General features: G+C 40.5%; 2 protein-coding genes across 3 annotated transcripts; one reads left to right on the top strand and one right to left on the bottom strand.

The window, feature by feature from the left end:
• Positions 1-24,452: 24,452 nt before the first annotated feature.
• On the bottom strand, positions 24,453-55,041 carry LOC143856403 (uncharacterized). Of its 2 annotated transcripts, XR_013238189.1 has the most exons (7): positions 54,904-55,041; positions 54,450-54,726; positions 35,232-35,321; positions 33,762-34,287; positions 33,484-33,669; positions 33,308-33,400; positions 24,453-25,756 (listed from the first exon to the last, which is right to left on the bottom strand). XR_013238189.1 is itself a non-coding variant. In XM_077366602.1 (6 exons), the coding sequence occupies exons 3-6, from the start codon at positions 33,801-33,803 to the stop codon at positions 25,652-25,654; spliced, it is 426 nt and encodes a 141-aa protein (XP_077222717.1). In that variant the 5' UTR covers positions 33,804-34,287; positions 54,450-54,726; positions 54,904-55,041; the 3' UTR covers positions 24,453-25,651. The 2 variants fall into 2 exon arrangements, 1 of the variants encoding a protein (XP_077222717.1); XM_077366602.1 differs by lacking the exon at positions 35,232-35,321.
• An 11,871-nt stretch (positions 55,042-66,912) lies between these two features.
• Positions 66,913-67,734, top strand: LOC143855852 (protein FAR1-RELATED SEQUENCE 9-like). The gene has a single exon (XM_077365905.1). The coding sequence runs from the start codon at positions 66,913-66,915 to the stop codon at positions 67,732-67,734; it is 822 nt and encodes a 273-aa protein (XP_077222020.1).
• The last annotated feature ends 4,355 nt before the right edge of the window (positions 67,735-72,089 follow it).

Genomic DNA, 72,089 nt, shown 5'->3' with positions numbered 1-72,089 from the left:
AACAATGATCATCTTGTAAAACATCATTAGGTGACCCAGATGGTCTTGATCCCATCAGGTAAAAAAACATTCAAGCATGAGAGAAAAAGACTAAAAAATCAATGCTTAACTTTCCTTTGTGGCACCCTAAACGAGGCTTAGTGGATCAAGAGCCTAAATCATCTAATTAATGTATTATGTGAAATTTGGTTGGACTTGTTGCTGTTGTTCTCATTAATGGATCTGGTTGTGCAAATGCCATAGAATTGGGCCCAGTAGATGCATTTAGGAAAGAGCCTAAAAATGACCTTCATTTTAGCATTTTCTTACACTTTAACCTTTGTCACCCGATTCATTGGTTTGCTTGGTTAAATTCACAATGGCTCCGTTCAGTTGTGTTTCTTGCGTGGAACGCACTCGGGAACTGACAGGGAAAAAAGAAAAGAAACAAAATTGAAAATGAAAAAAAAACATAAAAGTGCATTTTGTTGTCGAGAAAATTAAGGGAGAATGAGAGGACTTGTTGCTGTTGTTCTCATCGAGAGAGTCCACGACTCAAATAAATTAAGGGAGTTTTGAAACTATGATCAAAACAATGGCTTTGATACCAAGATAATACAATGCTAGGGAGAGAGACTCAAATAAATCCCACGTCCAGGGGGATGACCTCAAGAACAATAAAGAATAGAAAGAGATGATTTTTCCTTGATTTTTGAAATGGAAAACTACAACCTTCTATAATCCACCAGACCCCCTCTCGAACACCAGTCTCTCTCTTAAAACTGAATAACAATCCTAGCCAATCTCATTCCTAACTAATAAATGATAATTACTACTAATCATTCAAGAAAAGAAAAGAAAAGAAACTAAAGATACTACTAATTATCGAATTGTATGTTCGCATCAACAAACTTCAATGCTACAGCGAAAAGGTTTTCTATGTTTTTCTTGAGGTTCTTTGTTTTCTCCTTCAAAGACTTTGCTCTTCAACAGATTTCAGAATTAGGGCTCCTCTTCCATGACGGGGAGAGAGAGAGAGAGAGAGAGAGAGAGAGAGAGAGAGAGAGAGAGAGAGAGAGAGTGATTTCTGGAAGATTGAAATTTTAAGCAATTGGCATGGTGGGTTCATCCAAGAATGTGGAGAGAGTTGCAAGTGGAAATAGCTGAAATTTGATTTCTAAATGGTGATGATTTTAGTATTGAAGCAGTACTACTAAAACGAATGGATGAGATTAAATAGGCGGTTACAAGGTCCAAAATCCAGATTAGGGTTACCAATTAAAAGAAGAAAGAAAGAAAACAAACTGCCATTCTTAGTTACTGCCCATAGTTTCATAGGTACACTTCCTTCGTCATTTTGTGAATCCAAAATAACCATTATTGGTTTCGGTTGATTTTTGTGAAGTGACCCACCATTAATAGGACTCACCATATAAACAATCCTAATCATCCAACTCTATGTGATCTGATCTGTTCCCAACAGACACTTATGGGGCCCATTTGTGCCTCATGTATGTGATCTGATTCGTTGCTTCGAATGAAGAGCATACGTGAAGCCAAATCACCGTTGTTCGGATGCTTCCAGGCCCTTGATCCATCAAGCCTCAATTAGAATTCCACCAAGAAAAGCTAAACAGTTGATTTGTAGACCTTTATCTTACATAGGGTACGTCTACTTGGGGATGAGATGTTTGACAGTTGGGTCATCTAGGTTGTAGATTAGGCAACTGGACTATATAAGGTAGTTAGGGTTGATTATTATCATTCTTATCTTTATCTACGCCAAGGGTTATCTCTATTTTTTAGATTTATGCCTTTAAGATCTCTATATAAGCACAAATTAGGGATCATTGTATTTAAAATAACTCCTTGTTCGTTTGAGATTATGATAACTGATGGCGAGCCCCCAAACCAATTAATGGAATCAAAATTAATGTAATTTGATTCAAATAATTAGTTTTGGGCTCACCATTGGTTGTCGTATTCTCAAACAAACAGGGCTAGTGGAAATGCTGTAAAAAGGAGTGGAATCTGGAAACATCGTTTGCATAGAACACTCAAAGAGGCCAACACTGATATATTTTCTCTTCAAAAGGTGACAGACCATAAAGAAACAAGTCTATAAGCACGCAAACAACACCAACATTCTTACATTATTTTTACCTAAGCCACAACTTAGAGCAAAACCTTTAAAACCTAATTAGAAAATCACAAAATAAGAGATGTAATGCCATTATTCAAATGAAGCAGTGCAGATATCCACCTCAGGGCATTTCTTTCGCTCAATCCAAATTCTCCTTCATCTTCAGAGCTCGAACCTGCTCAATATCCGTTAACTTATCAATACTGCGTATAATATCTTTCAACTCATCATCTCCGAGACTGTCAAGATTTGGATCAGAGTTCATCTTGCGAAGGATATTATCCCTCACCAATTTTTCATTCTTAGATCTCAATTTGGCCGATTCAGATTTCAAATTGATTATCTTCTCCTGGAGAAAATCGGCCGCATTAATAGTACCTTTCTTCCTCTCTTCTTCAGGTAAACTTATGTACCTTTCAATAATTGAGCAAACTGTGTCCTGATTTTCAGGCCACGTTATAATCTGTGGAGGAGAAGAAGAATCATCGACATAAATGAGACATGCATCGACTCGAAAGTCTTCAGAGAGTTTTTGAACCCCTTTCTTTAAAGCCTCCAGTTTCTTCTTCACAAAGCTTGAGTTAAGGTTTTTGCTCTTCTTTTTCGGATTAGGTTTCTCCATAACAATGAGATTTGCAGAGAGTTAGGGCTAGGGTTTCTCCCGGGTTGGGGTTTTTGAAATTGGGGTTTTGTGCTTACAGCCTGAAGATAAGAGAGAGATGTGGCTTTATTTATAGTGGGAAGATAGAGTTAAAAATAGAAATTCTGAGAGGTAGGTAGATAAAGTTAAAAGTTTAGTCACTTTATTGACACATGTACGGTTAGACTATAAATGGAAACTTTTTATTTCCTTCTTTAGAAAGTTAATTAAAGTTGGTTTTAAATAAGGGAAATGACGTATTCCACCCGTTTTCTTTCTCAGCCACCCCCTGTACTAGGGTTGCAAGTTGGGTCAGGTTTTACCTGACCTGCATCAACCATGGGCCAGGTTTAGGAATGATGGCGTCTGGATCCGGGTCTACGATCGCGCGGTCGGTAAAGGGCCTCCGCAGGGTCTTCCATCACAAACAAAGGGGGTCAGGGGGTCAGGGGGTCCGGGGTGGGTCCCGGACGACCACTTCGACACCCAAGTCAGATCCTTCGACCAATCAATATAAAGGACAGCGAGAAGGGGAAGAAGTTTTGATCAGGGTTACCAGGGCCAACGCGCAGGCTCCTTTCTGGGTGTGTAAGTGAGTAGGCCGGAGGGGACTAATAGGGACAGTAGGACTGTGTTCCTAGTCTCCTCTGTTGTTGCCTCATCTCTTTTTCCGGTTGCTTTTCTCTGAAGCTGAGAATGGGGGAAGTCCTTTCTAAAAAATGTCGATCCTCCTTCTTTCTTCTCTTCCTTTTTAAAGAGAGGCGCGCGGCCCCTCTCATCATTATGGAGAGAAAGCCTTCCTTTGCAGGATTGGGCCGTCCCCTGCCTTGCCGGCGCGCGTGGCTTCGCCGGCCATTTCCTTCCATAGTTTGTGATGATGAGGCCTGGACGGTGACACGTGTCATGTTTGCATGGTCTTTATCATTTTCCAACGTCTTTCTTCATGATGGCTAGGTTCTCCTTGTGCATGGGCGACACGTGGTGATATCTGAGAACTGGGCCGTATTTGTGTCCCATCATAACTCCCCCTTACTCCTTTGGTACATTGAATGAGCCAGGGGAGTAACGTTTTGTTCGAGCGACCTCATGATGAGGGCATTTACGAGGACTTCGGGGTACGAGGAGGCGTGCCGTTTTATCCGGCGGCCGTCCCCGGGAAACGGTAGCGTCGTTAGGTGGGTCGCCTTTGTTTCGAGGCACCAGGATTCCCTCCTTGAGTTTAAAAGGGGGATTACCCTGGGGCTTGTCGTAGGTGTTCTTCCGTGCCTTCTTCAACAATATGTCCGGTTTTCCTTCGCGAGTTAGGGGCAAGGCCCGCCTCTTCTAGGAATCGTCAAGTGACCCTGACTTGTCTTCCGATCCGGAGGAGGATCTTGCGGCTCATCGGAAGAAGGCTAGGAGGAACCCGGGTTCTTCCTCCGGCTTCCCCCCCCTTCGCCTTTCCTCCTTGCCTAGGGAAGACAAATCGTCTCGATCTCGTGTCACCAGGGAGTGGTCTTTTTTCTTCCGAGCCTATCACCAGGGAACGGAATTGCGTGGCCGTATTTTGAAGATGGGCAAGGAGATCGAGAACCTGAAGCCGGAGAACGAGGCCTTACAGAAAAAGGTTCACTTTCTCAATGAGCAGCTGTTTGAATATGAGGTGGACCCCCTACTGGAGAGCTCCTGGGAAGAGGAGAGGAACCCTTCGGGAGAGGAGTCTTCCTCTGATTAGTCTCCGGCTTTTCCTGTTTTTTTGCGCGCCTTTCCCTTTTCCTGTCGGGGATTTTGGGGCCTGCGTGCCCTGCGCTTTGTTTCTTGTTTCCCTTTCTTTTTTGTAGGTCTGTGGGCCAGGATGATGTTAATGGGTAATCTTTATGAATTCGTGATGTGTCTCTTCGTGTTGCTTTTTCCACTTGTTTGATATAAATTATCTTGGTTGTGAGAACTTCTGCCGTTCTGTCCGAACCTGCGAGGGATTCTGAGCCATTTCCCGGTGCTTTTAATTTCCTTCGCCCGTTGTGTTCGAGCGCCGTAGCCTCGCGCCGGGTCCTGGGCCTAGGCGCGCATTTCTCTTTGGTGGGACTGGGGTCGGGCCCCTCTGCTTGGTTTTCTGCCTCCGGGCCCCTCCCTCTCCTTTGGTGGGGAGGAGTCGGAAGTGCTTTGTGGTGGTGAGGTTTGAGCGGCGAGGGAGTGACACGTGTCGAATTCATACGGCCTTGCCGCTTTCCATCGGTTCCCTTTGCGAAGGTTTGGCTGTATGGGTGTGTGGGCGACACGTGGCGAAGGCTGAGAGCGGCGCCGTTTTTAATGTCTTATCATAATACTACCTTTGGTCCCTTAACTGGTCCAAGGGAGCAGGCCTGTTTACCTGGCTTAAGGAATACTGTGACGAAAGCATTTATGGGAGCCTTGGGGTACGAGGGGACATGCCGTCTCGTCCGGCGGCTCCTTCCCGAGGAACTGCGGTGCCATTATGAGGTGCCGGTTGGCCTATTCAATGGGCGACGGGCACACGTGGGCAAGTCGCTTTGATTTCCTACCCAAGGGTCTCCCCCAGGGTTTATAAGGAGCAAGTTCCTCTGCTTTGTATGCAGATTACCTTTTTGTTCCTTTTCCCTACTTTTGCTTTCTTTCGGCCTATCTTCGGGCTCGTCGTAGATGTCGTCGTCTTTCCAGGGTCCTCCTATAAGTGGTGGGGGGACAGTTGCTACCGAAGGGAGTTCTCCCAGCAGTCTCGAGACTAACCCCGACGGGTTGGGGCCCCGGTAAACGATTCCTGAGAGGAACCCGCCTCCAGGGTTTTCCCCGCGCTCTCCCCTTCCTCCCCTTTACGAGAGGGAGTCCCATGAAGCTTTTGTTCATTGCCACCGGTCGTTCTTCTTCCATGTCCATCGTAGGGAAATGGCGGTTTGCAGCCGGATGATTGACATGGATCGGGAGATTGCGGCCTTGCGGGCGGAGAATGATTTATTGAGGAATCGGGTGCGCTGGCTAAATGACCAGACCCGATTTGCTGAGAATCGGCGTTGGGGGAGCTCTTCGGAGGAGCAGAGTGATAAGGAGCTTTCCGATGCGGAAAACTCTTTTAGCGGCCAGTCGCTCTGAGCTGGAGGTGACGGGATGAACAGGATTTTGGAGGAGGCCTCTTTTTGTTGGGGGCCTTGGGGGCCCGGATCTGTGTGCCTTTTTGTTTTTACTTCCCCCTTTTGTAGGCCCGTGGGCCAGAAGGAAGTAGTTTATGAATGGCTCTTTTTTGGGCCTTTTCTGCTTGTTTTTATGACTTGTATCTTGTGTTTGCTTTCCTTTCGCATGTTTGCCTTTCCGCGCGACCTGAGCCTTTTCAGCTGTGCTTGATATATTTTTTTTGTTTGGTGGTATTGCCGTATGCTGTATTTTCCATCTTGTGGATTCGTATGCCGGGCCCTTGTCGAGGGTCCCGAGCCCCTTGCCATCGTACGTGGCATTTTCCATCTTGTGGATTTATATGCCGGGCCCTTGGGAAGGGTTCCAAGCCTTTTGCCATCGTACGTGGCCTTTTCCATCTTGTGGATTTGCATGCCGGGCCCTTGGGAAGGGTTCCGAGCCTTTTGCCATCACATGTGAGGAGGATTTAGGGATGGCTTGCTGGGGAAGTCACTTAGCGGTAGGGGTAGCGATGTCTTTTCAGTATGGCGCTTCGACTTTTGGCGGTTCCCTTGAGTTTCCCAATCGGCGCCACGTGTGCGCGTCCCATCGGATTAGAAAGGGAGGGAGATCAATCGACGCGTGTCGAAACCCTAGCCCTTTTTAAAGCCTTTTTGGGGATTTCATTCTTTATCTTATTTCTTCGTCTTCCTCGGGTGAAACGGGTTTTCTTCCACGGCAGTTTTTCTACGTATTGCTTTTCACCAACCTTCTTCCGGTGAGTCTTGTGCCTTTTATTTCATCCGGCATTTGATAGTTTACGATGTCTGTCGCGACTGTTCCTCAGAGTCCCTCTTCTGAGTCGGTGGAAGTAGTAGAGAGAGTTCTGCCAAGAAAAAGGAGGCGGTTGTTTGTGGAGGGAGGGGGTGGCGACTCTCGAGACGTACAGCAGCCTACGGAGTTGAGAGATAGCTCCGGGGCTTCTGGGTCATCGATGGAGGCCGCTCCTCTGGAGTCTCCTGCTCGAGTTTCTTCTGCTCGTGAGGCGGAGATTAGGGACATCCGGTTCGGTGCCGTTATTCGTCCCGGCCGGGTGACGTGTTTCAGGAACACTTTGGGAGAAGGGGCGGCGGAGAAGGTTAGGAGGGAGTTTCACATTCCCGATGAATACGGGATTAGGGTTCCTCTTCTAGGGGGGGTGTGCGAGGGTGCCACGGAGGAAGAGGTGGCCTTTTTTGTCGAAGCTTTTCGGGCGGGGGTCAGGTTCCCACGTTTAGGTATCATAGTGGAGGCCCTTGAGTTTTACCGAGTGGCCCCTTCCCAACTAGCGCCTAATAGTTGACGTACTCTTCTGGCCTTTGTGGCCAAGGCGGGTCTTCACAAGGTTCAGCCTACCCTTCCGCTGCTCCGGGCCTGCGTTGCCCTTAGCCCGTTGGTAAAGGGGGAGGACAGCTGGTTATATCTGACCCAGCGTCCTCAGGTGAAAATTGCGGCAAACTTGCCTTCTTCCATCAAAAAGTGGAAGGAGGAGTATGTGTTCATCACTCCTCCACCAGACGTTGGCTGGGACTTTCCTCGCTCTTGGAGACGCTCCGTTGAGTGGCGGAGGAAGTCCCTCCTCGACGAGTCTGATTACAGCAAGTTTGACTTGGGGAAGCTCGCCTCTGGGGAGGCTATTGACGTTTCTGAGTTCAGATGGGAGAGGGGCCTGAAGAGGCTCGGTTTGCTGAGAGCTGTGGAGGGGAGGGCCCGCTGCATGGGCGAGAGAACGGGGGAGAGTTCTGCCAGCTATCGTGGTGAGCCCCCCTCCCTCCCTTTTTTTTGTCATCATGTGCCTTCGGCAGTTTTTTTTTTTTTTGCTGTTTCCCTTTGTTCTGAGCGGTTGTTGTTCTCCTGTTTTTGGCAGGAGGTATGTCTTCTTCTGGCGACGCTGGTAAGGGGAAAGGGGTTACGGTGACGACGAAGGGTCCGGCTCCTCCCTTCTGATTTTATGGCCGCGGCTAGGCTGGGTCGGTCGCAAGCGAGGCTTCCAGCATCAGTGCCTTCCAGCCCCTCTGGTCGTGTGGTTGGAGAAAAGGGGGCGGCTAGGTCTTCTCCTCCGGAGTCGGAGCCTTCCGCCAAGAGGGCTGTCCCCTGTGGCGCTCGACAGGGGAAAGCTGGTTGTGTGGAGCGTCCTTCTGCCTTTTCGGAGGACGCGCCAAGCCGGATGGAGGGGGCGGTGATGACCAAGCTTCTTCTGGAGCAGGTGGACCTTCCGTTGCAGTGCTTCCAGGTGCGAGGAGAGCTGTTTAGACCTGACTGGAAGATTGGCGTTGAGGATAGCGTTCTCGCGAATCCCCGGGTTGGGGTGGAGCTAGGAGTGACCACTGCTCTTCCTGGCGACGAGGCTGAGTTGGAGGGCTTTGATTGTAGGGCCCTGGGGGCTCAGTATTTCCAATCAACATCTTGCGTAAGTACCGGGTGGCCGGTTTTTCTGGTTGTACTTTTCTCTCTTTGTTATTTTTGAGACTGTGCGTTGAAAATTTTCTGATGGCTTGCTTTTGTAGTCCCAAAGCTATGCCAGGAGGATGGTGCAGTGCCTACTCGAGGATGAGGCTGAGATAGGTGCTTTTGAGGAGCGAGTCCGGCAGCTGAGCGAGGACTTGGACAAAGCCCGGGCAGAGAAGGTGACCTTTGATGACACTGTCGCTCGACTTCGGGAAGACCTCCGGAGAACCATGGAAGGGAGGAGCCGTGCGGCGGACAAATTGGCGGTGGCTCGACGAACGAATGTCCGGGAGCTGGCGAGGGTGCGGGAGGAATGGCGCGACTCTGAGGAGTTTTTGAAGGCCGCGGCTGCGTTCAGCATGGACGTTGAGATTGATGTGTTTGCTGAATGCCGGCGGCGTGTCCGCGAGGTCGATCCTTCCTTCCCCCTTGACAAGCTGATGCATGAGGCTGAGGGAGGCGCTCCGGGGGGTCTTTCGGCGGTACCGGTGGTAGTGCCGGGGTCGGCTGAGGAGGAGGTGGCTGCCTTGGCAGATCCTGTAGTCGCCGAGACTTCTGAGGGGGCTCAGTAATGTTCAGATGCCTCGGGAAGTTTGCTCTTTCTTTTTTTTGGCGTTATTGACGTATTTGGTCTGTAATAACATTTGAACTATCTTTCTTTCCTTTATGTATGACGTGCGGCGAGCTCTTTGCTCTTCGGGCTATTTGAGTTGTGATTTTTGTTGGCGAGGGTACTCCTAGTGCACCCCGCAGGGCGTCTTTTTTATGGAAGGACTATCTTCCCCTCGAGTGATCAGTTCGGGGTTAATGGGTCCCGCGTCCCCTTAAAGGGGGGGTCTTTTTTCACGGGGAGCGTTTTAGGGTATTCTTGGGGGGATCAGTCCCGATGCTACCTCTGTCTCACTCCCTGTCTTTCATGGGGAGCATTTTAGGGTATCTTTGGGGGGCGGGCGGCCCCGGTGATACCTCTGTCTCACTCCCTGTCTTCTTTCGGGTGCCTTATTTATCATGGGCCGGAAAGTGGAGATGCATATGGCTTAGGTAGAAACGCTATTCCATTGATTTGTTAAGGAAGAAAATACATCTTTGCTTCTAGAAACACAAAAAGGAAACAAGCAAAACACTCGTTATATTTTTAAAGGAAAACATGGGACTTACCCTATCTTTTACTGGTAAAACTCTCGGAGGTTGTCCATGCTCCAACTGCGAGGGACTGGGGTCCCATCGAGGCGTTCTAGCTGGTAAGACCCAGGGCGGAGTGCTCGAACGACCCTGTATGGTCCTTCCCATTTAGGTGCGAGCTTCCCGGCGTTGTGGGGGTCGGATACCTCCGTCCATCGTAGTACCAGGTCTCCGGGTTTTACCGAGCATTTTTTTACTCGGGCGTTGTAGTACCGTGCCACCCTCTGCTGGTAGGAGGCGGTTCGGAGGAGGGCCTGCTCTCTTTTTTCGAGTACGAGGTCGAGGGTGTTCCGTAGGAGTTCAGAGTTTCCATTTTCGTCATAATTCTCCGTGCGGAAGCTGGAGAGGCAGATTTCTAGCGGAATGACCGCTTCGGCCCCGAAGGTTAAGCTAAAAGGGGATTCTCCAGTCGCGGTCCGCGGCGTCGTTCGATAGGCCCAGAGGACGCTAGGGAGCGCCTCCACCCAGTTTTTTCCGGCTTCTCCCAATCGCTTCTTGAAGCTCTAAAGCAAGATCCTGTTAGTTACCTCTACCTGCCCGTTGGCCTGCGGGTGTGCTACGGAGGCGAAACGGTGCTCGATGTTTAGGCTATCACAGAATCTGCCGAATTCCGCACTTTCGAACTGGGGACCGTTGTCTGTTACAAGTGTCTTTGGGATGCCGAAACGGCAGACTACATCATGATAAAAGAAGTTCTCCGTCGGTTTTGAATTGGGCTTTGCTACGGCTTTAACCTCGACCCATTTGGTGAAGCAGTCGATGGCGACGTACAGCATTGTACGCCCCCCGGAGGCTTTCGGGAAAGGCCCGAGTAGATCCATGCCCCACATGGCAAAAGGCAGGGGCCCTGCCATCGCGGTGTATGGTGTGGCCGGTTGACGGGGGGTGGTCGCGTACCTTTAGCAAGGCCTGCATTTTTTGACGAACTCCTTGGCGTCCCTGAGGATCGTAAGCCAGAAGTAACCGTGCCTCACGATTTTCTGAGCCAGAGTCCTGCTGTCTCCGTGATCTCTGCAGATCCCTTCATGTACTTCTCATAGCGCGTACTCTGATTCGGAGGGTACCAGGCATCGGAGATACGGCCATGTGTATGACCGTTTGTAGAGCCTGGGCCCGTGGACCACGTAGTGGGCGGCTCTTGCGGTTAGGCGCCAGGCTTCTAGCTTATCCACGGGCAGTATCCCGTCTTTCAGGTATCGCATGATGGGGTCCATCCAGTTTGGTTCAGGTGGAATCTCCAAAACTTGCACCTCGTCGATGCTGGGGTGGGGCAGTATTTCTGTGAGCACGGTGCCGAAGTTATGGGTCTCTTCAGCGACCATTTTTGACAATGCATCCGCTCGATTGTTCATGTCTCGCGGTACCTGGAGGATTTCTACCTCTCCCATTCCTTGCAGTTTTTCTTTTACCTTCTGGAGGTATCTCTTCATTCTGAAGCCCTTGGCTTCGTATGTTCTGTTCACCTGGTTGACGACGAGCTGGGAGTCGCTGTGGACTTTTAACTTTTCCGCACCCAGCTCTGCGGCTAGGCTTAGTCCTGCTAGCAAGGCTTCATATTCGGCCTCGTTGTTGGAGGCTTTGAAATCTAGCCTGAGGGCGTATTCCAGTGTAAATCCTTCTGGGCCGTGGAGGACCACTCCCGCCCCGTGCCCTTTTTTGCTTGCTGAGCCGTCAACGTGCAGGGTCCAATGAATCTCGTTGCTTTGTTCCGTTGAGTCTAATGCACGTCTTCGCGAGCCGTTTGTTCGGTGGAGCCCTCACCATTCTCCAGTGTTGCTGGTTCCGCGGCCGAGGCCGTGGATTCCACTAACTCCTAACTCTAGGCTCCACCTTTGTAAGCAACACATATTCGTCCCTATATGAATACAATATATATATATATATATATATATATATATATATATATATATATATATATATATATATACATAAACACATGCAGTTCCTAATTGAGTTTCACTAAGTCAAGCAAGTATATTTATATACATAATATATGAAATAAAGTAGGGCTCCGGACTCAATCTATCGAGCACTATTCATATGATCCATACTTTAAATGTATAACAGAAGTGCACCGAGTGTTATACATAGTATGCTTCATTGCTCATCGGCTGCTGTAAACACAAGTGCACCGACGCATAGCTTGGAATAGATTCAACAGCACCATCAGGGTAATGACATCCCATCTGGCACGCATTGTATCTATTCAGTGGAGCCAATAAATAAATAAAAAATAATGAAAGAGACAAAGAATATGATAATGCATGCTGTGCAGTGTGTGATTCCCTCGTTTTATTTAGGCACCTATCTGGTGCCCCTGGATTCTAAGCGAAAAAGTTCCAATTTATCTTGATTTTGGTCCAAATTTCTTCAAAATTAATAAAAAAAATGGCATTTTAACAGAGTTGGGCAATGTTTCAAGAATTCCCCAGCAGAGTCGCCAGCCTGTGGACCCCGATCTAAGAGAATAAGTGCTGAGGGATGCGAGATCCCCCTGCAATCCTATGAGATCTCCACAATGTGAAGGAGAACTCTACCAACGAACTCTCGAAATGATGCCACCCTCACAGCATAGCATGAGTGGCGATACAAAATGAATGCGATACTTCTCGATCCGGAGCCAGGGCTCGAAACCAAGACGTACCTGAAATAACTCAGAGTCGCCACCCATGGATATGCCATGGAACCAAGAAAACAAATGCTCTGCTTGCAATGGATAACCAGAGATACAAAAGGTCCATGCCTGGTGACGAATGAGGAAGATCCGAAGAGCACCCCCAATTCGCCCAAGTGCAAGCACCTGGTCTCTTATGCCATTTATTTATTAACTTTGAAGAGTTTTGGGTGAAAATCATGCGAAATGGGAACAAATATCCCCGAGGAAAATGTCTATCTAAACATGCATGACTCGGGGATAATAAGCCCATACAAAATAATAAAAGAAGTGTGTCACCTAAGCATTGCTAGGTTATGAGTGTCATGCCTAATAGGTGTCTAAATTCTGATAGGCAAACACATGCATGCTACAGCTAAAGGTATAAGGTCTGCACAGGATGAGAAATCTAAAACTAGCAGTTAATCATGAAATGAATTAAGATATAGTAAACGAAATAAAGAATAAACAGAAATATAGGCAGATAAAATAATAAGCATGTGAGAAAGCCAAGAAATGAACACACACTATCATGATCCTATGCAAAAATTATCTTCAATATACAAACACAAGCCCTAAAGTGCTAACAATAGACCCTAAGACTCTAATACTTAAGCTCGAGTCTTTAGATGATCTGATGTTCATCCAAAGAAGCCTACGTATCTCCGCCTCCATGAGAATCAAGGCAACGTAGTTCTTCACACCTATTCTAAGCTATGACGCCTAAGACATCTAGACCTCTATCCTAGACTCGACCTAAAAGACCGGACTAGTTATTAAAGCTTCTTATGCAATTATTTAAATTCCAGTGGATTGTGAATTTTATGACACCCTATATGACCTAACTAAATGCAGGTTAGCCATAACCTAATGCGAGTGGTTCCTACAACCTATGTGTAACTAGGCTGTATGTCCTAAGGAAAATAATGAGATCACTAACGCATCCTAGACCTAGTCATCAATTGGCGATGTGAATCGCCAATTGACCGGACGGAGGCATAACGAACACCTAACTCTAACACAAACGCAAACAAAACACACAACATATCAAAGACAAACTCTTAACTCTAAAACTCTCCATTTAGGACAAACTCCTAACTCTAGAAGAAGATCCTTTTGAAAAGAAGGTTTTAAAGATTTTTGTGCTTTTTAAAGAATTCAAATGATTTATTTATAAAGTTTGGCTGGACTTGGGATAAAGATCTCAAGCTGCACTAGAAAGAGGATCAAGCCAACGTAGTTCGAAAAAGACTCTCCTAAATTACTACTAAAGCATCTCAACACATTAGATGATTAAAGGTTTTTGATGTTTTTCAAATATTTTTTACCTTTTAAATTTCCAATGTTTTTGAGTTTTTCAATTTCTGATGTTTTTGGTGTTTTGAAATTTTTGAGTGTTTTTACACTTTAGGCGTTTGAAGTGTGTTAACACCCTTTCAGCTAAAGGGGATCTGATAGAAGAGCCTCTATACCCATCATATCACGGTAGGGTATTAAAGAGAGAAACAGGATCCCTAAAGCCTAGGGGGGAAGAAAGAAACGAGGGAACTAAAATTCAGAGGAAAAGAACCATCACGAAGAGACGAAAACAAAACTAACAAGCCTTAATCAATCTCCAAAGAAGACGATATCTAACCTGCGAGGGAAAATCCTAAACAAACGAGAGATGAAAAACTTCTAACCCCCAAGGGTAAACTTCTAAACAAAAGGGACAGACAAAAACCCTTTAAGAAGAATTACTAAATAATCAGTCACTAAGGAAGGGTCCTAACTAGTTAAACACTCTAAGATGAGGGAATCCCTTAACTCGCGAAAACTCTAAGGCAGGAAGGGAAGAGATTGGCTCAAGAAATGCTCCATCGTCGCCACCTAAACCAAAGAGAAGTGTTCCCAAAATCGATGGAATCCCGAAACTCGGAAAGGATCCTGAGAAACGTGCAAAGAATAGTCCTAAAAAGAAAGGAAACCCCTCAAACCCTGCAACGACCCTAAGGTGGAGAAAAAAATAAGAAGGGCAAGGGGGTGGCTCAAGAAACATTTCGTCGTCGCCCAAACCTGATGAAATGCTTCCAAAATTGGTGGATCACCCCTTAATTGATTAAAGTCCTGGAGACCAAAGAAAGTATCGAAACTGGAGAAGGTCTCGAAAGCTGAAGAACTCAAAGAGGGAGAGAATGAGACAATGGAAAGGAGATATTGAAGCTTAGATCTAATTGAAACTGAGGGGAAACATGTTCAAGTTACTGATGCAGACTAAATGGAAAGTTATGATAAGCAGCTAAATCGAAAAGATAGTAAAGATGTATACAAGACGAGGCCAATGGAATGAGAGGTAGCTAGGGTTTCAGACCTCAGCTACGCGATGAAATCAGAGCGGATATTAAGGATGAGGGTATGGGAGCAAAGATACAATCGTTCTAAGATTAGGATTCCCAAAGACCAAAGCTAAAGCTAAGAAATGCCAACACTTGAGGATTGGGAAACTGAAATTAGAACATGACATGCTGATTAGAACGAGGCAATGCTAATACCAATATTCGATACCCATATCCGCATTGCAATATTTAGATAAGTTCACTGTTAGTATTGCCATACACTCATCTATTTGAAGGTTGACTATATTAATGACATGGCATGCATAGATTAATCATTAAACCTGATGAAAGCAAAACAATATGACAATGCCATTATCACAACAGAGTAGTGCAAATATGAACCCTCTAACACCACCTTGGGGCAGCTACATCACCACAGTTGTACTCTAGAAAGCTACAATAACCTATCTTGTCTTCTCCATCCGACACTGCAATCAAAGATCATCACAGACTTGCTCTGCTTGGGGTTTGAGCTCCGATATGAAGAAGATAAAAACATATCCTTTATCCATACCATTATAATGAATACCAAAGATGAAAAGAAATGGTAATTCAAACTGAAAGTGAAACAAGGCCTCCATCATATACAATGGTAATCCAAACCAAAAGGAAACAACAAATCTATTAACCCTAACCCCTGAAATCATATTACAGAGGAGAAGCCAATGATCATAAGAGTTGGATTTTAAACCATGGGAAGAAAATGCCCTAAAGGAAACTTGTAACAGAACAACCAAAGTTCGCTTTCTTAGACATCAAGACATAAGGCTTAGTGTAGAATGTAAATTTAAGAGGATCTGAGAAAAGACTAGGTCTAATTCAGAGGACCTGCTAGAATTTTGATGGCATGGAGAGATACATATCACTAGAAATGACAATGAAAATGCAAATCCAACTCCATAACAATAGGCATGATTCCAATTCAAACATATGTTAAAAGAAGGTAGTATAGATTACCTGAATTGTCACCCAAGATGATCTTGAAATCAGCTAAGCGAGGATGCTTTGCAGAGGCTATGTAGAATAACCAATCCAAAGATAATTTCCAAGCCGTGTGAAGATGGCCAAAGTTGAAGGTAGCTCGGATCGGAAAAGATGAAGATGGCTTACCGGAGCAAGGTGTTGGTCATCGAAATCCGTGGAAACTCTCCAGATTGAATGAAGAGAATGGTTGCTCGAGAGGGCAATTGAGGTGGAATTAGGTTATTTGGGCATGGGGAAAAGATGGTACTGGTAGTGATGGAAATGGGTCTGATGAGGTTGGTGAATTTGGGTTTAATGAAGTAATTAGGAAGATAGAAAATGGGATCTGTGGAGGATAGATTAGGGATGTGGGTTACTAGAAAATGAGATGGGTTTGATTGAGATGGAGATGGGTTTTTGTTGGTGGCTGATGGTGATGATTTGCAGAGGTGAGTTTTGATGGTTGCTGTTAAGGGGTGATGGCTTGGGAGAGAAAATGGAGGTAGGAAGGAGATGGCGGAGGAGGTGTTGGTGATAACCGACGGCGATGGGGAGGCCGTGGATCGGATTCTTGCCGGAAATGGGCCGGAGAAGTGGGTCTTTTCTCTCTCAGATCTCTCTCTGTGATGGGTTCTAAAACCCTAAATGAGAAGTAATGGATGTGGTGGTGGAAATGGTGGGAAGGGAGGAAGATGGGTTTGAGGGAAAATGGTGGTGGGGGTCAGATTCAATGGATTCTTGGCCGGATTCCGGCGAGATGCCCCGAGAAGATGGAGATGGTGGAGGGATGGTGGTTGAGAAGGTGAAAAAGAAAAGAAGAAGGGTTTGAGAAGAGCGTTTGGATGATGGTGGTTGGATTAAATGGAGTTTGTGGAGGTTGGCCGGATTCCGGTTGATTGTTGGTCGTAGAAGATGGCCGGGCTTAGTGGTGGTGGTCGAAGGAGATGGTGGATGGATTGGACAAAAATGGTGGCTGGCTTGGGTGTGAATAATGGTAGATGGAGGTGGAGATGGGGTTTGGAATTTGGAGAAATGGGTTTTCGCCGGAGAAAATGGTGGTCGGAGAAGATGGTGGTGGAGGTGGTAGGGATTTAGGAAAAGAGGGTTGTTGAGATGTGGTGGTCTAGGTGGTGAAGCAGATGAGATAAGATGGTGTAGGTGGTGAAGCTCCGGTGGAGAAGAAGATGGGGGTTGTGGATGAGGGCAAGGTCGGATCCCAGGCGGAATGGGCTGGCCGGAGACGAAATTGGGGGCGAGCTCCCCTTCTCTCTCTCTCTCTCTCTCTCTCTCTCTCTCTCTCTCTCTCTCTCTCTCTCTCGTTCTCTGTCTTTTCCCCTCTCTCTCCCTCTTTTAGAAAATCAAAATCTTCTCCTAAAGGCCTAATTCATTGGGTTATAACCAAAGAAAAAGATATATTCAACCCCCTCTTAGCTCCATGGACAGCCCCCTTAAGTGTATTTACCAATACTCTTTTTCACAGCCGAGGGGTGGCCCGGGTGAGAAAAATAGAAATGATATATTCAACCCCTTTTACTCCATGGGCAGCCCCCATCTCTGCATTTTGGCTACTCTTCATACTTGGGAAGGTGGTCCAGGGTAAGAGCAGAGGGGGAAATTTTTGCAGCAAATATCTCCTGAAAATTGATCTCAACCCTCCAAATCGCCTTTATGTATGAAGGGTTAGGATTAAAGGCCTTTTAAACCACCTAGGAAGGAAGCTTCCTAATATTCTTTCCCAATTAATCCTAGTCCTTAGCCCCCATTAACTCATGATTAGGCCTAATTGTAATTTAGAAAGGAATCTTCCTTATTTACAAAACTGCCCTGCTCCCGGATAATGCATCCCCTAATTATGTAATACATTAATCTGCACGCCTCCATATTCTCCTGGACAGTCCACCGCAGTAAACTTGAACTGGCTTTCCAGGTTCAAGCGCACCCCCTTTTCTGGCTAAATCGCCACCCTTATTCCTACACTACACTACATTAAACTTGAACTGGCTTTCCAGGTTCAAGTGCACCCCATTTTCTGGCTAAATCACCACCATTATTCCTACACTTCACTACACTACAAACTTCATTCGTTCACTAGGCAAACCGCGATAGATTCAGATGAAATTTTATAGGAACCTAAATGGGACCCTCACCTATTCTGGGAACAAATTGGGGACGCTAAAACACTAATTTAATAGGGTTTCTATCCTAACCGAGCTTATTAGGGTTCGGTCAAAATGGGGTGTCTACAGCTATTCTTTCCACTCTGCACCTCGGTCTGTCTCTTTCCTCAGCAGTTGGACTTGCGGCCGAGTCAGAGTGGCTTTCTAAGCTCCGACGATGCCGAGATTTCTCCTGAGGCGTGAGGCCCTCCTTGGCTGGGCGCCTCTGCGCCGATCGTGACCATGACCGGTGACGGTGATGAGGCTCCGTTTGTGCATGTCTTGTTCGGGAGTGGGGGACTCGCTTTGAGGAGTGGTGGGTATGATCTTGGTGGGGAGGTATATGCTCTCTCCTGTGGGCATTTGACCTTTCCTACACAGGTCGAGAGGCTTCCGGGGGATGTTGCAGAGGCACTTGTTGGATCAAGTTTTTGTACTGATCAACAAGAGTCGTTATCTATTGAAAGAGAGTTTGGAACTGTTCAGGAGTAGGAGCGAGATTCAGGTGTTCTGAGTGAACCGGGCTTTGCTCCGCTGTTGCAGAGGAGGCTACCACCTGTGAGGCGATTCGTTCGCTTCGAGTCCTACGGTGCATTTCTGGTATGGTTACCCGCGCAGGGGGTACTCGAGCAGTCCTCCGTCCTGCCATTTTTTGAAGGGGATTTGAACAGCTTTAGTTCGGGGTCCCACGGTTGGCGCCAATCTGTTAGGCCCAAAATTGGTAACAGATGAGGCAGTGACGAAGGAGCTGATTTGGCGGGTCCGAACTGCTGAAATGATTGAGAATTATGTCCTGCACAGAACACGTGGTGAGAAGACCAACCCGGAGTCATAGCTCCGGACAGGCCCTTCGACAGTCAAGTCAGTAATGGGCACAAAAAATAGGAAAACCAAAGCTAGAGATGATCTTTTTCTTAGGAATTCGGTCCCCTACCTTGTCATTTGTGAGGCTATTTATAGCGGGAGCATTGGGGTAGTTGAATTACCTACCCCAGGACAAGTGTCAGCCCATGTGTGGGCCTGATTTTACCTGCCCTTGGTAGATTACCTGGCCACCCCTGGGGCTGGTGCCAACTTCTTAGTTGGCCCTTCAAGGGCCACGTGTCGACAGCTAATTGGGGGTGACTTTTAATACCCCATCAGATGCCATTCCGTATTTTCCCATAGTTTTATCACGGCCGACATAAAGAGGAAATGAAGCAGCCTTCAATGGCGGCAATGTTTATGGCCAGAGAAAATGACAACATAATATAGAAGCTCTTCAAGGCAAATGCTGGGCAGTAATTAGTCTTGGGCTTGATTGCTTCTCCCGATAAACAAAAATCCCTAATAAATGAAAAACACTGCACCCAAGGTAACAAAACCCTTTTCATTTCGATCAATGTCATGATTTTACATGATTTTTTAGCATAGGAGATGATTAAGGACTAAGACTGATTTTCCATATTGGATTTTTTATATTTATTGTGAACTTGCATTCCTCTTTCTCCCTGATTTGTTATATTCTTCTCTTTTTTTCTCTCTTTGATTTGCAGAGGGTGTTCGTGCAAGCCTCAGGGTTGGCACCATTGCAGCTGTCGTTAGTTCTATGTGAAATCATTTTCCCCCCTCTTTCTTAGAATTTCCATCCACTCGTGTTTTTCTTTTCCTAAAAATGCATGAACTTTCACTTCCTTTTGTTTCTCTTTTCATTTTCACGGAAAGACTCAACAAAAGGGGTGTCTAACTGCTGAGAAAGGGGGTCGAAATATCATTTATATTAAGATCCCCATGAAGCAGCAGAATCCCTAGCAACAGAGGCTTTGTCCATGTTTACCAAATCTAGAATTTTTATTGCACCGTTTCGATTGCAAGAATATTGTTTTCTCGGTAATGTATTTTCATAAGAGTTGTATCTGTTGTCTTCTTTTGTACTTCAATGTTTGGAATCTCTTTATGTGATTTTAAATTTATGGTTTCGCGATTTGTTTTGAATCTCTTGCTGCTCGACTATGCTATTTTCTACGACTCAGATATTAGGTCTTTTTTCAGTTCTGTTCCTTTAAACTTTAAATTCTGTAAATCTGTGTGGGTCTGCAAATAATCTTTCTTGTGATTTTTTTGTTAAATTTCTTTGTGGCTATGCAGGGGTTTCTTACTAATGCTAATAAATAATAATAAAATGCATAATTGAAACAAACTTCTGCTACACTGTATTAGAACCATTTCCTTTCTAATGTCTTAATCAATATTTCATTTGCTTGCTGTGTGATTTGAGTAATTTTGCATAGTTTATTTTAAAGTTGGGTTCATGTGATGTGTAAAAATATCTTCAAGGGAATGCATTATTGCTAAAATATATCAAATTAGCGCCATTGTTAACCCTAGGATATGAACTTAGTTATGATATATTTGTCAAAATCCATGAGGAATGTCTCTCCGGCCATCCTCAGACCAAGGTTGCAATATGCACTGAAGAATGAATGGCGATTTGATGCAGTGAGAGAAAACCATTAGTTTAACTATTTGCAAGTGATCTCTTCTCTTTGCTTTCATTTCAGCCAATTGAGGTACTGTTTCTTTGCATTGCATATGCATTGGCTGATCTTCAAGGGCTTCTATGGGCTTATAAACAAGTGGAATACCCAAAAGGCTTACAACTATTAGCTTATCTCAAATAGTATCTGCTCCTCCTATTATGGTTCTTCTCTTCATATTAGATTTATGTACACTTCTCATTCATTTTACTAATTGTGGGTTGTTTATCTATTCATTCATTTTCTCATCAATTCATTTTCTCTTAACTTGCTGAATATGTATATTTTATTATTCACAAGTTTATTGAAGGATTTTATATCCAGCTTATTATTACTTGGCTCGCCGATAAATTTCCCCTTTCTGAAATTTCGGCGAAATAATAACCCGTTTCGGCTTTTACTGATTTCGGTATCGGTCTGCACCGAAATCCGAAATTTCGGTCTGAAATTTCGGTCGAAATTTTAAACCATGACTTCACCCACTTCATTCGGCTGGTACGAACACGATCACCAACCTAGACTGATTATCTCTTCTTATGTCATGATTTATGATAGAAATATACAACAAAGGTTTCTTTTTTTATTAGCATACTATCTCAATCCAAAGTACCAATACAACGAGTATCTTGGAACTCGGGCCGATCTTATTAAAAACTTGCAGACTGTTATCCAGAAGTTGGAACCAGATGCGAATGAACAATCAACAATTTTATCACAGGTGAACATTGAACTATTTCCCCATAAATGAGAGGAATATTTTAATTTTAGACTAATGGATATTATTGTTAACTGCATCGTAGATCAAGGCGTTTTGGGATGCTGTTGGCTCTTTTGGGATTGCATCTGCCGTGGCAGGAAGAGCTAACACAGCAGCAGGTAAAGGCTTAGAAGAAGTGTATATATTGCATAATTATAGATTGACCAAGTAATTGATTAATCTTGTATTTTATTTTGCAGCTGAGTGGTGGGTGTTATAAGGGACGGATGCTCCAAACCTGAGATCGCTAGCCATAAAAAAATTTATCTCAGATAGCATCTTCTTCTGGTTGCGAGAGAAATTAGAGCACCTTCAACCTCATCCACTCGAAACGGAGGAACAGGCTTGGACATGAAAACTTGCACAATCTTGTGTATGTCCATTATAACACACGATTGAGGTTGAAGCACAGAGAGATAGATACCAGCCGGGAGGCCTACACTGATCCTCTAGATCTCACTGCGTATTCTGCACAGATGGTGAGGAAGACCCTCTCTATGAGTGGGTGAAGGAGATTGGAGAGCCGGTGCTGGATGCACCTAGAGGTAGACCAAATGCTTTAATCACGGAACAGATGGGAGTCGATGATGATGATACATTGTCGGATATAGAGGGCCTCCCTGAACCCGCTGCAGGTCCAATAGTGGGTTCTGATGATGGTTGGTCACCATCGGACGACAATACAGATGCTAGGGGCAGTGTAGGAGGTGTAGGAGCTTCTGCTGCTAGAGGTGGTAGTGTGAGAAGTATGAAAAATGAGCCTTATAGGTGACTTAGCCCATTCACATGCGAACAGGACTTTGACAACGTTACTTAGGATCAGGATCATGGTGCACAACCCCAACACTGGCAATCTGATGCATCCCAACGACGACATGGGAACCGGCCCAACGACGAATAAGTGAACTCCTTAGATGGTCATTCTCGTTACAGTGTTGATAGCTTGACAGACACATTCGAGAATTGAGTGTTGAAGGTGGGAATTTGCAGAGTCATGGTTATCGACCGGTCGAAGCTGAGAGTGGATTGGGTTCCACTGCTTATTATGGATATGGGCAGTATGGCATGGGCATGGGTATGGGTATGGCTACCCATATGGCATTGATACACAGACACAGTCCCAAAGCGGATCATATGGGTATGGGATGCCATATAACTCATACGCACATGCATATGATGAGGCATCATCTTCCGGAGCAACACCGACATCATCCGACCCTACTACCGCTTACCCTCGTTTGGGATTGCTAATGCAAGTGGAGCCCACTCTGTATCACTATTACGTCCATCAATACCAGCAAACATATGTGCTTCAAATGACCTGGCAGCAATACTATTTATTCATTGAAAACCAGATTCGCCACCACATGAATCATGCCCATCATGCCCCAGACCGGGATAGGGAAGATGGATTCGAACCGCCCCGTAACTCGATGTGGTATTAAGTTAATGACATCGACGTGGAGTTCGTATAGGGCTGATCGCCTCCTCAATTGTCTTTGCATTACCATTTGTACTACTTATTTTATAAATGAACATTGTATTTGTTTTCTGGGACTTTGCGAATTTGATTACTTTTGAAGAACGACATTTATTTGGCTCATAAATTCACTAGATTGGATTACCTAAGGAAGAAAATAGGGCAAATTACGAATTTTACCAGAATTTCGGGGTGCAATTTCGGGTCCCACAAAGTAAATGAAATTTCAGGTGCCACCAAGTAAATAACTAAAATACCCTTTTGTTTTAAAAAATAATTCCTTGCACTTTGTTCCTTCACTGATGATGATTGTGACTTGGCCCTAATTGAGAGTCTTGAGACTGCCCATAGGCCATAGTATGCAATGATATGGTCCACTTACATGATATTGGCACGATCCACATAGTCCATTTAGTAAGCTCCCTCCAATCCAATGGCTACGATTGTTCGGACAGAAACATAACCCAAATCCACATGGGGTTCATTGGATGTACGGTAAATGTTTTCCAAAAGCATTTTCGGGTGGCACCAACCATGGTTTAAAATTTAAAACCATGCCACCAACTAAGTAACTAACAAGTGAATGAAATCCGCGACATCCCCACGATGGGCCCATCCCTAGTAGATCCCAAAAACATAAGCTGAAAAACGCTGGCCTCATCCCACCAATAAGATGAGATGTAAAATGGTAGACCCCACCCTATGCATGGGTTTGGGTGGAGATGATGGCCGACCACATCAAAACATGAGATGTAGAATGGGGGGAGATTCCGGAAATTGAGACGAAATTTCAGATTTTTTGGACAAATCAACCCAAATTTTGGAAATTTTGGTCGAAATTTCGACCAAAATTTTTTACCTTTAAAATATAATTAAAACGCGAACTTTTGACTGAAATTACCGAAATTTCGGTAATATCCGCCGAAATTTCAACTCACACCAAAAGCTCCCACTTCTTTATTTCGACCAAAATTTCGGAATTTCGGTAGAAATTTCGGAAATTTACCTGACCGAAACCGTTCCGAAACCGAAATTTTAAACCATGTTTATAACAATAGTAGAAAGATATAGAATAAATAAAATTTACAGGAGGGACATATCGATTGCTGTACTTGCATGGTACAACATGCGCTGCTAATCCATAATGATCAGGTATAAAGATGGATGGACGTATATTCATAATGTTTTGATGCTTTCTTAGTGTATATGTAATTTTGTAATGTTTCAGTTTTGGGTTTTATTTGTCCAATCAGGGCATTAGGATTTTGTTTTATGACTGCTACTGTGATGTCTTTATAGCATTGTGATTTTGAACCTCTCCTGTGGCATTCATTTTTTCCATGTAAGGTTTTTATTAAGATTATTTTTATTTACTATGGTCTATCACTTTAATGATCAATAGTACAAGGTAATTTTTGGGTTGTAAAGTGGGGTATGGAGGTAATGTAAGACCAAGACCGTTGATCTTGTAGAACATCAAGAGTTGGCATGCAAGGTTTTGGTTCTAAATGGTATGGATGCATGGTTGTAAGATCAAGACCGTTGAACCTGTAGAACATCATTCTGGGCTTAATTCTGCCCATTCCACCCTAAATTCCGGAGTCAACCATTCCACTCACTTGTTAGAACCAAACGCTGGAATCAGCTTAACAGAGTAGGATGCCGATTCTAATTCCCTATTCTGGTGTACCAAACGCACCAATTAGAAGCCTTGGCAATTTGGTACACCCCTACAAAGAATACATGACAAGGATTAACTCAAATTAGAAGCTTTGGAACCTTTTTTGCACCTATAGTTACTATATTGAGTGAATAATTGCAAATTTATCCAAAGAACCATGAACTTTTGTGACTCATTCTAAACTTCATAGTTTGGAATACATTAAAAAAAAAAAAAAAAAAAACTCACAATTTTTAAAATTAAATGTACAATTCCTATATATTTTCAAATAATTCATCAATTCCTATGCATAATCATAAAGCAAATAAGAAATGCAAAAAATATTTCACAAGTAGTAGTGAAAAGTGTATCAACAAATCCATTGTGGATTAGCGTCTGTCTTATTTAGAAAAAACAAAATAAGTATACTAACATTTTTGGTAGGTAAGCAAACGTAGACTTGCATAACCAGATTCGACCAAAATTCAAACTTGTAGTTATGGCTACATCTTGTAAAAGTAACTAAAATTTGGTTACAATTTCAAACAAGCAATGTCTCAGCATTTGACGACACATTAAGACTTAGGACAAAATGATTAGAAAAAATAAAAAAGAAACCAATGATAATAAAAATGATCACTACCTACGACAGATTTGGATGGAGCCAGATCGGCTATGTCATCCACGACGGAGAGTTAGGATAACATGGTCATCAGTAAAGTAGATTCAGTTCCCCGTCAACTGGGGAAAATCACAAGCAGAGAGAAGGAGCAATTCGAGCCCAAGAACAACACCTGGTCACCTACGCTTTCAACTTCGATCCACGTTCTTCTGTTCTGGTCCAATTGAAAAACTTTAAAACAAGATGTCCTCGTACTCCATTCCAAACTTTACGGATCAATATCTTCATCTGACAATATCGATCTCTCTCCTCGAAGATATCTTAAATACTCAGGATGGTACTCATGGTATCTGAATACCTTCAACAACTCCCCAGATGATTCCACTACATAAATCTTATTATACCCTCTATCTTCTTCTGGGTCAACTATTGTAAAGTTGGGTGAATCGTTGGAAGCAAAGTCACAAGCTACAACAACACCCCAATTAGTGATGCACTAGAATTGGCCCTTGCAATATATGACATCTTCATATGGACCCCATTGATTCTCTAAAGTAGTCCAACCCACATCTCCCGGTTTGTAGAAGGAAAATAGCAACCAATTAGTGACAAGGGTGACAACAATGTAGTCTGGTGTTGAAATAGGATCTGCTGATAAAACAGTCTAGCGCATATACCTATAGTCCCTTGGTTTTTCTAGCTCACAAGTCATTTGGGGGTATGTGAATTTATCAAGTGAGGGAAGCTGGATTTGTGTTTTTGAAAAAGGATTTAAAATATGAACATTGGAGTTGTCATCTACGTTGACGACCCATCCCTTGGAAGACCCGCAGCACCATTTACCATGAAATTATGGTATTTGAATATCATAAAGCTTGTTTTCAGGGATGCTGAAGAACTTACGAGATTCACTACGCACTTCATCAGGGAGCATCAACTGTGGAAATTGATGTTTAGAGAACAACCGATGACGAAGTTCTGACTTCTCGTCCATGTCACTGCTAATGTGTATCTTCTTGGTTTTGATTGGATTTGCAGCTGAGAAAAGGGAAAAGGCATTGCGATAAACAAGTTGAGCATATAAAAAATAAATATAAATATGTAATGGAGATTGGGAGCCTCATTGAATAGTCTCTAAAAATTATTTGAGAAAAAAAAACACATTTGCATATAATCTTATTATTCAAATAAGAGATATAATAGTTGTAGACATATCCCAGAAATACATGGTTAATGACTTCCAAAGAAGCCTCAATGTCCCATTTGCAAATATACATTCAAGTAAATCCAATATTAGTGGTATCCAAAGGGGCTCTTATTCTCCTAATATAATTTTAATTCTTAACCCTATAATATAAATGAGTGATTAGCCCTAGTATATTATCTACTACTATATAGCTAGAGAAAAAAGGAATTTCTTTTCTTTTTCTGTGAGATTTACACATCAACATTACTCTTTTACCATTAACCCCTTTGCTGATATCTAACATCTATCTCTATGAGAAATTATTTGAGGGTAAAATCATAATCTGCATACGAAAAGTACCGACCCGGGTACCTGTCTATGACAATTACGAAAAAAAACTACCAAGAAGAGGTAAAGACATATGATAATGATGAAAGAACTACTTTATATTACTCATGCAGGACACTTGCAAAATATTGACGGATTCCGGGCACTTGAAGAGGAACAAAAATTATGAAAACCTCTATCGATTGGAGGGCTAGGATCAGCCTATATCGATTGGAGGGCTAGGATCAGCCTATGGAAATGATTTTACGGGCACAACCGATTGATGTTGTGTTCCATCACATGGACGGTTTGAATCAACCTATAACCCGCTATAGATCGGAGGGTTTGGATCAACCTATGAAAATTATTTTTCGGGCACAACCAATGTAGGCAGTGGCCCATCTACTGGACGGTTTGGATCATCCTATGGTATGGGCCATACCGTACATTTTAATAAAGTGAGGAGTGCGATCATCAAAATTCGGTGAGTAGTGCCATTATAAAATATGGTACTGAGGACAATAGCACTATATATAATTTGAAACCATCATTGTTACTTGGATGTTCCCACGCGGGTCGGGTTGAACCCGAATTTGGGTTGGGTCGGGTTAAGCTTTTTCGCAAATCAGGTTGGGTTGGGAAAAAGCAACCCGAATTGGAAATCGGGTCGGGTCGGGTCGGGTGGGGCTGTTGGGCAACCCGACCCGACCCAAAACCCCAATTTGGGTTCCATCTGAAGAAGTTTTGTATATGTGTTTTTCTTTTTCAACATTGAAATAGTCTCCACAGTCCACAATGGACAGTTTGGATAATCCTATGGTGCGTGCCATACCGTACTTTAATAAAGTGAGGAGTGTGATCATCAAAATATACTAGTGCGGATAATATTTCCATTTGTTAATTGTTAGTCCCTGTTTGGTTTGGATTTTGAGAACCGAATGTGAGTTAAAAACTGATTATTGGTGACTCACTATTGGTTCTCAAAATCCAAAACAACCCAGCTTGAGTTGAGGTGGTCAACAATTGGTACCATATCAAATCGGGTCAACCCGACCCGAATTGGAAATCAACTTGGGTTGGGTTGAGGAAATTGCAAATCGGGTTGACCCAGTCGGGTCTGAAATTGGGAATTACTTTTCCTTATTCACTATGTGCGGAAAGTTTGATATTACGGAAAGTTTGATATTACGAATGCAGGACACCCTAAAAAATATTGACGAATTCTGGGCAACTTAAGAGGAACAACAATTATGGAAACTGCTATAGATTGGAGGGTTAGGATCAGCCTATGGTAATTATTTTACAGGCACAACCTATTTATGTTATGTTCCATTAGATGGACGGTTTAGATCAACCTATGATGTGGTCTGTACAATTCTTTGTCGTATGCACTGGGTTTTTTGCTAGTATACTATATAGCAGAAGAGAAAAGGAGAGAATTATTTGAATTTCTCCCAAAATTCTATGAGAATTACACATTACTTTTTTTGACTTTTTTTAACAACGGCACCTATTCAATGCACATATTTTCAATCCTACTCCTTCCTTTATGCTTTTTAACAAAGGCACCCATTAAAGCCACATAATTTCAATCCTACCCCCCTCCTTTATGCTTTTTTTAATTATGGAAACCTCTATAGATTGGAGGGCTAGGATCAGCCTATGGAAATGATTTTACGGGCACAACCTATTGATGTTGTGTTCCATCACATGGACGGTTTGGAGGTCCGTACAGTTCTTTGTCGGCTCGTGCATTACACTGGGTTTTTTACTAGTGTATATATATATATATATATATATATATGTGGAAACTGTTGGTGAGCTAGCTTGCCCAATCACATGGGTTCCACATTTTGGGGAGTGATCCAAACCATTCATTTGCAAGGCCTTATCATAGATAGGGGGTGGACCAAAAATCAGCTCCATAGGATCATCCTAACCCCTCCATTTGTGGAGGACAAAATGGGGCAGATTTGTGTCTGTCCATTTTTGTCCTCCACAAATGGAGGGGTTAGGATGATCCTATGGAGCTGATTTTTGGTACACCCCCATCTATGTAAGGGACTTTCAAATGAATGGTTTGGATCATCCTAACAAAGTGGGGCCCCATGTGATTGGGCAAGCTAGCTCACCATAAGTTTGGTGAGCCAACAGTTTCCTCAATATATATATATATATATATAGCAGAGGAGAAAAGGAGAGAGTTTTGTCCATTTAACACGTCAATGTGGATGATTTTTACCATTTTTTGCCATCCCCACATATCTGTATATACTATCTATGTGAGGGTAAATAAGGTATGAATGTTCCGAATTATTTGCAAAATCTGTGGCATTAACACCTCGCTGGTAATTTCGAATCTTGATTTGCTAGCCACCTTCTCCAAACGCTATGTCTTGCCCATCCTTTGCAATTGTATGTATTCAGAGATTTGTCTTATTAGATGTGATGAAAATCTGCACGGAAATACTATTTCTTGAAAGCTTGCTAGCAATAATACGTAAAGAAAGAAGCTAGCAATAATAATCATTACGTAGTAAAGTTTGGGAGGGAAATTATGGACAACGGGTACCTGGATATGACAATTAAGGAAAAAACTTCAAAGAAGAGGTATCAAAATATGACAATTACGAAAAAACTACTTTTCCTTATTATTTTTTAAGGATATTACGAATTCCGCACACCTGTAAAAACAACAGATTATGGAAACCTTTATAGATTGGAGGGCTAGGATCAGCTTATGGAAATGATTTTACGGGCACAACCTATTGTTGTTGTGTTCCATCACATGGACGGTTTGGATCAACCTATGATGTGGTCCGTATAGTTCTTTGTCGGCTCGCGCATCGCACGGGGTTATATATATATAGCAGAAGAGAAAAGGAGATAATTATTTGAATTTCTCCCAAAATTCTATGAGAATTTCTCCCAATATTTTCAATCCTACCCCCTCCTTATGTTTTTTAACAAAGGCACCCATTAAAGCCACATAATTTCAATCCTACCCCCCCCCCTTCTTTATGCTTTTGTAATTTGTAATAAAAAAAGTGGACAAAGTCATGTTTTTTCTTTGCAAAATTAAGGATTGGGTACATATGTTACATAATACTACGGATTTTTGCGAACATTACGTAATACTACGGATTCAAGATGCCTTTCAGAATATTGACGAATTTCGGGTACCTTAAGAGGAATAACATATTATGGAAACCTCTATAGATTGGAGGGCTAGGATCAGCCTGTGGAAATGATTTTATGGCACAACCTATTTCTGTTGTGTTCCATCACATGGACGGTTTGGATCAACCTACGATGTGGTTCGTACAGTTCTTTGTCCACGGCTACTTCAAATTTTTCTTCATTGTTGGGAATTAATCCCATTTTTCTAGCAATATTACCATTCAAAAAATTGTGAATACTGCCAGAGTCAATAAAAAATGCTACCCCCTTTTCGACCCAGTTTCCCTTGGACTCACATTGTCTGAGGATTTCTCGTACCCGAAATAGCATGAAAAGAAATTTCCTGTATTTCTTCTTCTCTCACTATCTCGTCTTCGGTAGCATCACCTTCCTCGCCATCCAGACAACACCCTTCAATGAGGAATAATTATTTAAACCGATGTCCAGGGCCGAATTTTTCATTACACTTAAAGCATAACCCCTTGGCCCGATTTCGCTTAGTTCGGCGGGTGACATCCGCTTTATATATAGACACACACACACACACACACACACGCTCTCTTCGTTTTGGATTTTGACAATTGATTTTGCATTCAAAATTGATTATTTGACTCAGTTAAATGCAACTTTGAGTCCAATAAAGCCAGTTCATTTTGGATTTTGAGCCCAATGAGCAATTTTGGACTCAAATAAATTCCCAAAATCCAAAACGGACAGGGCCTAAACAGTTTTGGATTCGTCATCGATCAAGATATGTTTGGCGAAAATCATGTGAAATGGGAACAGATATCCCCGAGAAGATGTCTACCTAGGCATGCATGACCTAGGGATGAAAATAATAAGCACACACAAAATAAGTGAAATAAGTGTCTCCTAAGTATAACTAGGTTATGAGTGTCATGCCTAATTGGTGTCTAAGTTCTGGTGGACGAACACATGCATGCTATAGCTAAAGGTATAAGGTCTGTACATGAAAGTAAGAAAATACAACAAAACACACAACACGACTCGATGCCATACACGACACAACACAACAAACCCTAGACTCTAATGTGAAGTTTGACTCGGACCAGGATGGCCATCCCGACTGCTCTACGTATCCCGACCTCGGGAAGAATCTGAGTCAACGTAGTTCGGTGACCTATTCTAAACTACAATGCCTAACCATCTAGGACCGCTATCCTAGACTCAATCAACTAGACTCGACTAGTTTTTAAAGCTTCTTGTGCGATTGCTTAAATTCACGTGAATTATAACTTTTAGGACTCCCTATATGCCCTAACTAATGTAAGTTAGCCCTAAACTAATGCAGGTGGGCCCTACATCCTATGTGCAACTTGGCTGTATGTCCTAAGGAAAACAATGGGCTAACTAAGTGCATCCTAATCTAGCAATCAGCTCAACTAAGTATCTAACCGACCACGACTCGAGGCCTCCTAACTCTAGGGATACTCACACGACAAGACACTATAGACACCCTCATTTTGCTACACTTTAACCAACAATAACTTAATATATTGATCCATGAAATTTCACTGGTAAAATATGCATCCTCACATTCCCTGAAAACCAAAATGATAAAGAGATGTACCTGGTAAAATGATTAGACCCGAAAAATTGAAAATATTTCATGATTCGTGACTTTAGAGTGTTAAATCTATGTAAGAGTCCCTCTATCACGGATTTATATGTTTTAGGGCATTAATATCTCGATCATCAATCGGGACAAAATAAGCTAGGGTCACTTCACAGCTCGGACCCTGATTCCATTCTGAAACCCGATTTCCGTAAATCGTCTGATCGAGGGTTGATTTTTAACCTGGGTGTCTTTCTTTACCAATGATTTGTGATCATTTAGGCAAAATAATATCAATCAAGGTTAATCTCAAATCTGGATTAAACATTGGGTTACTTAACTAAGCAAACAAATTAGTAAAAAGTCACGGATCCAGGCGGGATAAGCGAGATCCGTCGAAATCATCCCATTAAATCATTGATAACAGAACTTTTTGATTCTCAATCATTGTCAATATCATGGTTTAATAGTTCTAACTGTTGACCCAAAGTTGATCGAATCAGTTGGTTCGTTTAGATCGCCAATTTGCTCGATCTTTGAAAAAACGATCTTCAGGCGGGGATCGGGGGCCCTCATTGGTCAAAAATTTTAAAATCAGTATTTCTATGGCAATATTGGGCTTAAAAGAAAAAGGAAAAATCAACGATTCCAACGGCGAAAGAATTATCGAAATCGGACTTCAAAATCTCCTGAAAACCGCGTTTTTCGATTTTCACATTCAAAATATTTGAAAAATCTCACAAAGATTCTAGAAGATTTGGAGGCATCATCTCATCCATTATTTTGATCCCCTAAGGATTGCAATTGATCTCAACCACCCAATCTTAGTCCATATCTTTGCAAAGATTTCAGGATATTTGGAGACCCCATCTCGCCGGTTCTTTCGATCACATGGAGATTGCAGTTAATCGCAGCAGTCCAAATCGTTGCCATTCTCTACAAAGGCAACCAAATTGGACATTTCCCTTGTCTTGAAATTTGCTTCCAAATCCACAAAGATTCCAAGGACAAGTGGCGTCATCCTGGACCTTGAATTATTCCTAAATCTTTAGTGCTTGATCCTGACCGCATAAGTGCTTGCCATTTGAACATGGCCATGGCTAAAATGGAAGCTGCTAAAGAGGAAGAAGAATATCCTAGAATAATACAATCCTGGCCATCATTTTTCATTCCTTTTTCCATCACTCAATCTCCACCCCTATACCTTTAGGCTCCTAAGAAGGCAACCTAGCTCACCCTTCACCTATAAATACCCATGCTCTCTTCTTCTCTGTAGACAATTCAATACTCCAAGAGAGCCCACACTACAAAAATCTCATCTCTCTCCCTCTCTAAAAATCCGTCCACCCTAGATCTCTCTCTCTCTCTCAATTTGGCCAAAACATCTTATCGGCCTAATTTTCACATCAATTAGGAATCATTTTGGGAATCATCATCAAAAGGAATCATCGTCTCCAAGGGCATTCAATCAAGGAACGATCGTCATCAAGATTTCGAAGAGGTAGGCCAATGGTTTCTTTCAATTTTTTCTAAAAATAATATAAAAGGAGAGGGACAAGCAAATTCTCTTATCTATCACAGAATATCGAATTTGCTAGAGTTTACAAATTTGGATTTCCAAATTTGGAAAGTCTCTAAATTCGAAGTTCTTAGGATAGCAGGTCTTGAATTGAAGTTGGAAAATTTCCAATGGAAGGAACGAAAATTAGAAAATTGTGACGCTAAAGTTCTAATTGAAGGATCAAATAATGAATGCTTTTCTAATTGGATTCGAAATACGAGAGCTTCCTGAGAGATTAGCATGATTCAAAATGATACTTTCTTTTTTGTTTGGATGCCCGATACCCAAGCCCCATGCAAAACCCTTTTCTTTTAAAACCCGTGGATCCATGTACCTGAACATCCTAATCCAATAGCATGACCCACTTGACCGAACCCAATAATCAGCCTCCACACCCCCATCCCATGTACATGTGCCAGACCATGGCCCCTTCCCCCTTTAACCTACCCAAACCTATTACCACTAATCCAATTCTTAAAAGTCAACTTTAATCCTTTGCCTAAACTCTCACTACAAGAAAAGTGACATTCACCGATGGTCATGACCGTCGGTGTATATGCCACTGCATGTCGGTGTAACTTACACCGACACTTTTAGTGAACGTCACTGATACTACCGTGCCTAAAGGTATTTGCCGACGTTTATTTCAAAGCGTCAGTGTAAGCATTTATACCGGGGTTTATGAACATTGTTAAAGGCATTGTTTGTCAGTATCGAAGAGTTGACAAGTAAATCAATTGAAGTCATTATTGAAATTACCTCCTCTTTCCAATACACTGCGTTGCTTTTTGTCCCACCGGTGTGTTTTATCATTTGTAAGGCACGGTTCGCTTTGTTTTGAATGCAAATGTCCTAAATCATGACATCCAAAAAATATTCAATTTCATTCTTTTGTACGTAGAAGAACCCAAAATTTATTTAACATTAAATCGTACCTTCGATGCTCGTGTACTCCAGTGGTCACACAAAAATCGGTAGTGCGACTCAGTAATTCTATCTAGTGGCGGCGGAAGATCCTCGTCAAAATAGCTTGTCTTCAGGGTACACCTCCATTCCCGCCACTTCCTTCCGATGTTTGCAATAACCCAACCCATATGGCTATCACCAAAAGCCCATTTTTCCTACATTACATGTAAAAAAAAGACCGGAATATAATATAATTGGCAATTTGATGATGAAGAAACAAAGACAAATGTTTGTCATTTTAGTATACCATAACAATATCCCATGCGTCATCTTTATTTTGCTTCGGCATCTTCCTTCAGTCAAGATAAGTAAGCGGTAACTTATCACCCATTCTCGCTACAGTCCCAAGGAAATTCGCTAATTTGCAAGCTTTTGGACAGTCAGGCTGCCCAAGCTCATTAAATTCCACAATTTTTTTCTCTTTAGAACCCCACGTATCTTTGCAATGTGTGGCCCCTCGAGTCCTCTTCGATGAGGAGGGGAGGAAATGGGAAGACGAATGGAGATCCTGTGAAGGTGGGATAAGCTCATGTGCATCTGAATGTGGGCTCGCCTCCTGCGTCTCTGAATGTGTGATCGGCTCTTGCCACTCTGAAGGTAGGAGTGTCTCATCTGCCATGTAAGATGGGAGCGTCTCAACTGCCATGCAAGGTGCGTGAGGCTCTGTCCTCTGGGCGGGGGAGTGTATATGTCTCCTCATAGAGGGTGGCTGTGAGTTATGGGAGGTGGGGATATTCTTCCTCTTTGCCATGACTGAATGATAAAGATATGACCTGTAATATAAAAAAAGGGAGATCTACATCAGTGATTAATAAAACATATGCACTTAGCTGCATGTTTAAAAAGTGGTAAAAGTTCAACCCAAATTCCCAAAAATCGACCCCTAGGTAGAACAATTGATTTGGTGTTCCAACAAAATTATTATGCTGTTTTGTTATAATCTGTTTCTGTTCTTGCAGGTTCATACGTGAGTCACGAGAAAAACCATTTTGTCTATTTCTATTTGGATCAAAAGGCGATCTTGTAATTAAATGAAATGGGAAGAATTAACCTAAGCCTAAATGAAAACCCAAACCCTGACAAGAACTATGACATGAATCGTAATTAAATGAAAACCAACTAAGCTTTGTTTATGGAGATATTATATGATGGAGGGCCGTATGAACTATTACTAGAATTGTAATTAAATGACTACCAACTAAGTTGAGATTGTAGGTTCAATCCCATCTTGCTAACAAAAAAAAACACACAAAAATCATCAGCTTAAAGGCATCTTAAAGGGCATTTTTCATCATGCCTCATCAAAGGAGTCTAACCCTTCTACCAAAATAAAACCAAGTTCAAAGCATGCCGTAAGATGATTATTTCCCTTGGTGGTTTTCGCAAAAGAAGTCTTCAACTCAGCTTTATTTGATCTATTTAAAATGTAGTTTTCATCAATTTCAAATATATATAGACATTCAAAAGTTGGATCTCATTCTCCCACCGAACCGTTCAGAACCACCACATTCCCCCTAACTGAGCTTACTAATCCAGAGAATTCAGAACTTAAAATAAAAAATTAAACTTTGAAAACTCCAAATCAAAGTAGTAGAACCCTAGAGGAAGACAGAGTTCAGAAGCAGAACATAATGAAAAAAAAGGGAGCATTTCATCATAATAAATTGAAATTTTCAAGTCAATCTCGCATAAAGCCCTAAATACCTACAAAACTCACCACCGCAAAATGGAAACCTTCAGTTCTTGTCAAGGATCCTGTCAAATGTCGAACTGCCGTGGAAACTATGAACGAAGATAGTCCTTTTCTCTTAACGAAGAAGAAAGAGAGAAATCAATAGCATGGAAAAAAACAGAAAAAAGGATGGGAAATATGAAACCCAAAAAAGATAAAATGAGTGCATGGGAAAAATATTCAGTTGGTAGTTATGAATTAAGGCCATGTTTGGATTGCGGGGATTTTATGGAAAAAATTGGAAAGGAAAATATTTCTAAAATTTCTTATTTACGAAAAAGATAACTTGAACCAACCCTAACCAATTTTACTTAGAGGAACATTAAATTTAAGATAATATTTCTCTAAATTAACCATAATCATATCATTTCCCCCTAAATTGGAAAGATGATAGAGACTTGAGTTGTGGTAGAATTGCAAATGGTTTACTTTTAGGCCCCGTTTGGATTGTAAGAAAAACATCTCCGAAGAAAAAATAAAATAAAATATTCAATTAAAATGCAATAAACTCCAGATTTTTTCTGCTGAATTATTGTGAATCATTCAAAACAGAAAGGAAAAGCAATTAACAGAGAAAACTTCAAAATCTATAAGGTCATGTTTTGCACGTTGACTGAATTCCTTCTCTTCTGAGACTCAAAAAGAGGGGAAAGTCCCAAAACATATCTTCCTATCATAGCTTGAATTTCTTCTTCCATGACAATGATAAAAAACAGCAAGAAAACAAAAGAGATTTCAAGAAAATAATATAAAACATAGAAGAAGAAAAATACAAAGGAGGAAAACCCTAGGCAATCTAAGAGGACAAAAATGGCGTTGATCTGTTAAGAAAAACCCTAAATGGCACAGAGAAAGGAAGAGATGCATTTACCTGAGCGAAAATCTGGACAAAACAAAATCAAAGCCAGACCCAAATCCACACCGAACAAAGCTGAAGAGAAATCTCAAAACCAAAAAACCCAAACCAAAGTAAATCAAAGAAAAGAGAGAGAGAGAGAGAGAGAGAGAGAGGCGGCAAGCAGAAAAGGGTAGCGGGAAGTGGATGTTTTTCACGTTTCAAGTCTTTTGACCTGTATATGTGTCACCCACGGTCCCAAAATAACGTTGCTGGTTATTTTAATCTGCCACGCTCATGACCGTGGGTGAATCCCATCCACTTATTACCAACGTCTAACTTAACAAACGTCGGTGTATGTATAATATTAGTGGCACTCTTCTTGAACGCAGCTAGTTGAATGTTGGTGAAGGATGTTTTTCTTGTAGTGTCTTAAGCCTATGTTACAAGCCCCCTCAGGCCCCAATCCATTGGTACTAGCACCCAAACCCATATGGTTTTCGTTCTTATATACTGTGTGCATTTTTTAATGCCATGGATTGTATATCAACAAACCCATGTGAGTTCCAACCTCTACCAGAACCGGTTCTCATTCTAACTAAATTAGCCACACCTAAGACTCCATTCACTATATGTGTTGAGTACATCAATGCACATCCATGCAATGCACACCATACTTATGTGTGTACTGTGCATATACATGGATGATGAAACACATGTGCTCTACCGGCTCAACCTTGGCTGATGTAAGCATGGCACATGGCGTGAGGTGGGGTGGACATACCATGGATATGGTGGCCATGGGATGATAGGGTATATGATCGAACTAGTAGCTTTCTGGGTGTTGAAATAATGAAGAGGGTGCATGTGTTGTTGGGTTATGAGTGGGAGGCATGATTGGCTTAGGCATGAGATGGCTTTTACATGTAGATGTAGAGCTTAGGCATGGATGTTGTATATGGTAGTCTTGGGCACGAAGGCTAGGTGTTTGGGGAATAGATTGGGCTAAGGTTGGTCCTGTTTGGTTTGGGTTGAGCCGAATTGGGTCTAGGTTGGGCAAGGCCAAGTCCAGTTGGGTTGGATAGGATTGAGTCAAGTCAGGTTGGGTTGGACCCATGTTAGCTTGGGCTGGATCGGGGTAAATCCGGGTTGGCTCGGGTTAGTTCGGGTTGAGGGTGCATGTGTTTCATCTCAACACCTACATATCTACCTAATCACCATCCAGCCCGTGCTCATCAGCCATGCACGAGTCCCCATTAGATCAGCGTGCAACCAATATTCTCAACCCATATTTAACTAATGCACACACCCAACTCTCATACCCTTTAAGCTCATACTAGCCCTTCATCCTAATCTCTCATCTGTTGATCAAATTGATTACATCTACCCCCCATAACACCATATAGCATAAAGTTATCTGGCCATGTCTCCCCCAAAGCCCAGTTTTGCCCGTACCCATCTATGACATGACGAGCCCAACGTCTTACCATGCCATGTCTAGCCAAACCACACCCTAGGCCTGTTCCGCCGAGACCCACCCTACCCTTGAACCAAACCTAACCTAGCAGACCTCACCCAAACCCAAACCGAGTTGGTTCAACCTCACTCGGTTTACTTAAACTGAGCTACTACACCCACCTAATCGGACCAACCCGGTCCAATCCGACGTAATCCGGTCTAACTCGGACTCAACCTTGTTCAACCCGGTTCAGTCAACTCGAGCCAACCCAAACCACAACCCGAGTCAGCTCAAGTCAAATCGACTCGACCCAAGTCAACTCAATCCAACCCAACTCCCACCTAAACCAAGTTGACTCACCCCTACAAGCCAAACTAAGTCTCACCGAGTCACATCCCTACAAGCTAAACCGAGTAGCAACCGTGTTGTACCCTCCCGTTACCCTAACCGAGTTACATCTTATTTTAATTCAACCAAGCTACACCCTCAATCCCAAATCCAATTTGAAGTTCCAAAATCCAGATGTCCAATTCCAAGATCCAAGCCCGAGTTTCCAATCCAAGTTCTCATTTCATTCTCAAACCCAATAGAACTATGTGTGGCTTGATCCCCACCATGAGGTACGTAGGCAACTTGGCACTCCCAAGTTCAGTCGCACATTTCCGCACCTTCCCGCACCCTTCTCCATCATGCTCGTTCCCCTACACCCTTCCTCATCTCTTTCATTCCCCTTTTCACTCTTTCCTTTTACCTAAACCTTTTTGCATGCTAGATGTTTCTTGTTATATTCTAGTCGCATGAGTAATTGCATGTTTAGAATTCTTTGTTTGATCATTGTTCTCATCCTATGCTAAAAATAATATGTTGCTTGCTTGTTATGCTTAGAATTCGCATGCTAGGTTATTTGTTTCTGTTAGAATAATTGTTTGTATGCTTAGTTATTTGTGTTGTTGAAACTCTAAAAGAAATCAAAATTTTAAAAGAACCTAAGAACTCACATCATTGGAAAATCACTACTCCAAAATCTTAAATTCCAAGAACATAAATACCTTAGGTTCTAAAACTTAGAAATTTCATTCTAGGTTTCACAATAGAACTTTTAGAGCCCCAAACTTCACAAGAATACTAAAAATGCAACTTAGGTTCATTGCATTAGATCTAGGTTCATATAGCGTAGGTCACTTCACCTCAAATCAATTAATCAAATTCAACTGAAATTAAATCTCATCAATCTCAAAACAATCACATAGGCACATAGGCATGTAGTTGCATGTAGGATGCACTCCTGGCCCGCATGAGTCTAAACTGTGAACGGCTAAACAATTAGAATGCACTTAGGTTAATAAAATTCACATTCCCCCCTTAGTTAAACCTAAATAATTAAAGCTTTTAAAAGTTAGGCAAGGTTGGTGTTCTACACTTCGTGCGGTACACCTTCTGACCTCATAACCAGGTAACTTACCCAGAACTCAAAACGTAGATCAAATTAACAGAGTTAATCATGGGTCCTAGATCCATAATCTAGGTGACGACTCTGGTCCGTTGCTTCTTTCGTGAAGTTATGACTTTTATCCTAAATTTATGGAAAAAGCAACCATATTCAAATCCAATGGACAAAGGCGCTATCATCATCATCGCAACACACACCCTCGTGGGCAACCCCCTCGGGACGGGATCCACAGACACACAAAGCATCAACCTATCTAGGACATACTCCTAACTCTAAGACACCCCAAACATCTAGGACAGACTCCTAACTCTAGGGGAAGATCTTTTCAAAAACCAGTGTAAAATATTTGTTTGAAGAATTTTTATGTTTTTGAATGATTTGAACATATTTTTCTGAAAGGTTTGACTGGACCTGAGAAAAGGATCCCAAGCTGCCTATGTACCCCGTGAGAGGAGATCAAGTCAATGTAGTTCGGTACAAATTTTCCTAATGACTCATGACTTTTTAGATTTTTAATTTTTCAGATATTTTTCAAATATTTTTGTTATTTTTTACTAAAGATGACAGATTCCTATTATCATAAGGGTAGGACAGACTTCTAATATCCCACAAAGGTTGGACAGCATCCTATACTTTGCGGAGAATTTGACAGAATCAAGACTTTGCAAAGGTTGGATAGAATCCTATGCCTTGCAAGGATTGGACAGAATCCTATGCCTTGCAAGGATTGGACAGAATCACATGACTTGATGAAAGGTTGGACAGAATCCTAGCTCCCTATGAGGGTAGGACAGAATCCTGAAAGACCGACTCTCTAACTAAGAACAGGCTCCTATGCTAATGGACAGATTCCTAAACTAGTAAACCTAAGAGGGTGTGTTAACTAGACAAAACATGTTTTCTAGAAGAAGAAGAAACCACTATTACTAATGAGACAATGCATGTCTCTTATGGAGGGTTCCAAGTATCCTTATCATCGCCCTTGTAATGATAGATTATGGGTTAGGCAAATAAAAGACTAAGTTAGTCTTCTAATGAGGTGCAGCTTATGAGACTTGAGGTAGTCTTCTATGGGTTGACTCACTAATGAGATAAACCTGTCTCCAAAGGGTTTGGCTTTTTCTACATGAGACATAGCCTGTCTCCTAAAAGGGTGGGCTCAAGATGACTCTTTCATTGCCCTTGCAATGAGGGAGTTAAAAAAATCTAATAGCTTAAGGTAAGCATATCTAAGACTGGGCAAGTCTTTTAAGCAAAAGAGGGGAGTGCTACTTGGACTGAGCAAGTCCCATAATGATGGGCTTGGGCTAGCGCCTTCATTGCCCCTGCAATGAAAGATCTATGGTTTAAGGGTGTCTAAAAGACTAGGCAAGTCTCTATAGAGAAAAGAAGAAAGAAGGGGGTACTACCGAGACTAAGTAAGTCCCCCTAAAGGATGGGCTTGGGCTATCGCCTTCATCGCCCTTTGCAATGAAGGAAGGATTCTATGGTTTAAACATGTCCAAAAGACTTAACAAGTCTAATAAATGAGAGAGGGGAGACCTACTCGGACTAAACAAGTCCCCTAAGGATGGGCTTGGGCTAACGCCTTCATCGCCCACTAGGCTTAGCATGAATCAAGCATCAAAAGCACGCATTTGCATTCTACATGGAAGCTGAGAATTTATATTTAAAATTACACTCTCCAAATGGAAAAACTAGCCAAAGTGATACTCATAAAAGTTGTAGGGGACACATCATGGAACATTTGATTAGTTATTCACTTTGGGTGGTTCCCGCTAGAAGTGGCTGGAAAATCATCAACTTTGGGCTGATTTATGCAGTTTTATTTTTCAAAAGTTCTGATTTAGTTTTGCAAAATAGAGGATGAAAAATACATTTTCAAGAAAAGTGTTTGTAGACACCCCATTTTGACCGAACCCTAATAGCGTCATTAGGATAGAAACCCTATCAAACTAGTGTTTTAGCGTCCCTAATTTGTTTCTAGAGTAGGTTAGGGTCTCATTTAAGTCCCCATTAAATTTCATTTGAATCCGTCGTAATTTGCTTGGTAAATGGATGAATTTTGTAGTGTAGGGTAGTGTAGGATTAAGGGTGGCGATTTAGCCAGAAAAGGGGGTGCGCTTGAACCTGAAAAGCCAGTTCAAATTTACTGCAATGGGCTGTCCGGAAGGATATGCGGGTGTGCAGATTAATGTGTAACATAATTATGGGGTGCATTATCCGGCAGCAGGGCAGTTTGGTAAATAGGGAAGATTCTTTTCTTCTTTTTCAAGTCACAATTAGGCCTAATCATCAGCTAATGATGTTTAAGGCTAGGATTAGTTGGGAAAGAATATTAGGAAGCTTCCTTGGAAGCTTCTTAGGAGGTTTAAAGGCTTTTGATCTCAGCCCTTTATTCATAAAGGCAATTTGAATGGCTGAGATCAAAAGAGAGAGAGAAGATATTTCTCACAAATTCCCCCCCCCCTTTTCTACCCGAGTCACCCCATATGAGATAAAGAGTAGTTGTAAATGCACTTGGAGGGGGGTGTGCTGGGAATAAGAGGGGTCGAATATTTCATTTCTTGTGGGTTAAAAACCTAATGGTTAGGGTTTTTGGAGGAGGGTTTTCATTTGTTGCAAGAAAATAGAGAGAGAGAGAGAGAGAGAGATATAAAGAGGGTTTGGGGTTTCTCTTCTCCAATCATCACCACCATTTCTTCATCTTCTCCGGTGGCCATCACCGGAATCCGGCCACCATATCCCATTCTCCGGTCAATCCTTCCACCACCAAACCCAATCCCTCCATCTCCAACCTCTACCTTCATTGAAACCCCCATCTCTACCTCCTTCTACCTTTGGCCATCCCCTTCGATGCAGCCACCACCTTCTCCAATTACCACCACCTCCACCACCATCACCGTCTCTTTCTTTCCTCTAACCCACCTTCTTTAATGCCCTAACCCATCTCCTTAACCTAAGTCCTAATTCACCCAAACCCATCTCAGCCATTACAAAACCTAACCCCTTCCACCTTCTCTGGTCAATTCCGGCCCAAACTCCGGAGATTTGCCATTGACTTCAACCACCGGCCACCTCTTCTTCTCCCCCACACCCACATCTCCCCATCAAACCTTCTCCTAACAGCCTCCATTGATTCCGGCGGGAATCCCACCGGAATCCGACCGTGATCATCTCCGTTCATCTCAACAAACCCCATCCTCTCCTTTGCCTACTACCATCTCCTTCACATTTCATCTATACTTGAAACCATCTTCCATTTTTGACCCCTTTTTCCAGCATCCGAGCACCATCACTCCCAATCGCCCATCAAAACCTTCTTTTTCGTCTCCTTCTTCAAGCCCATCTCTATCTCAGCCACCATCCTCAACCTCCAGCCGCCTACCATCTTCTTCTCTTCTTGTCTTCACCAAATCCCTCTTCATTTAAAACCCTCAGCCATCATCACCATTTATACCCAAACCCATTTTTATTTTGTCACCTATCAGCAGCTATTGAAGTTGTAATCCCTTCTCCCATCTCTCAAACCTTTAAAGTTCTCCAACATTTCCTCTTTAGCTCCGACAAAGGTCAAGTTTTCCGATCAAGACATTTTAGCAAAAATCTGATCGTTCTTAGATCAGATTCAATCATTGAGTCACTATTTTCGTCTAGTGATCTATTCCATTTATTCATCTTCATATTGCTGGTCACTGCAAGTTGAACTTTATTCTCATCCAGAAATAGCAGAGAAAGAGGAGTTCTTAGTAGAAAATCAATGGAGAAAAGGTCCGAAATCTGAAAAAAATTTTATCCCTATTACAAATTCCAGGTAATTCTTTCTTTCTTTCGTTCAGATTTTGTTTAAAATACTGATCAATATGTTTAATGCATGTTTCTTTTCTAATTGAGTGTTTAATATTTTTTGTTTTATTGAGTTTGAAATTTAAAGAATTGGATCATGTTTTTGGTTTGAAACACCTTGCTGATTAAGAATAGTTGAAAAGGATATTAGTGCAATAATATCAAATAGATGCATAAGCTTGACTTGTTTCTTCCATCTTTGCTGATTACTTTGGAAATTTCTGGACATTTGCTCCGACCTTGATTAGTGAAGAAACTAAGTAGTGATAATATCATTTCCCTAAAAAAATTCAGCAGTACATGTTCTTTGCATGACCTTGTTTTTGTGTTTTCTTCCTTATGAGCTTGTGAGAATCTTCCAGGAAAACTATAATTGCATTTGATAGTCTTTTGAATATCGTAACACAGAATGTCATGATGTTAATCCCAAAACATGGTGGAGTAGGCAAGGTTAATTTGGCTTCAGTATGATCTTAGTTTCGAGTTATATATTGTGTTGTAGGTTCGGTTTTTCATTCTAGTTTCACTTCAGTTTTGAGGTTCTTTGAGTGTATTTGAATGGTGTATGTGCATTTGAACAGCATGATGGTGAGGTTCGGGTTTTGGATTTTGCTATTTTGTATCTTTGGTCCATGATGTGTTCACTCTAACAGAGTAGAATTAAGATTGGACGCTTAGTATCATTTCTTCTATCACTTGGGGGCTAAATGAATAAAGCAGGGTTATCCCATGTCAGATGATGATATGCCTGAATTGTCCCTTTTCCTTTTTATTTGCTTTATGGGAGTTTTTGAAGAACTAGGGCAACAATTGACAACTCATTAGAAATGATACCAGTGCAAGCAATATATTTTCAGATTATTTGACACTCGAATCAATAGGGTAAGACAAGAGCAGAATAGTGACCATGATAGTGCCTTATGGGCTCTTTAGAATAGGCATTGGTATGTTCTATCAGTTACACCAATTTAGTTTTTCTACTCTGAGCTGAGGGGTTTCTCTTCTAGTTTTACTGGAAAAATTCGTAAGTTGTGTTAATCTTTTTATAATCATTTTGATAGAAGAGATCGGCTGAGTTTGATGCCTCATCAAAATAGTATTGCTCGTGTGTGTATTCCTTCCTCTCATTTCCTAGAGATTAGTTAAGTCTTTTAGATGTCATATCCTCTTATCATTGCAAGGGTATGATGGCGATAGCTAGAGCCACCCCTTTTAGGAGACAAGTTTTGTCTCATTTAGATGGTTTACCCTCTTAGAAGGCTTGCCCAGCTTCATGTTAGAATACTTTCTTTTTTTAGTTAAAGTCTAGCTTGGTCTTTTAGATAGTTAGCCCTTTTCATCATTGCAAGGGCGATGAAGGCGCTAACCCAAGCCCATCCTTAGGGGACTGCTTAGTCCAAGTAGCACTCCCCTCTTTTGTTTAGTAGACTTTCTTAGTCTTTTAGACACCATTAGAAAGAATTTCTTCCTTCATTGCATGGGCAATGAAAGAGTCATCTAGACTCTCATTAGGAGACATCATTTGTCTCATTAGGCAGTTCTCCTTTGGAGACAAGCCTTATCATTTAGATCCCATCTCTTAAAGAGTCTGCTTTAGTAGAGAGTTTACGTATAGGAGATATGCCTTGCCTAATTAATAGAACCTCTCCTACTTGTACCCTAACTTGTACCCCTATTAACGGAAGACCAACTCGGTCTGTTAGTTTCCTTTATTCATTTTTATCATTGCAAGGGCAATGATAAGGTTACTTGGAGCCCCTATAGGAGACATGTTTTGTCTCATTTGTTTAGTTGCCATCTTTAGTGTTTGAGTCTTTGACTAGTTCGCCCTTACTTTGGTAGCGTTATTAGAAAGTCCCTCACCCATTTGTATTCCGTCTCTAGTGTTATTAGTTATGAGTTTTTAGAGACTAACTCAGTCTTATTAGAGCTTACCTGCTTGGGATCTTAGATCGTTTTTGTTTTTCTTGGGGCACTTGTTTACTTGTGGTTTATTCGTGTCTTTGGCACTCGTTGCTTATTCGGGGTTTCCCCTTTTGCTTTAGGGCTTTGCCCTAGTTTGTGGTTATGCTTGCGTGTTCCCTTTAAGGGTGAAAACATCTAAAGGTCCTAAAACATTGAAGAATTTTAACATTGGAATATTTAAAAACTTAAAAGCATTTGAAAACATAAAAAACCGTAAAAAATCCAAAGTGTTGAGTTTTAGGAGTGCAGTTAGGAGAGTTCGTTTGAACTACGTTGGCTTGATCCTCTTCCACGAGGTACATAGTGCAGCTTGGGATCTTTATCCCAAGTCCAGCCAAACTTTGTAAATAAATCATTTGAATTCTTTAAAAAGCACAAAGATCTTTAAAACCTTGTTTTCAAAAAGATCTTCCTATAGAATTAGGAGTTTGTCCTAGATAGGGAGTTTTAGAGTTAGGAGTTTGTCTTTGATGTGCTATGTGTTTTATTTGTGTTTGTGTTAGAGTTAGGAGTTTGTTACGCCTCTGTCTGATTAGTTGGCGATTCACATCGCCGACTGATGACTAGGTCTAGGATGCGTTAGTGATCCCATTATTTTCCTTAGGACACACAGCCTAATTACACATAGGTTGTAGGAACCACCTGCATTAGCTTAGGGCTAACCTACATTTAGTTAGGGCATATAGGGTGTCCTAAAAATCCACAATCCACTGGAATTTAAATAATCGCACAAGAAGCTTTAATAACCAGTCCGGTCTTTTAGGTCGAGTCTATGATAGATGTCTAGATGTCTTAGGCATCATAGCTTAGAATAGGTGCGAAGAACTACGTTGATTTGATTCTCGTGGATGCAGGGAGACGTAAGCAACTTTGGATGAATACCAGACCATCCAAAGAATCGGGCGAAATCGTTTAGAGTTTAAGATTTGTTGTGTTGCGTCATGTGTGGTATCGAGTCATATTGTATGTTTTGTTGTGTTTTCTTACTTTCATGTACAGATCTTATATCTTTAGCTGTAGCATGCATGTGTTTGCCCACTAGAACTTAGACACCAGTTAGGCATGTCACTCATAACCTATCTGTGATTAGGCGACACTTCTTCCATTTATTTTGTGCATGCTTATTATTTTATCCTCGGGTCATGCATGTTTAGGTAGACGTCCACTCGGGGATATTTGTTCCTATTCTACATGATTTTCGCCCAAAACTCTTCAAGGTTAATAATAAATGGCATAAGAGACCAAGTGCTTGCACTCGGACGAATTGGGGGTGCTCTTCGGAGCTTCTCCATTCGTAATCAGGCACGAGCTCATATATATTTCTGCTTATCCATGGTATACAGAGCATATTTGATTTTGGGGTTCCATGGCCTATCCATGGATGGCGACTCTGAGTTTGTTTTAGGTACTTCTTGGTTTGAGGATTTATCCTTGGATTAAGAGGTATCTCATTTATCACCACCCGTGCTATGCTATGAGGGTTGCAACCGTTTCAAGAGTTTCTTCGTAGAGCTCTCCTTCACACGTGGATGATCCAGAGGCCGCTGGGGGCTCGTCCCCCACCTCTCTCTCGGATCGGGGTCCACAGTGTTCAACTACAAAGTTTTAGGAAATTGATCAAATAAACTTTTGTCCATCGACAAGTTTGGCTGGATGTTGCCGGAAGTGGTCAGAAAATGACCATCTCCGAGCAAATTCAAATCCAAAAATGTAGTGTTTTTGGCTGACATCTTAAAAGTAGCACAACTTTTTCATTTTTCATCGTTACGAGGTCAGTAAGATGCTAAATCGACGATCTCAGAAAGATCTACAACTTCAGTGTGTATCACGTTCGTTAGATCTAATCGTATTTTAGTGAAAATAGAAAAAAAAATCTGGACAACATTTAATTCAACACAATTTCATGACATTTCTCATCAAAACCCTTGATCTATCAAGATTTCACTAGATATTCACATCACACATATATTAACACATAAATTTTTGAATTCCAAAGCCTAATACATCAGATCTAAAGATTTTCACAAAAACCATCTAAGAATTCACCATTTTAACCCTAATTTTTAGCTGAAATTTTAAAATTGGCATAACTTCTTTGTTTCTTAGCCAATTTTGGGCCATTATACGCCAAATCAAAGATCTCAACGAGCTCTACACCTCCATGCGAGAAAGTTTCATGAATTCCAACCGAAAATTGATGAAAATGATAAAAATGAACCTGGACAACACTTTATTTTGCCATTTTCACATCGAAATTTAACTAGAACTCAAAATCTAAGGTGATTTGCTTTAGATAGTTATATGATACCTATTTTTAAACATATTTTGGTAGATTTTAGGCTCAGGTTGCTAGATCTAATCATTTTTAAGCATTTTCCACTTCGATTTCCCATTATAGGTTAGATTTTCAAAGAAAACTCAAAATCTACTAACCTTGTGCTCTTCTCTTGGATCTCTCCTTGAAATCTATTTCTCATCCTTCTTTCTCTCTCTAGATCTCCTTTCTCTAGAATTCTCTCTCTAGATCTCCTTTCTCTCTCTAGAATTCTCTCTTTCTCTCTCTAGAAAGCTCACTCTCTCTAGAATCTTCTCTCTCTAGAAAGTTCTCTCTCTAAAATTAGATTAAGAACCCTAATTTTTTTCAAATGAGAGCCCAAATGCTCTGTATATAGAGTTTTTCCTTAATTTTTGTCCCCCATAGGACAACCTATTTTCAAAAATTTTGCTTTGGTTTTTGTTACAAAATGGTGGTCTAAAGAGAAAAATTTAAGTAAAAAATTAACATAATTTTATCCCCTTCTATTACCCTAAGACACCCATCCTATGTGTTTTATATTTGATTTTGCTGAAAATGAGTGGTCTCGGGAAGAAATTAGGTCAAAAATTAGGGTGGAATAATTCACCCCCTTTAAAGGTAGCTTACATCCTAAGCTAAGTTTTCTTAGTGTAATTAACTAAATCACCCCCCTTTTCACTCTAATATAAAAGCTGGTTAAGTTAATGACTAATACACTCCCCTATTTACACTATCATTCTAACTCGACTCGTCTTATTAGGAATCTTTGCTCGAATTTTGATGAAATTTTGAAATGACCTAGCCGGGACCATAACCTACCATAGGGTGGAATTTGGGACCCTAATTGACTGATTTGGCAGATTTTTTATTTACACGAGGAGATTTAGAGCCCAGTCAAAATGGGGTATCTACAGTTACGTATCTATTTGTTAGTTGGACTCCATGTGATAAGTATTGTGGATTGGTTTCATTGACTAACATCTTATGTTGGCCCTAGTTTTTAGGAGTGAAGGCTTATTAATTGTAAACGTTTCCACTATCAGAATCAATGAAGAAAATTGTTTCAGAAATTTTGTCTAGTGCACAAAGGAGGATCGATCCTTCCCTCGAAGTGGATCAAAGAGGTTGATCTTCCCTCTAGGAAGATCAAAACCGTTGCGGACAGATTTGGGTTCGTAACCAGTGGTATCAGAGCCGTCGATCTTGCGCTATGGCTACACCTTCAGAGTATTGGAAATCCATACGTGGAGATCTTCAAAAGATCAAAGCACTCGTTTTGAAAATGATGGAAGGACATCGACAGTTTGTAGATGACTTGAACAAAATCGGCACGACGATTGAAAATGCATGCACGATGAAAAGAAAACGACGAAACAGAAAAAGAGGAGAAAAGAAGAAGAGAGAAAAAAATTAGCCATAAGAAAAGGCGAAAAAACCGTGAAAGAAAGTTTGTACCAGAAGAGTCTACAGCCATCGGAAAAAATCCCACCCATGGCCATTCGTTCGCCAACGTCTAAATCACTCCAGAAAGACACAACAAAGTAGATTTGATGAATGCCACGATGAGATCGTTTTAAAAATGGAGGTGTCTCAACCATTGATGATTACATACCGCAAGGCAAAGAAAAGAAGAAAAGCCAGGAGACGGAAAAAGATTTTTAGAAAGAGCGCAAGATATGATTCATCTCCAACGAGCCAGCGTTTAATCTTCAACCTTGAGGACACGGTTGATTTCAAGAGGGATGGAATGTTACGTATCTATTAGGAGAAATAAATTAGTCATTTTTTATCTGGCAGGATTTTCGCAATTTGGTAGGAATAGAGTTATTTGTTAGTAGGACTCTATGTGACAAGCATTGTGGATAAGTTCGATTGACTTACATCCTATGTTGGCCCTAGTTTTCTGAAGTGAAGGCTTATTAATTGTAAACGTTTCCATTATCAGAATCATTGAAGAAAATTGTTTCAGAAATTGTGTCTAGTGCACAAAGGAGGATCGATCATTCCCTTGAAGTGGATCAAAGAGGCTGATCTTCCCTCTAAGAAGATCAAAACCGTTGGGGACAGATTTGGGTTCGTAACAAGTGGTATCAAAGCCGTCGATCTTGCGCTATGGCTACACCTTCAGAGTTTTGGGAATCCATACGTGGAGATCTTCAGAAGATCAAAGCACTCGTTTTGGAAATGATGGAAGGACATCGACGGTTTGTAGACGGCTTGAACAAAATCGGGACAATGATCGAAAAGGCGTTCACAATGAAAAGAAAATGGCAAAATAGAAAAAAGAGGAGAAAAGAAGAAGGAAGAAAAGAATCAACTAGAAGAAAGGGCGAAAAAACCGCAAAAGAAATTTTGTAGCCTAAGAGTCTACTGCTATCTGAAAAATTCCCACCAATGGCCATTCGTTCGCCAACGTCTAAATCATTCCAGAAAGACACAACGAAGTAGTTTTGATGAATGTCACGATGAGATCATTTTAAAAATGGGGTTGTCTCAACCATTGATGATGACATACCGTAAGGCAAAAAAAGAAGAAGAAAGGCGGGAGAGGGAAAAAGATTTTTGGAAAGAGCATAAGTTATGATTCATCACCAACGGGCCAGCATTTAATCTTCAAATTTGAGGACAAGGTTGGTTTCAAGAGGGGTGGAATGTTACGTATCTGTTAGGAGAAATAAATTAGTTATTTTTCATCTGGCAGGATATTCTCAGTTTGGTAGGACAAGAGTTATTTGTTAGTAGGACTCTATGTGATAAGCATTGTGGATAAGTTTCATTGACTTATTTCCTATGCTAGCCCTAGTTTTTAGGAGTGAAGGCTTATTAATTGTAAACGTTTCCATTATCAGAATCAATGAAGAAAATTGTTTCAGAAATTGTGTCTAGTGCACAAAGGATGATCGATCATTCCCTCGAAGTGGATCAAAGAGGCTGATCTTACCTCTAAGAAGATCAAAACCGTTGCGGATAGATTTGGGTTCGTAACAAGTGGTATCAGAGCCGTTGATCTTGCGCCATGGCTACACCTTCGAAGTTTTGGGAATCCATACGCGGAGATCTTCAAAAGATCAAAGCACTCATTTTGAAAATGATGGAAGGACATCGACGGTTTGTAGACGGCTTGAACAAAATTGTGACAACTATCGAAAAGGCATGCACGATGAAAAGAAAATGGAAAAACAGAAAAAGAGGAGAAAAGAAGGGAGAAAAGAATCATCCAGAAGAAAAGGCGAAAAAGCCACGAAAGAAATTTTGTAGCCGAAGAGTCTACCGCTATCGGAAAAAATCCCACCACCCATGGCCATTCGTTCGCCAACGTCTAAATCATTCCAGAAAGACATAACGAAGTAGCTTTGATGAATGCCACGATGAGATCATTTTAAAAATGGGGTTGTCTCAACCATTGATGATGACATACTGCAAGGCAAAAAGAAAAGAAGAAAAGGCGGGAGACGGAAAAAGATTTTCAGAAAGAGCGCAAGTTATGATTCATCACCCACGGGCCAGCGTTTAATCTTCAAATTTCAGGACAAGGTTGATTTCAAGAGGGGCGGAATGTTATGTATCTATTAGGAGAAATAAATTAGTTATTTTATATCTTGCAGGATATTCTCAGTTTGGTAGGATAAGAGTTATTTGTTAGTAGGACTCTATGTGATAAGCATTGTGGATAAGTTTCATTGACATACATCCTATGTTGGACCTAGTTTTTAGGAGTGAAGGCTTATTAATTGTAAACGTTTCCATTATCATAATCAATGAAGAAAATTGTTTCAGAAATTGTGTCTGGTGCACAAAGGAGGATCGATCCTTCCCTCGAAGTGGATCGAAAAGGCTGATCTTCCCTCTAAGAAGATCAGTTTTAGTCCGTATTGATCAATGCCTCATATCTCAGACATCGTGCAAGCTCCAATCCATACAAAAGACGTGGGTGACAACTCTAACCTTTCCTAAAGTTCTTGAGGCTAGTCAATCAAGGAGTGTGAAGTGTAATTTGTTACACATTGAGATGTACCTACTCAAGATTGCATAAAAGAACAGGATGATGCTAATCACGTGGACGTGACAAGCCATCCTGATTTCTTAAGATTCTTATTCATATGTCACGATTTAAAGGCTAAGATGAGTCACATAACCCACGTTGAGTTTATAATATCCTACATAGTTTAATTATATGATACTTAGTTCAAAGTTTCTTTAAGCTTTCTACAATTACACCACTATATGTGTTTCGTACCATACATGCAATAGACCATTATCTAGGAGTAAAGGATTTGATCTCTAGTACTATTACAGTGAGAGAAGCGAATTTTCTAGGAGACCGATGTTCCTTCAATAACCCTTCACTTTTAGAAAGTTAATAGTTTGATGATTGGCATGCTTATCGATTGCTATGATTGATCCAAACGATTGGGACATTGTAGGGAAAGCATCTAGACTAATATAAAATGAAATGCATGATCGACAAAGATTCTATGATATTATATCCTAACCTTCGTAGACCTGATTGTTAGTTAGTGTTCTCGATTATAATCAACGGTCATGGAAAGTAGTAATGGTTCTTATGCGTTGGTAATGTCAAGTATTGAATTAGAGATTTACAAACCGATTTCTAATATAAACATATTTATCTTGAAAGTTAGAGTTTTTGAAATATCTATTTAGTCAATAAATTGATAATTTTGTGCCAGGGTGAATATTGGGGCTTTGACCGACTAGCTCGTGTGAGATTAGACTTTATCTAGTTTAAGGGTTGAGATATTGTCGTGCTGCTATATGTGACTAATCTAAACTTCTAAAGAAGTAAAATAATTCCTACAAACAAAGAAATCAATCTTGAAGTGCATACAAGCATCTAGCCTCTTGGGTTAGGTTAATGCGTAATTAGTTAAGGTTTAGGGTTAGGGGAAGAACCAAGAGGGGAATAGTGAAATGAGATGAGAGAGAGAGAGAGAGTCAATTTGAGACATCACTCCTTCCAAATGATGGAAAATAATTTTCATCAAGAATTTTATATGATAAAAATAGCCTTCACATTCTTTTAGTTACAATTTGAAGGATATTTCGTATATCAGCAACCTTTAATACGTTCCAAGGCGCACCAATTGATTTTGTGGCTATTTTTGAGGACCTTAGAATATCAATCTAAATTTGATATGATAGATCCAACTATTGTGCCTAGGGGTGCAAGTTTGGCCTTGTGATCCCAGATCCGCCCTAGCCCGCCCTAGGTGGGCTTGGGTTCACTTTTGTCGGCCCGACCCAGAGTCGAGTCGGACTTAGGGTTGATACCTCGGGCCAGCCCGACCATGTTTACACTATATGCAATATTTTGATATTTACACCAATCCATCTTGTCTTTTAGTACTTGCAAAACTTATTACATTTTCCAAAATGCTCTTACAAGCCAATTAAAGAAGAAAATATAGCTTGATTTGTGCCGTTATAAAAACTTGGTTGTGCTAGCCAATTACGTGAAAAGCCATTTCGCAGCAGGCTTTTGCAAGCGAGAACAACCACATAGGTTGATTTTTTAGTAGATTGTCTTACTCATTTAATTCACATGATGTGGTAGATTATGGTTGTTCTCACTTCTCACATACAAAAGCCATCCACGAGCGAACTTGGCTAGAAAGTCCTCTAAAAGACTGAAACTATGTTGAATAGATATATACTCACTAGGGTCAATCAGGGTCAGTTCGGCCCAGCCTGGCCCGATCAGGGCGGACCAGGGTTGGGCTGAGCCCGGCAAGGCGAGCTTGGGTTGTGGTTTCTTAGGCTTTGACTCAGGGTTAGGGCGGGTCAGGCTCAGATAATGTGATCTAGAGTTAGGCTAGGGTTTTGAAAAGCTTGTCCCAACCCGACCTTGTTGCAACCCTAATTGTGCCGAATTATTGTCAAATTAAGTTTGGATACTTAAGATCCATTGGACTATCTAGGTCCACCGACATATCTACTAAATATTTAAAAATGGTATCTTTAAATATAATGGCAACGCACGCCAATATCTTTGGAGGATATTATTTGGCTGTCATATTTATTAGTGCCACTGCTTTCGCTCTCATTCATGTATGTGTCGTCAATTTCAAAGTATTTTTTCCTATAAAACAAGGCCACTTACCCCACCTCTACCTAAGCCTCTTCTACTTTCCTTGGATAGTCGTCATAACAAGGATCCAAACCAAGTCATTCTTGGTACTCCTTACCAAAGTCATTCTTGGTGTATCACCATCAAAGTCATGGAAGATAAGAAGCTATGGCAAGGCCTTTCCATGAGAGGTTTTTGTAATGATCCAACTCAAGTGGTACTCCTTACCAATGGACAAAATGGAATGGGTGATATAGGAAAAGAAAACATGGGATATTGCAAGCAAGCCTGATTTCAGGTGATCTCCTTCCACGCTTGGTTGTCTCAGTATGGCAGCCGGATCAAGTTGGAGGTAATAGCCTAACTTTCATCCATGATGTGTGTGTATGCACACATGTATGTGTCTTATTCTATGCCTGTGTGTGTATCTGTCTACTTGCGTACATAAGTTCATCAACAGATGTTATCTATAAGTATAATTTGTAAAATAAACTTCACTTAGGCCATTTTCACTCTAGATTGTGACAATCGATTGAGAGCCCCAAATAAATTATTGGACTCAAAATTAAACATAATTTTGAGTCCAATAATTTATTTGGGGCTCTCAATCGGTTGGGATACTCTCAAACGAGGGCCTTAGCCTTAATAAAGCACGATTTAGCCAAAAAATAGATATTAAAAAAATACTCCCAATAAATATTTATTTATGTCAGCATGCATTAGACGTTGAACTTATTTTTTTCAGTATGCCATTCGGGTAAATCTAAAAGGTTGATGTTTTTAGTCCGTAGACTGTGTTGTTGCATTCCTATGACATTTTAATATTTTTTAAAATAATATTATAGATATGTGCCAGATGTCCAAGAGAAGAGAAACATAAACAGCGAGTCCAATTGTCCCATTTATTTTCTCTTGATTTTTCACTAAATGATCAAAATACACCTATTTTAGAGGCTAATTTTCAAATCAATGTCATAAGTTACAAAGAGATCTATAACTACAGGAATGCAAGCATCCGCCATAGCATTATCCCCCAATCAATATATCCAAAGTGGGGATTTTCATATTTTGAAGAGGTTTTCATATTCCCCACTCCCACCCTCTTAAGTCTCTCCCTCTCCATCCATCTCTCATAAGTGGCCCTAATAATATTCCATGGAATAATTTTTCATGGTTGCTAAACATGCCATACATCCAATTATAAAGCTAATAGAAGCTTATATCAAAATAATTTTAATAAAATAAGTAATAATAAGGATCATACCTTAATCTTGAATGGCGTACACATTCCCAGCATAATAGCCTTATCCATATGTGACTATGGCAACATATCCATATCTACTACAGTCCTCTCGAAACATGCAACAATGTATCAAAATATCACAGCTTCCAGTCTCCTGGGAATAAAGTAATTAAGCAACACTATTTAATGTTGCTTTAAATGAGAGGGTAAGTCATTATAGCAATCCAAAAACAGGCCTCCAGGTTCATGATCTACTCAATCTCCAAGTTCATTATCTCCTCTCTGATTTTCTCTTTTCCTACAAAATTAAAAAAAAAAATCACCATGAAATATTCTACACTTACTTCGAAAATACCAATCTGCAACAATTATCTAACATATTTTGGTGTTTCTTTCTAAACCCACTTCCTATCTTTTGTCAAAATATGAAACATTGAATCAGATCAAAGCTTTGGAGAAGAAAGAAGTCACTTACCTGATTGTGAACTAGCTTTTCACCTTCCTACTATTTTCTTCCATGGAAACACTTTAGTTTTATAGCAATAGACCTTATCTTATCTCTTGCGTGTGTTATATGCAGTGTACAACCTTTTGCTTTACCATTGCCCAATGAAAGTCAACACTTTCTCTCCACTCCCATGTGTTGTGTTCAGCTTCCCACGTGCACCTACCACGTGAAAACTGAAAAATTATTATCAGATAAATGGGTCTCCTCCCCCATGTGGATAGCAATCCGGGTTTTGTTTTATCCTTGGATAGATTTTTTATTCTCCACTCATGTCAAGAGCAGTCCAAATAGGTAAGAGTATTCTACAAGTGAGATTTAATATGGTTAAGGCCTTATATATATATATATATATATATATATATATATATATATATATATATATGAGGAAAAGGAGTGTGCGGTCGAGCGCACCTAAGCTTAGGTGCGGTCGAGGGCCCAAACACATGGGTCCCACATTTTTTGTGTTGATCAAAACCATTCATTTGCAAGGCCCCATCATAGATAGGGTGTGTACAAAAAATCAAGTCCATTGGATCATCCTAACCCCTCCAAAAGTGGAGGGCGAAAATGGGCAGATTTGTGGCAAACGGTGTCTGTCCATTTTTACCTCCACAAATGGATAGGTTAGGATGATCCTATGGAGCTGATTTTTTGTACATACCCCATCTATGTAAGGGTCTTTCAAATGAATGCTTTGGATCATCCTAACAAAGTGGGCCCACATGAGTTTGGGGCCCTCGGCCGCACCTAAGCTTGGTGCGGTCGACTGCACAATCTTATTCCTATATATATATATATATATATATATATAGAGAGAGAGAGAGAGAGAGAAAGAGAGAGAGAGAGAAAAGTGAGTCTAGTCTGTCGACTAGAAAACAATCTCTAGTCCTCCCATATTATAAGCCGTTGGATCGTAAGTGAATGATCCAAGACGTACCTTATTTTAAAACATTCTAGCGCTAAAAGCATTCCAGCGCTAAAAATACCCTCGTACATTCCAGCGGTAAAAAAACCCCAAAACCCATTTCAGTGGTAAAAAAAAAGAAATCTAGGGTTTATTCTTGGGTTTTTGCTTCTCTCCCTCGTTCCTCATTCGTGTTTGAAGATCAAAACAGGTACTTTCTCTCTAACTCTCTCCTCTTTCAAGATCTTTTTCAGATTTCTTCATTTTTTTCCTTTTGAAGCAGATTTCTCTCAGATTGAATCAGATTTCTTCATTTTTTTTTACTTTTCTCATACAAAGTGAAAGATTTGTAGCTTTTTTTGGTTCGAAAGCTAGGTTTTTTTTTTTTTTTTGGTTCGAAACCCTAGTTTTTTTTTTCAATCCATGGATTTCAAGATGGGTTTCTATGTTGTTTAGAAACTAGGGTTTTGTAGCTGCTATTTTGGGATATGCTAGATGGTTTTTTTTCCCACCAATCTCCCAGGAAGTTTTTTGTTCCACAAAAATCCCAAGAACCAAAAAAATTCCGGGAACCAAACGGAGATTTGGAATCAATTGACTGACACCATGAGTCGACACCAAGGGAGAGAGAATCAAAGCTTTCAAACATACATATTCATTCATTATTCAAAAAGATTAAGAAACCAATTTATACTTTGAAAGCTGAAAGGACTTAGTGAAATACTCAAGAGGGGGGGTGAATTGAATTTAACTCAATATTAGGCCTTTTGAAAATTATCTATAAACCCTAATTGGAATTTTTCTTCACTTAATTAAATATTTGGTTAGTGCAAATATAATTGAAAGAACAAAGTGAAATGCCAAGCCAAACAATAATGGAAATGCAAGAGTGAGAAATGACACACCGATATATAGTGGTTCGGCCAACGGCCTACTCCACTCTACTCAAGGTCGCACTTGAGGGATTCCACTATTGGAGACCTCCACGATGCCCGGCTCCGAGGCGGTTACAATTCCAAGGGATATTAAACAAGGATGCCCTTACACCTTTACAAAGACTCTCCTTCTCCGCCGAGTTCTAAGCGGTTGCTCTCTAGGGAATTAAAAAAAGGAATGCCCTAGCCACCTATACAAGATATGGAAGATTTGATAGCTTGGCTTCTTCTTGAAAGCTTGATGCCCTTTGTAGTTCCTTGATTGCTCTTCAACAAAGATTGCAAGTGATAGCTCTAAAATATCCAAACTCAATAGGTTCACAAGTGAAAGGCAAGTTTGGGAAAAACCAAAAATCTTAAGCTTGAAAGGGTTGCAAATTTGCTTGAGTGCTTAAGAGGGTTTTTCAAAAATCAAGAGAGAGGAAATAATCCTCTAGATATTGTATAAATAGTCTCTCCTCAAAATATGACCGTTTGGGGGTGTAGATAACAAAAATCAAATTTTAATTCAAAACCCAACGGCTCTTTTTTGAGCTGTCGCAAGGTTCTCGGAGTTCCGAGAACCATTCTCGGAGTTCCGAGAATTCTCGGAGTTCCGAGAAATATTCTCGGAGTTCCAAGACAACGGTCAGAAGAAATAAAATTTCTACTGGACCATTTCTCGGAGTTCCGAGAAATTTTCTCGGAGTTCCGAGAAAATGTCCAGACGCTACTGGACCTTTTCTCGGAGTTCCGAGGGAACTCTCGGAGTTCCGAGCTCAGAGCTCCGAGACAAATCTCGGAGTTCCGAGAAGCCTAAAAATCCTCATATTTTGAGATTTTATTTCTTGTTTGATTTTTGGCTTTTGGAACTCATCTCCTATGATTATTTTGGAATGTTTATGAGGGTCCCAACATGTTGGTCCACCACATAAGCATTCACTAATCCATTTTAAGTTCTTAAGTGTTCTTTGAAAAACATTTTGAAAACACTTTGCCTTGACTTGGAAATCTAAAGAGAAAGGATGTACAATGATACCTATGTAGCTTTCAACTTCTCTTTAGTCTTGGTCTTCAATTGATCTTCCATCTTGTGTTTGCTTGCTTGAGAGATGAGGTGAGCTTCACTTAGCTCCTTTGACTCTTGTATGGGATATCTCCAAGCATGACCATGTTGTGTGTTGGTTTCTTCAATGATCAATCCTATCTCAAACACAACACTTCAAAGCAAATTGATTAGTATTCAAAAACACAATCAATTATGTTTAGAATCATCAAAACAAGATAGGAGAGTAGACCCTTGGGCTTACAATCTCCCCCTTTTTGATGATGACAAACAAAATTGATTATGAGGTGTGTGTGGAGTGACATAGTAGGCAATTGAATACTAGAACTCCCCCTCAATATATGCACACATATAAATGATACAAGTTATAAGCATGAGGTGCATATAGTAAATTTGAATAGATAATCAATTTCAAACCTTCTCCCCCTTTTGTCATCGACAGAAAGGGTGTAAAAAAAATTTAGGAGTAGATAACTCCCCCTAAATCAATGCTTATGGTATAAAAATATTTAACCAAGTAATGCACATATACCTGTTCATGATCGAGATGTTGACATATGTCAAGATGTTAGGTATTTTAATTAAAGTGAAGATACCTCTCCAACTTAGAAAAACTAAGAAGGCTAAGAATATCAATTGAGTGATTTTTAAGATTAAAAGTTTGACATCTCATTCATGCAGATACTACCAAACAAAGATTATATATATAAATACTATATAAATAAGCTGGTTAAAGGCACAAAGTATTTATTTGGCAATTTCTTTAATTTGATCCGCACTCCAAATGTTTAAGGCACTTCGGATATAACAAATTCTATCATCACTAAGGGGTTTTGTAAAGATATCCGCTAATTGATCTTCAGTGTTGATATATTTTAAGCAAATATCCCCTTTTTGTGAGTGATCTCTGATGAAGTAGTGCATAATCTCAATGTGTTTTGTTCTTGAGTGTTGTATGGGGTTCTTTGTTAAGCATATAGCACTAGTATTGTCACATTGGATGAGAATATTTTTCATTTTGATTGCATAGTCCATCAATGTGCTTTTCATCCATAGGACTTGAGCACAGCAAGCTCCAGCTGCCACATATTCTGCTTCTGTTGTGGACAGAGCTACTGAATTTTGCTTCTTGCTAAACCATGAAACAAGTGATTTACCCAAGAATTGGCAAGTCCCACTAGTGCTTTTCCTATCTACTCTACATCCAGCAAAGTCTGCATCTGAATATCCGATGAGAGTGAAGGAAGATGATCTTTCATACCACAGTCCTAGACTTTGGGTTCCTCTTAAGTACTTGAAGATCTTCTTAACTGCTGATAGGTGAGATTCTTTAGGATCCGATTGAAATCGAGCACAGAGACAGACAGTAAACATAATGTCTGGTCTGCTGGCTGTCAAATAGAGCAAACTACCTATCATACCCCTATACAATTTCTGATCCACAGATTTGCCAAATTCATCTTTTTCTAGCTTAGCAGTAGTACTCATGGGAATTCTTGATGTCTTACTGCTATCCATGCCATACTTCTTTAATAACTCCTTTGTATATTTTTCTTGATTTAAAAATATTCCATTTTTGTATTGTTTAATTTGGAGTCCTAAGAAGTAGGTTAACTCTCCCATCATGCTCATTTCAAATTCATTTTTCATTAAGGTTGCAAATTCATCACACAATTTTTGATTAGTTGAGCCACAGATGGTATCATCCACATAGATTTGGACAAGGAGGATATCATGATTTTCTCTTTTGATAAATAAGGTTTTATCCACCTTTCCCATCTCGAATCCCTTTTCAACTAAGAAAGTGCAAAGCCTCTCATACCAAGCTCTAGGAGCTTGCTTTAATCCATATAAAGCTTTATCAAGCCTGAAGACATGATTTGGATGTTTGAAGTCTTCAAAACCTGGAGGTTGCACAACATACACTTCCTCTTGGATATAGCCATTTAGGAAGGCACTTTTGACATCCATTTGATATAGTTTAAATCCTTTATGAGATGCATATGCCAAAAGTATCCTAATAGCCTCCATACGGGCAACAGGAGCAAATGTCTCATCATAATCTATCCCTTCCTCCTGATTGTACCCTTGGGCTACAAGCCTAGCTTTATTCCTAGTGATAATTCCATTTTCATCCAATTTATTTCTATACACCCATCTCGTGCCAATGACTGGATGATCACTAGGTCTAGGTACTAGCCTCCACACTTTGTTCCTTTCGAATTGACTTAGCTCTTCTTGCATGGCCATCAACCAATATTCATCCTTTTCAGCTTCCTTGATAGATTTTGGTTCTAATTCGGATAGGAACGCCAAATTGTTACTCACACTACGATAGTATGATCTAGTTCTTACTGGCAATGTGGCATCACCTAAAATTTGAGATTCAGGATGATCTACCAATGTTCTCCTATCCCTAGGTAATGAGTCATCATTTTCATTTTCTACTTCCTCACTAGGTAATGTATGACTTGTTGATTCATGAGGAGGGGCACTCAATTTTGGAAAAAGATGTTCAATGGGTTCATCCTCATCATGTGGCATTTCTTGTGGTGTTGGCTCTCTTTCATCAAATGTCACATGCATGGATTCTTCTACTACTAGGGTTCTCCTATTAAATACTCTATATGCCTTGCTGTGAGAAGAATACCCTAAGAATATTCCATCATCCGATTTCCTATCAAATTTGTGTAGATTATCTTTGATGTTTAAAATAAAGCATTTACATCCAAACACTCTAAAATAGCTTATATTTGGTTTCAAGTTTTTCCAAAGCTCATAAGGTGTTTTCTTAGAAATTGGCCTTAGATATACCCTGTTTATAATATAGCAAGCGGTGCTAACCGCTTCCGCCCAAAAATATCTAGGGAGATCATTTTCATGCAACATAGTTCTAGCCATTTCTTGGAGAGTTCGATTCTTTCTTTCTACTACTCCATTTTGTTGAGGTGTTCTAGGTGCGGAAAAATTATGTTTTATGCCATGTTCATTACAATAAGTGTCAAAATGTACATTTTCAAATTCAGTTCCATGATCACTTCTAATGTACGAGATTGCAACACCTTTTTCATTTTGTATTTGATTGCACAATGTAAGGAAGTTTTCATAAGTTTCATCTTTGTGTGCTAGAAATATGACCCATGTGAATCGTGAGTAGTCATCCACAACTACAAACACGTACCTCTTTCCACCTAGGCTACTAGTCTTCATTGGTCCAAAAAGATCCATATGAAGTAGCTCCAAGGGGTAGGAAGTTGAAATCATATTTTTAGGTGCAAATGAGCTTTTCAATTGTTTTCCTAATTGACAAGTTCTACAAATGTGATCCTTGATGAATTTGAACTTAGGCAATCCTCTAACACTTTCTTTTGAGGAGAGGGTCGAAATGAGATCCATTCCGGCATGACCCAACCTCCTATGCCATAGCCAAGAATCCTCACTAATGGCATTAAGACAAGTTACATTTTGGAGTCTAAGATCATCTAATCCAATTGTGTAAATGTTATTGTCTCTAGAACCTATGAATTTGACTACTCCATCTATCTTATTTTTAACAATGCATTTATCGGGATTGAAGACAACTTCAAAACCATTATCACATAATTGACTAATGCTAATAAGATTATGGGACAAGCCATCAACAAATAGTACATCATGTATGGGAGAGGTAGAGTTACCTATGGTGCCTTCACCTTTGACTTTTCCTTTCTTATCATCTCCAAAGGTAACGTCTCCACCATCCTTGAGCGATAGGGATGCGAATTGAGTAAGGTCTCCGGTCATATGTCTAGAGCATCCACTATCAAGGTACCATGTGTTCTTCTTGTTATGGCTTTTAAGGCATACCTACATATGAATAGGCAAGTGAGATCCCTTAGGTACCCAAATCTTCCTAATCTTGCTATGTTCATTTGTTTTCACATTAGAGTTCAACTTAATCTTATCTTGTTTAGCATGTAAGCAAGCAACCTTGTAATGACCTTCTAGACCACAATAAAAGCAAATTTTGGTACCGCTAAAAGAAACCTTTTCAAGTTTAGTTTTATAGTTGGATATTGTGGTGTTCCATTTATGTCCAAGTCCACTTTTGTCACTTGACATTCTTTGAAGATTTACAAGCCTATCCAATTTTAATGAACTATTTTCAAATTTTTCAAAAAGTTTCTTTAGTTCATCATACTCAAAAGATAATCTACCATTTTCATGCTTTAGATTGTTGTTTTCACTTGAGAGTTCTTGTCGGTTTTTATTTAAGATTTTGATAGAAGCATTTAACTTATGAATTTCTACTTTGTATTTTTCATTCTTATCATCTAAAAATTCATGATCATTTTTCAACCAACCAAATTCTTTTGTCATGTTAGCAAGAGAATTTTCAAGAGATGCAATTTTATCAAATTGAATTTCAAGTTCATCATTTGCATTTTGTAGGGAATCAAGAACTTCTTTTAAAACAATAACATCATTTAAAGTGTTTACCTCATTGTTGTCGTTTGTTGAGGCCATGAAGCATACGTTCCTTGCTATCAAGCAATCTTCGCCATCATTTTGTTCGCCTTCGCTTTCAATTTCTTCATCCCACGTGGCGGTCATTCCTTTCTTGCCTTCTCTTCTCTTGAAGCGGTTGTTTGAAGTGGGTTCATTGTTGAGTGGACAATCCGGGCGAATGTGTCCAAGCTTCTTGCAACCGTAACATCGTGGTTGAGAAGATCCATCACCGAGTTCTTCTTTCTTCTTGAATGGAGGGTTTGTCCTTCTATTTCTCATCCCTCCCATGTTCCTTTGCAAGAATTTGATCCTTCTTGTTAGGAGGGCAACTTCATCTTCCATGTCTTCTTTTGCATCTTCATTTTCACCTATATTACAAGCAAAAGCAATTCATTTTCCTTTTTCGATTTTAGTTTCAATTTCGGGTGCTTTTGTTTTGAAAATCATTTCATGGGTGATCAAGGACCCTATTAGTTCATCTAGGTTCAATGTGTTCATGTCCTTGGCTTCGGTGATTGCGGATGTTTTGGATTCCCAAGACAAAGGTAAGGACCTAAGGATTTTAGTCACTAAATCTCTATTGGAAAATTGTTTTCCAAGACCCCTTAATCCATTTACAAGATTGGTGAATCTAGTGTACATGTCGGCAATTGTTTCATCGGATGTCATTTGAAAGAGTTCGTATTGCCGAAAAAGATGGTTCATTTTAGATTCTTTTACTTGATTGGTTCCCTCATGGGTGACTTCTAAAGTGTCCCAAATTTCCTTAGCCGAATTTAAATTTGATACTCTATTGAATTCTCCGGGAGATAGAGCACAAATAAGAGAATTCATGGCTTTGGCATTATAATTCGAAGCTTGTTGTTCGGCTTCGGTCCAATCATTTAAATTTCTTGTGGGTAAGATGTATTCATTATTAATTGCTCTCCACATTTGATAGTCTTGGGTTAAAAAGATTTTCATTTTGGTTTTCCAAAAACCATAGTTTGTTCCATCAAAATAGGGTGGCCTAGTGTTTGAATAACCTTCATGGTGTTGAGGGTAGTTTGCCATTTTAGAATCTTTACTCTAGACCGGTTAGGGTTTTCTAAAAATTAGAGACGAGGCTCTGATACCAATTGAAATACTCAAGAGGGGGGGTGAATTGAATTTAACTCAATATTAGGCCTTTTGAAAATTATCTATAAACCCTAATTGGAATTTTTCTTCATTTAATTAAATATTTGGTTAGTGCAAATATAATTGAAAGAACAAAGTGAAATGGCAAGCCAAACAATAATGGAAATGCAAGAGTGAGAAATGACACACCGATATATAGTGGTTCGGCCAACGGCCTACTCCACTCTACTCAAGGTCGCACTTGAGGGATTCCACTATTGGAGACCTCCACGATGCCCGGCTCCGAGGCGGTTACAATTCCAAGGGATATTAAACAATGATGCCCTTACAACTTTACAAAGACTCTCCTTCTCCGCCGAGTTCTAAGCGGTTGCTCTCTAGGGAATTAAAAAAAGGAATGCCCTAGCCACCTATACAAGATATGGAAGATTTGATAGCTTGGCTTCTTCTTGAAAGCTTGATGCCCTTTGTAGTTCCTTGATTCCTCTTCAACAAAGATTGCAAGTGATAGCTCTAAAATATCCAAACTCAATAGGTTCACAAGTGAAAGGCAAGTTTGGGAAAAACCAAAAATCTTAAGCTTGAAAGGGTTGCAAATTTGCTTGAGTGCTTAAGAGGGTTTTTCAAAAATCAAGAGAGAGGAAATAATCCTCTAGATATTGTATAAATAGTCTCTCCTCAAAATATGACCGTTTGGGGGTGTAGATAACAAAAATCAAATTTTAATTCAAAACCCAACGGCTCTTTTTTGAGCTGTCGCAAGGTTCTCGGAGTTCCGAGAACCATTCTCGGAGTTCCGAGAATTCTCGGAGTTCCGAAAAATATTCTCGGAGTTCCGAGACAACGGTCAGAAGAAATAAAATTTCTACTGGACCATTTCTCGGAGTTCCGAGAAATTTTCTCGGAGTTCCGAGAAATTTTCTCGGAGTTCCGAGAAAATGTCCAGACGCTACTGGACCTTTTCTCGGAGTTCCGAGGGAACTCTCGGAGTTCCGAGCTCAGAGCTCCGAGACAAATCTCGGAGTTCCGAGAAGCCTAAAAATCCTCATATTTTGAGATTTTATTTCTTGTTTGATTTTTGGCTTTTGGAACTCATCTCCTATGATTATTTTGGAATGTTTATGAGGGTCCCAACATGTTGGTCCACCACATAAGCATTCACTAATCCATTTTAAGTTCTTAAGTGTTCTTTGAAAAACATTTTGAAAACACTTTGCCTTGACTTGGAAATCTAAAGAGAAAGGATGTACAATGATACCTATGTAGCTTTCAACTTCTCTTTAGTCTTGGTCTTCAATTGATCTTCCATCTTGTGTTTGCTTGCTTGAGAGATGAGGTGAGCTTCACTTAGCTCCTTTGACTCTTGTATGGGATATCTCCAAGCATGACCATGTTGTGTGTTGGTTTCTTCAATGATCAATCCTATCTCAAACACAACACTTCAAAGCAAATTGATTAGTATTCAAAAACACAATCAATTATGTTTAGAATCATCAAAACAAGATAGGAGAGTAGACCCTTGGGCTTACACTTAGGACTCTAATGCACTATTGAAAGAAACTATCCTAATCTTACCGTGAAGCTACTTTTACTAATTTAAAAAATAAATCTTCAACATAGTCTCTTCCTATAAATCTAAAATCATACAAGAATAAATAAACCCATCTTGTGATGAACTCAAGTGGGCCCCATGACTTCATGCAGCCTCTGCTTTTACACCAGATGCATTGCTATTGAGTCGAGTTCTTTTCTTCTTTTCATTGAATAAAGATTCAAGTAATTGCCTCACTTAGGCCCTGTTTGTTTTGGATTTTGAGAACTCATTGTGAGTTAAAAATTGATTATTGGACTAAAACTTTAATGTAAATTTGATCCAATAATCAGTTTTGGGCTCACAATCGGTTCTCAAAAATCCATAACAGGGCCTTAGTAGGAAGGAAAGCTTCTCAGTAGGTAAACACATCTGGTGATCCTACCCCTTGATCCATCACGCCTTGCTAGGGTTCTGCCAAAAAAGCTAAACCATTGATTTTTTTTTAAACTTTTCTCTGTTTTTTGCTAGGGATTTTTTTCCTTCTCACTTCAGTCTTATGAGAAGGGATTGAAGACGTTGTATAGAACCGATGGATAGGAGTAATGAGTTGGAACCTTGTGTGTTATCTATTGATCAAATTGATGCAAATATGTTACTTTTGATTGAAGATACATGGTCGGAATCTCAAGGACTAAATGAGAAACCTGGTGGAGATGGAGATGAATTAGTTATGGTTGACGGGGATGGAAATCTGAATGAGGCTGCTTTGGTACAAGGTGATAATGATGTGGGATGTAGTGGGAACTTTAGTACACCTACTAAGGATGATTGTCAGGGCAATGTACGTATTGTACCATTTGTTGGTTTGGAGTTTGAGAGCGAAGTAGCTGTCTATCAGTATTATAATTTATACACATTAGTTACAGGCTTTGGAATTTGGAAAGCTAAGACTGCTACTTCGAAGAAGGATACTAAAGTTGTAATATAGAGGAGATTCGTATGCGATAAAGAGGGGTTTAGAAACTCGAATGATAAGAGACAGGCTGGAAAAGAAGTGAAAGTGCGTCGCCATAAGCGGGAGGGTTGTCAAGCGAAATGGTAACTGGGTTGTCACTGCTTTTCAACCCAGTCATTGTCATACTCTCACTTCCCCTGACAGAATACGATTGCATCATTCATATAATGGATTCCATAAGAGCAATGCCTGTAAGAATTTGATAGATTTGCTCCGAGATAGTGGATTGCCGCCTGCTGGTATTGCGAGGGCTATTAATGAGTCATGTAAAGGATCAGATGCACAAATCATAACCAATCAAGTGGTTTCCCGTCTGAGAATACGACGATAGGACAATATGGGGAGAGAAGCAGTCATAGTAGCAGAACATTTCCAAAAGAAACGATCAGAAGATCCAAACTTCTTCTTTTCTATGGAGTTGGATGAGGTGGGCAATTTAAGATCTATGTTTTAGGCGGATGCACGGGCAAGGACTATGTACCTAACATTTAGTGATGTAATTATTTTCGATGTTACGTACAAGACTAATAGGTATCAGATGCCTTTCGCTCCATTTACTGGGGTGAACCATCATAGACAGTTTGCCCTCTTTGGATGCGCACTACTAGCAGATGAGAAGGAAGAGACGTTTACATGGTTGTTTGAGCAATGGTTGAGGTGTATGTTTGGGAAGGCTCCTGGTTGCATAATTACCGATATGGATGGGGCAATGCGAAACGCAATTCAGAGTGTATTCCCTACTACTCGCCATCGGTTCTGCTATTGGCACATCAAGAAGCAACTAGTTGAGCATATTCCAGCTTTTAGAGACCCAACTAGTACGTCGAAAAATATTATTCTCATTGGTTTTATAGGAAAAAAATATCATATTCTGAGATGGAGTGGAAAAAGATGGTTGAGAAATATAACATTGGTGAAAAAGACTGGCTAGCGAAAATGTGGGAGTTTCAGAGTCATTGGGTGCCAGTTTATTTTAGAGGCACGTTCACTGCTGGCATGGTATCCAGTTCACACAGTGAAAGCATAAATGCCTTCTTTGATGGCTTCGTCAATCAAAACACAACTTTACAAGAATTTGTCCAACAATATGATAGGGCACTCGTTGCTCGTCGTAAGTTCGAATCTCAAGAAGACTTCAATACTAAATCAACAAAAGCTGTATTGAAAGGAAAAAATCGGTTGGAAGCCCAAGCAGGAGATTGTTATATGAGGGCATTATTTACCATATTCCAAACCGAGTTTACTGAAAGTATTGATTTGTGGAAAGAGGAGACATGTAAGAATGGCAATGTCACCGAATACATTGTTGGTTTCAGTGATGACCCAATATGGAAATGGTTGAAGGTTGTGTATGAGGAATTTAAAGAGGGCGTGAAGGCTACATGTGCATGTGCGAAGTTTGAAATTGAGGGGATTTTATGTAGACATATACTCCGCATTATGAACTTGAAGCGTTTAACGAGCATTCCTGCGAGATATATCTTACATAGATGGACTATTGGGGCGAGATATCACGTTGGTGGTGGAGTGCCTGCAGGAGAAGAAGATAGTGATGACGCTACTCCTCTTCAAAAATGGTGCCTGATAGGAAAGCATCAATGCATTCTAGAAGAAATGCAGAGTGATAAGAGTCTCTTCAAGAAGATGAATGAAGCTTTTGATTCTTCGTTAGCGGAATGTGAACAGAAGAAGAAGTTGGTTGAGCAAATTTCAATGCCATGCAGTGGCAGCCAAGTGCATTCTAACTTTATCAGGTAAACCCCTGAGATTGTTATTCGTGATCCCAAAGTTGTGAGAGGCAAAGGTCGCGCGAAAAAGGCAACTGTAAGCCCAATGGTTCCCACCTTGGCATTCCCATCTTCTTTTGATGATTCCAATACACAAGTAATTTATATCACTAATGTGTTTGAATGTCTAAGTTGTAGATGCTGATTGTGTTTAGACAAGATTGCTTTGATTGAGGCCAAGAAGCACTCATTTGACCACATTCGGAAGGCCAAAGTCGTCGAAAATCCAAGACTCTAGAAGACTTGAAGCATTGCAAGTGAAGACCATTTTACGTCTTTTTTAGTTTGTATTGATCCAATCCTAACTTAAGTTTAAGAGGCATAAATAAGTATCCACACACCCTAAATGCTTAAGTGGTTGTCCTTGTGGTGTTCCAACAATTTGGAACCCTCATAACAATCCCACTTGGTGAAGATTTGGAAGCCCAAAACAAATAAGAAACAAGAATTGAAAATCTGCTGGAAATAGGCTTCTCGGAACTCCGAGAGAATTCTCGGAGCTCGGAGCTCGGAACTCCGAGAGAATTCTCGGAGCTCGGAGCTCGGAACTCCGAGATTTGGTCCAGTAACATTTTCCATCTTCTGTTTCAATTCCCAAAACTCCGAGAATACTATAACGGGAAAAAATATATCCGTTGGGGAACTTTGCCAGAATTACGACTATGCCCCCAAACGGTCATAGTTGGGTTTTTCTATATATATGGGTATTCTAAACTTCCCAATAATGAATCCTAACACTCAAAAACTCTATTTGAACATCCTAAGAGTGAATCAAGCTTGTTTATGCCTCTCATCCTCTAGAATTAGGATTTGAATCATTAGGCTCAAATTTGTACATCTTCTACAAACCTTGTAAACCCTTGTGAGGGATATTTTGTTCTTTCTTTCTTATTCAAACGATTGTATTCGGGCGAGTGTTCGGAGAAGCGAAGCCCACTCTCCGTGGTGAGGATTGCCACCAAGGTTAAAGGCAATTGGAATTGTAATTGGCACCGATCTTCGCCGAAGTTAAGAAGATCAACATAGTGAAGCCATCAACGGGTTTGGTTGGTGGAGTGGAGTAGGCCTCGCGTTTTGAGGACCGAACCACTTTAAATCTCGGGTGAACTCTCTCTTATCTCTTGCTTTACATTTGCATTGCACTTAGGATTTAACTTGTATGCTTAATTGCCTTTTTGATCTCCTAAATCTTCAAAATTGTGTTAGAGTTTTCAAAGCTTAATAGTTGTTAGAAACCTAATTTTTCCTCCTCATAAGTTGCCATTAGAATAGTACTCGGGCCTACCCTTGGAATTTCAGCAACACTGTATAAATCTCCTTTAGAGGAGTCTTAAACCCAGCGCAAGAGGAAGAAGTGTGTAATTTGTGGTCGTTTGGGCCATTACCAAACAACGTGTAAAAAGAAAAAGGAGGTTTGGATTACTGCTAATATTTTTCTTTTTTTCCCTTAAATATTTATTGTTCACGGAATTTAACATGTAGTACCTTTTTTTTCTTTACTATAGGTGTCAATAGATGCCCACAACGGAGGTGCATGAGGATGAAGACGTAGAGGAAAACGAACAGGCAGAGGAGGAAGAAGAAGAAGAAGAAGAGGACCAAAAATATGGAGGTAATGATTTTTCTTCCTTCTCATGTAATGGCAGTTTTGACTAACTTATCAATTGTGTGGGATATACTTGGTATGCACATTTATAGTTATGCACATATTCTATCCTTTTCATTGAATAATTTCTACTTCACATGAAATGGTTTATTTGTATCAGTTCTAACGGCCAGATGATGATCCTTTATTCTTGTTCATGCAGGGCATTTGAAGTTCCAAACAGATTGTGTGCATTCTGCGAATTGTTTTAGGCTTACAATCTCTTGCACGACCTTTTGTAGTTGAAGACTATTTAAAGACTACTATTTTTTTGAAGACTATTTCAGTTCCTATTTGAAGACTACAATTTTTTTTGAAGACTGTTTGAAGAACATTGAAATCAGACAATGACTTTATTTTGCCGAGACTTTCCTTTTGTTCTTAAATTGGAAAATGTTTATGGATTCAACTTTATATTATGGCAATGTTATTGAGTGTTATGCACTATTATTTAGTGTTATGCTTGCAACTCCTTTGATTTCAATCTTTGGCATGCTGTAATTGTTCGCTTGTCCCTGTGTACAAGTTGTTCACTTTGAAATTATAGGGAATTTATTTGAAATGTCATTGTTTGGACTTGTGTACAGGTTTTTGTATGAGAATGAGACAATCAAGTGACTGGAAGAGTAAATATATCTGTCGCTTTTTTTAAAAAAAATGGCACAGGTCATTGTTCTTAGTGAATCTTTGTGCCCGGATTGTGCGTTCATCTTGTTGTGAATCTATGTGAACTAGATGAATGTACAATCTGGGCATTCATCTCTGTGCACTTGATTGCCACTTGTGCATTCATCTTGTTGTGATGCTTTTGTTCAGGGCAAAGGTTACATCATATCAAATTTAATTTTTGCTTGACTGAATATGAAAAGAGACCTGAAAGTGCTAGCAGATCTTACAGCTAACACCTTGTGATCAGCTAGGAATGGGTGCCAAGTCCATAATTTCACATTTTTTTTGTTTACTGTTAATGTGACTAGCATGCCGCTACTAAATTTATACTAGTGAGTTTCTATCAACTGGAGAGCCATCACAGATTTAGTACAAAGTTTGGGAGCAAGCTCAGAGCAGAAATTCCATAACTTACAGCTAAACAAATTACAAAATTACAAATTCTGAAGCTAAATCGAATTCTGAAGCTAAATCGACCTGTACTCATAACATCCAAGCCACTCATAGTTATCCCTTTTAATGTTTACTAACTAATCCCAACCTTTAAACAACCATTCAGAAAGAACAAGAAAAGACTAAAATCAAAGCAACCTAACATCTCTTTAAACATAATTCAAAAGAAATAAACATTCAGTGCCAGATACATGCAGAAGAAGTTCCAAATATGCATTCAGTGCCAGATACACTTCTACTCTCACGTAGTACTACGAAGGAAAAAGAAAAAAAAGAAGAAAATCCCTATTACTACACAAACTTTAAACATAGAATTTTCATTCTTCAGCATCATAACATCATTCTTAAGTTCGTTATTGCGGTCTTTAAGCATGGAATTTTCATTCTTCAGCATCATAACATCATTCTTAAGTTCGTTGATGCGGTCTCTAAGCATGGAATTTTCATTCTTCATCATCGTTACATCATTTTCAAGTACGCTGATGCGGTCTTCCATCGTCCTCACTTCGCGTCTGTTGTGAAAACTCGACTCCCAGCATGACTCGTTCCCGTCAAACTGAAGGTCAGCCCAGAGGAAATATTCGCACTTGTTGCCCTGCATGTTATTGACGTTGTTTAGAATTTCAACAACTTACCAAAAAACTTATCAAAACAATGAAAATCTCATGTGTAACTCAACTAGGTATCCAGCACATCCGAAGTATGGCCGGCCTTTGTTATTGTTTTTGTTGGTCTGTGTAATTCTTCGAACTGCTGGCAAATTACAAAGACAGTTTCTGGATGTTGGTTGTACGCCATGTGAGATACCACTAGTGTTGGTTGAGGATGCCATGCTTTATGCTTCTGTAATTAAACAAAAATGATTTCAGAGAGTAAATGAAGAATAATTTAAACATAAAGCAACAAAACACCAAACAAAAGAAAAACACGAGGACTCACAGAGTAATTGACTTAACTCTGTTTTTTACTCCCCTTTCTAGAATCACAGATAAATCCTAGCCAGAACCCCAATTGATTTAATTTCAATTTTTTTCTCTAGCTACTTCATTTTTCAGTGTTGTAAATGGCTTTTGATGAAGAGGTTGTACAAGAAGCATTGATACATCACCTACCACACTTCAAATGGGTTTTCACCATCCCCTGAAATCTCTTCCACAATCCAAACTAGCAAATTAAAGGAAGCCAAACACATACCAATAACAAAAAGAGAAGTATCATCCATTAATCCTAAGGTGTTTGTCATAAATAAGTGTGGTTAAGAAGCCAGAACACAGTCCTGAAAACCTTCTTTCCTCAATGGCTACGAAAAAACACTATAAAAAATAGAGATAAGTCAAATGTTTACTTGCTATGGTCTTACATAAAACAAAAACAATCAAGAAACCCTAGTTCCTTTACATAAAAAATCTGAAAATGGATCAAATGCTCATAAAAAATCACAAGCCCATCCTATTATAATGAACCTCATCAGTCAACAGCCCATCAAGAAAGAAAAATCAAACCCCAAACCCTAGTTTCTTAACATAACAAATCATTGCTTTGAAACTCTAGTTGCAGAT

This window comes from Tasmannia lanceolata, unplaced genomic scaffold (genome assembly GCF_043159265.1).
Source record: "Tasmannia lanceolata isolate RefF3 unplaced genomic scaffold, GAP_Taslan_0.1 ptg000023l, whole genome shotgun sequence".
NCBI classification, from domain to species: Eukaryota; Viridiplantae; Streptophyta; class Magnoliopsida; order Canellales; family Winteraceae; genus Tasmannia; species Tasmannia lanceolata.
This window is presented reverse-complemented; position numbering and strand designations above follow the sequence as displayed.

What these genes read in the sequence shown, in the direction of transcription:
- LOC143856403 (XM_077366602.1), bottom strand. Translation starts at nt 33,803, where the DNA reads ATGCCGAAGCAAAATAAAGATGACGCATGGGATATTGTTATG. An exon ending in GGAGTACACGAGCATCGAAG is followed by an intron (nt 33,401 to 33,483) that starts GTACGATTTAAT and finishes GTCATGATTTAG; the next exon opens with GACATTTGCATTCAAAACAA. An exon ending in CAGTGTATTGGAAAGAGGAG is followed by an intron (nt 25,757 to 33,307) that starts GTAATTTCAATA and finishes CCCTTTTCTCAG; the next exon opens with CTGCAAATCCAATCAAAACC.
- LOC143855852 (XM_077365905.1), top strand. Translation starts at nt 66,913, where the DNA reads ATGTGGGAGTTTCAGAGTCATTGGGTGCCAGTTTATTTTAGAGGCACG.